General features: G+C 35.1%; 7 protein-coding genes and 3 non-coding genes across 22 annotated transcripts in view; 5 read left to right on the forward strand and 5 right to left on the reverse strand.

Annotated features, from left to right (window-relative positions):
• The first annotated feature begins 8,906 nt into the window (after positions 1 to 8,906).
• Positions 8,907 to 11,623, forward strand: LOC104888611 (jacalin-related lectin 24-like). Its single transcript, XM_048640640.2, has 3 exons — positions 8,907 to 8,994; positions 10,367 to 10,584; positions 11,205 to 11,623. Exons 1-3 carry the CDS (start codon positions 8,985 to 8,987, stop codon positions 11,442 to 11,444), a joined length of 468 nt encoding a protein of 155 aa, XP_048496597.2. The 5' UTR covers positions 8,907 to 8,984; the 3' UTR covers positions 11,445 to 11,623.
• Positions 11,624 to 16,089: 4,466 nt separating this feature from the next.
• On the reverse strand, positions 16,090 to 21,139 carry LOC104888446 (protein high chlorophyll fluorescent 107). The gene is made up of 8 exons (XM_010673423.4): positions 20,378 to 21,139; positions 19,506 to 19,649; positions 19,081 to 19,386; positions 18,532 to 18,591; positions 18,167 to 18,412; positions 17,710 to 17,820; positions 17,416 to 17,592; positions 16,090 to 16,618 (listed from the first exon to the last, which is right to left on the reverse strand). The coding sequence occupies exons 1-8, from the start codon at positions 20,945 to 20,947 to the stop codon at positions 16,271 to 16,273; spliced, it is 1,962 nt and encodes a 653-aa protein (XP_010671725.1). The 5' UTR covers positions 20,948 to 21,139; the 3' UTR covers positions 16,090 to 16,270.
• A 1,253-nt stretch (positions 21,140 to 22,392) lies between these two features.
• Positions 22,393 to 22,824, reverse strand: LOC104888612 (dirigent protein 23). The gene has a single exon (XM_019248308.2). It carries the CDS (start codon positions 22,822 to 22,824, stop codon positions 22,393 to 22,395), a length of 432 nt encoding a protein of 143 aa, XP_019103853.2.
• Positions 22,825 to 23,876: 1,052 nt separating this feature from the next.
• TRNAY-GUA (transfer RNA tyrosine (anticodon GUA)) lies at positions 23,877 to 23,967 on the reverse strand. Its single transcript is given in 2 exon segments — positions 23,877 to 23,912; positions 23,931 to 23,967. It is a non-coding gene; the product is annotated as a tRNA-Tyr (tRNA).
• A 1,107-nt stretch (positions 23,968 to 25,074) lies between these two features.
• LOC104888447 (actin-related protein 2/3 complex subunit 4) lies at positions 25,075 to 30,080 on the reverse strand. 4 transcript variants are annotated; one of them, XM_048640951.2, is made up of 10 exons: positions 30,036 to 30,080; positions 29,863 to 29,936; positions 28,649 to 28,714; positions 28,486 to 28,538; positions 28,192 to 28,219; positions 26,848 to 26,922; positions 26,633 to 26,737; positions 26,392 to 26,481; positions 25,425 to 25,557; positions 25,075 to 25,334 (listed from the first exon to the last, which is right to left on the reverse strand). In XM_048640951.2, the coding sequence occupies exons 2-9, from the start codon at positions 29,863 to 29,865 to the stop codon at positions 25,468 to 25,470; spliced, it is 510 nt and encodes a 169-aa protein (XP_048496908.1). In that variant the 5' UTR covers positions 29,866 to 29,936; positions 30,036 to 30,080; the 3' UTR covers positions 25,075 to 25,334; positions 25,425 to 25,467. The 4 variants fall into 4 exon arrangements, with proteins under 4 accessions (XP_048496908.1, XP_048496907.1, XP_048496906.1 ...); XM_048640950.2 differs by lacking the exon at positions 30,036 to 30,080 and having other exon boundaries at positions 29,863 to 30,014; XM_048640949.2 differs by lacking the exons at positions 29,863 to 29,936; positions 30,036 to 30,080 and adding an exon at positions 29,412 to 29,584.
• Positions 30,081 to 33,108: 3,028 nt separating this feature from the next.
• Positions 33,109 to 45,591, reverse strand: LOC104888448 (FIP1[V]-like protein). 8 transcript variants are annotated; one of them, XR_007272421.1, is made up of 10 exons: positions 44,876 to 45,591; positions 44,476 to 44,633; positions 44,042 to 44,168; positions 43,628 to 43,669; positions 43,420 to 43,545; positions 43,152 to 43,250; positions 42,868 to 43,082; positions 40,752 to 42,552; positions 35,164 to 35,421; positions 33,706 to 33,842 (listed from the first exon to the last, which is right to left on the reverse strand). XR_007272421.1 is itself a non-coding variant. In XM_048640953.2 (10 exons), the coding sequence occupies exons 1-9, from the start codon at positions 45,359 to 45,361 to the stop codon at positions 34,252 to 34,254; spliced, it is 3,213 nt and encodes a 1,070-aa protein (XP_048496910.1). In that variant the 5' UTR covers positions 45,362 to 45,591; the 3' UTR covers positions 33,723 to 33,842; positions 34,231 to 34,251. The 8 variants fall into 8 exon arrangements, 7 of the variants coding, with proteins under 7 accessions (XP_010671728.1, XP_010671727.1, XP_010671729.1 ...); XM_048640953.2 differs by lacking the exon at positions 35,164 to 35,421 and adding an exon at positions 34,231 to 34,410 and having other exon boundaries at positions 33,723 to 33,842; XM_010673426.3 differs by lacking the exon at positions 35,164 to 35,421 and having other exon boundaries at positions 33,109 to 33,833.
• A 4,336-nt stretch (positions 45,592 to 49,927) lies between these two features.
• LOC104888450 (hypothetical protein) lies at positions 49,928 to 60,248 on the forward strand. 3 transcript variants are annotated; one of them, XM_048640956.1, is made up of 14 exons: positions 49,928 to 50,049; positions 50,135 to 50,286; positions 50,393 to 50,441; positions 50,887 to 51,033; positions 52,233 to 52,330; positions 52,431 to 52,500; positions 52,623 to 52,713; positions 52,991 to 53,060; positions 53,148 to 53,243; positions 53,361 to 53,460; positions 53,534 to 53,611; positions 53,701 to 53,792; positions 54,314 to 54,471; positions 60,082 to 60,248. In XM_048640956.1, exons 1-13 carry the CDS (start codon positions 49,953 to 49,955, stop codon positions 54,464 to 54,466), a joined length of 1,293 nt encoding a protein of 430 aa, XP_048496913.1. In that variant the 5' UTR covers positions 49,928 to 49,952; the 3' UTR covers positions 54,467 to 54,471; positions 60,082 to 60,248. The 3 variants fall into 3 exon arrangements, with proteins under 3 accessions (XP_048496913.1, XP_010671730.2, XP_048496914.1); XM_010673428.4 differs by lacking the exon at positions 60,082 to 60,248 and adding an exon at positions 55,963 to 56,228; XM_048640957.2 differs by lacking the exons at positions 50,887 to 51,033; positions 60,082 to 60,248 and adding an exon at positions 55,963 to 56,228.
• Positions 55,293 to 55,364, forward strand: TRNAC-GCA (transfer RNA cysteine (anticodon GCA)). Its single transcript has one exon. It is a non-coding gene; the product is annotated as a tRNA-Cys (tRNA).
• On the forward strand, positions 56,026 to 56,097 carry TRNAC-GCA (transfer RNA cysteine (anticodon GCA)). Its single transcript has one exon. It is a non-coding gene; the product is annotated as a tRNA-Cys (tRNA).
• Positions 60,249 to 64,591: 4,343 nt separating the features above from the next.
• LOC104888451 (ATP-citrate synthase beta chain protein 2) overlaps positions 64,592 to 69,848 on the forward strand; it is a 6,654-nt gene continuing 1,397 nt past the window's right edge. Inside the window, exons 1-13 of the mRNA XM_010673429.4 lie at positions 64,592 to 64,783; positions 65,884 to 66,002; positions 66,097 to 66,199; positions 66,546 to 66,611; positions 66,691 to 66,814; positions 66,913 to 67,047; positions 67,155 to 67,215; positions 67,304 to 67,380; positions 68,649 to 68,804; positions 68,897 to 69,025; positions 69,129 to 69,261; positions 69,374 to 69,501; positions 69,704 to 69,809. Of these exons, the coding sequence (XP_010671731.1) occupies positions 65,903 to 66,002; positions 66,097 to 66,199; positions 66,546 to 66,611; positions 66,691 to 66,814; positions 66,913 to 67,047; positions 67,155 to 67,215; positions 67,304 to 67,380; positions 68,649 to 68,804; positions 68,897 to 69,025; positions 69,129 to 69,261; positions 69,374 to 69,501; positions 69,704 to 69,809 (1,318 nt within the window). The 5' untranslated portion in view covers positions 64,592 to 64,783; positions 65,884 to 65,902. The remainder of the gene's footprint in view (positions 64,784 to 65,883; positions 66,003 to 66,096; positions 66,200 to 66,545; positions 66,612 to 66,690; positions 66,815 to 66,912; positions 67,048 to 67,154; positions 67,216 to 67,303; positions 67,381 to 68,648; positions 68,805 to 68,896; positions 69,026 to 69,128; positions 69,262 to 69,373; positions 69,502 to 69,703; positions 69,810 to 69,848) is intronic.

Raw genomic sequence — 69,848 nt, forward strand, 5'->3', positions numbered from 1 at the left:
AATTTATTTTGCATTTTTTTTACTCCTATATATATCTACTCATGTTGATATTGTTTAAACGAACGAAACCTCTCCTTGTTATCCTGAATTATTTGACAACAAAACCATCATTAAACATTTCTGAATCCTCCTTCCATAAGCAAATTAAAGATCATATTTTTAGTGAATTGTTACAACTTATAGCCCAATTTCGCATTAAATCATCACTACCAGTAGTTAAATCTTCCCTCCACAACCCACATATCACCTAAAATTATAAAACAAATAATTTGCAGTGAATCAGAAGCATTACAAACCATTTATTTCACAACCAAATTTCATACATGTATTGCTTAATTAATTTCAGAATATATCATATACATATTAAAGAAAAAAAAACATAGATCTATAATCTATTAGCCCATCATAAAAACGAACGAACAAATAGAAAAAAAGGAACAAAAATGAAAAAAAAATGAACGAAAATGAACAAAAAATGAGAAAAATAAACAAAAATGAAAAACCCCCCTAAAATTATACATCTCAAGTTGCTATCAACGAACGAACGACCAACGAGATAAAGACAAGGCGCGACAAGGCGGAGTTCGACCAACAGAGAAGGAACGACGTGGCAAGGCGGCGCAAGTCAATGACGAACGACGAACAGAGGGTGAAACTTTGAGAACGACGAACGACGAACGGAGAAGGAACGAACGCGAACCCGACGTTGGTGGTTTTTGCACGCGACGGTGGTGGTTTTTGCACGCGGCCAACAAAGAACGAACGACGAAGGAGGAATTGTCACACGGCGCGGCAAGGTGACGTTGGTGGTTTTTGCGAGAGAGGAGAGAGAATGGGTTTGGTGCCTGCTTCTAATTTATTCAAAGAAAAGAGAGGAATTAGGGTTTTGAATAATTGGAGAAGGAAGAGAGAGGAGGGAGAATGGGTTTGGTGTATTGAGCACGAGTTTAAAAAACGCAGCGCGAGTTTGTTTCTTTTTAATATAAAGCCCATAAAGGGCTGCGCTTTTTTTACAAGCGCAACCCTACTAAGTCAGAAGAGCTGCGCTTTTTTTTACAAGCGCAACCCTTCACTTAGTAGGGTTGCGCTTGTAGAGAAAGCGCAGCCCTTCTGAATGTAAGAAGGGCTGCGCTTTTTCTACAAGCGCAACCCTACTAAGTGAAGGGCTGCGCTTTTTTTTCAAAAACGCTGCCCTTCTGTTATGTAGGGCTGCGTTTTTTTGAAAAACGCAACCCTACAATTAAGGAGGGTTGCGTTTTGAAGAAAGCGAAAGCGCAACCCTTCCTGCGCAGCCCTCCCTTTTTTTCTCCTAGTGTAAGTCATCTAACTCATTAAAGGATTAAGTGGTGTTAAAGTTGACTTATTCTAGGATAATCCAGTGGTTAACTTATTAAAAGAAGACCGCTTAAAGGTTAACTTATTTTTAACAATTTTTTCTAAATTTTTTATAATATTTACAATAGGCCACGCACACAGAAATTTAATTCATCTTGATTGTGGATTGACATGAATTTATCTCTAGGGGTGAAAGTTCGGTATACGATTTGGACTAAGGTCTAATCCAGATCCAAATAAAATTTGAATTTCAATTTTACAATCCGAATCCAAACCAATTAAAGTTTGTATCAAATCCAATTCAATCCAATCTGAATTTTCATACTCTAGATTGGATCCGATCCGAAAATTCGATTTTTTTAGTACTCTAGTTTTTCGAAGAAATAAATTAAGCGCAACAACGGCCTAATAGGTTTAGAAAATGAGGAATTAAGTGATGTTGGGTTTTAGAGAAATTTTAAAGAGAGAGAGAGCCTAGAGAGAGAGAGAGAGAGAGAGACCAAAACCAAAACCCATGGATAACTATTCGCCGGAGAAAAACCAAAAGCAACCACCACCATGCTCAGAGAACATGCTTCATCAACTTCCTACCTATGAACATCTCAACAAATGAACTTTTCCAGATTTTCTGACGACATGGAGACATCGAAAATATCTACATCCCCAAACCACACAGAAACCAAAAACACTGCTTTGCCTTTGTCAAATTCAAGCACCCATACTCTCTGATGAGTTCCATTACAAAAGACGACGGCATGAAGATGGGTTTAAACCGTATCAGAATTCACCCAGCAAAACATGACAAGAACTCACCTCAAACACCATTCCAACCCTCAACCAACCCTCAACCTCACCCAAGAAATAACCACAAACCCAACCCCAAAACTACCTACAAACCTACCAGGGATCACAGATCTTACAGAGAAGTAACCCTAAACCAAAAACAAATGCAACAAAGACACGAAGACCGCAACCCAAAACCAAACCCACAAACCCAACCACCCATGACAAACCAAAATAACCTAGAACACCCACCTCCCCCACTCCCTCCTCCCCCTCCACCTACATCAAAGAGGCATAAAATCCCCCGCAATGACCCACAACCCCAGCCTGATTGTTTCACAATGGAACCATGCACAGTTAGAAGGATGAGCTCCCGGATTTTAGGAGAAAACACAGAAAGAATATGCGATGAACTATTCATTAGGTCAATAGATGGGGAAGAATTTATTGCTATGAATGGGTCCAAATCGCAATGTTATGATGAAATGTTCAGCAGAAGTGTAATAGCAACATTGGACTCATCATTATCATCTTCAACTATACTAGACCATATTTTGGCTGAAAATAAAGCCAATGGGGGGGTTGATGCACCTGGTAACCTTCGAAACTGTAGAAGAAAAGAAGGCAATATTGGAGAGTGAGTGGCTGAACAGGTGGTTTCTTGACATGAGGGACATTGAAGATGAACATGCGTCCAAATGGAAGGAGACAAAACTAAAAGTTTTTGGAGTACCACTGAAAGGATGGGGATACGACAACTTTTACGACATTGGCTGCATTTTTGGAAGAACAGTGTCAGTGGACTATTCCAGGTTTGATTATGCTATAATAACTGTCATTACAGATTGTCTTCTTGAAGTCAATTGCAAAATTGTGATGGTGATGGAAGGAAAATCACACATAGTCTGCATCTACGAAGAAAAATCCTGCAAAAATTCCGATGAAGGCGGAGCTCCACCGCCGCAAAACCATCCAAAAACTGAGGAGGATGATGACGAAAATGATGACGTGAACATGTCGTCAGTTCCTCTTCCCCAGAATAGACTAAAATCTCCCAACCCTCTCACTTCCCTAGCTTCACCAATAAATGCCCATGATGACTCAGCCGACAAGTCTAATGATGAGTCCATTATCAACATCACATCTTCCCAAGTCAACCTTAAAGAAAGCCCAATCCCATCTCTTACATAATTCCCTGAAAACCCACTAAAAGAAGAGAGTGTCTTTCCATCTCCCCATGCATCCAAATCATCCCAACCAGCCATGCAACCAACCATGCAATTATCCCCACCTCATTCAAATATAGAATCTTTCAACCTTTCCCAAATTATCATATCCCCACAAAAAAGCCCACCACGACTGCCCCATAACTCACCAATAGCCACATCCAATACTTTTGAACCCCTCAACAGGTCTAAAACAGGTTCATCCTCTCTGTCCTTTTCATCTGGGCCGCTATTCCCCCCGGGCTTTGAAGATGAAATTCCCCTAAACATAAAAAAATCTCATGCAGCCAAAAGGGCAAAAAAGCCCAGAAAAGAGCCCAGAGACAAACCAAAAGCCATCAACCAGCCCCATTACCCACAAAACCACCAACATACCCTAGCCCTCCCCACTCTCAACCAATACTCATTTCCTCAGGTGACATCCTAGCCTTGGACTCCCAATTAGGCCTCACTTTCGATGGGCCTGTGGAAATACTAAAAAGCAGAATCGAGGCGGTCCTAAAGAGCCAGTTTGAGGACTGGAAGGTGGCCCAATAATCATCGCAGTTTGTAGCCCATACCATAAGTAAATCTAATGATATTACTTTCATGGAATATTAGGGGACTAGGGGCAAAGCTAAAAAGAAGCTCCATTCGCAGATTAATTCACAAATACTCTCCACATTTTGTATTTATCCAAGAAACAAAGCTTGAAAGCTTCAACCCCAGGATATTAAACTCAATATGGAAGGAAGCAAGTGTCCAGTGGATTTCATCCCCAGCACAAGGGCACTCTGGTGGGATTCTTGCAATGTAGAGCTCCAGCTACTTTACCACAGAATCTATAAAATACGAAAAACACTGGATTGGCCTCACCGGTGAAATCAAAGCTCAAAAATTTAAATGCTTGATCATCTGCATCTACAATCCCTGTTCCGTAGCTGAAAGGGCAGTAGTATGGCTCGACATCATCGCTTTCCAAAGTACCTCACCACTACAATGTCTCATAATTGGGGATTTCAATGAAACCCTTGAATCCCAAGATAGAGGCAGCCAACACATATCGTCCATTGGGTCCCATGATTTTAAAACCTTCATACAAGAACTGAATCTCATCGAAATCAGCCCGGTTAACGGGAAATTTACCTGGTTCAGGGGCAAGTCAAAAAGTAAACTAGGTCGTCTCTTCGTGTCACCCCATTGGATCACCACCTTCCCCTCGTTGAAAACCTCACTGTTAAAACGATCAATATCAAACCATTGCCCACTACTAGTACAATCTAGTGAAAAAAATTGGGGCCCCCGACCTTTCCGGTTCATCAATAGCTGGCTGTCCCACCCCGGCTGTGCGAAGATAATTAATGAAGCATGGGGAAAACCTGAAAATCAAACCATGGTAGAGAAGTTAAAATCCCTCAAATCTTAGTTGAAAAGCTGGAATAGCTCAGAATTTGGCAATATGGAGGAGAAAATTAGTTCACTAAAGGAAGTAATCCATAGTCTGGATACCTGTGCAAACCAAAGAGATCTAAGTGAGGAGGAATTGAACCGAATGAAAAAAGCGCAGGTGGTACTATGGGAGTGGCTCCAAAGAAGGGAGTCATATTGGGCCCAAAACTCCCGGATCAAGTGGCTAAGGGAAGGAGATAAAAATACGAAGTTCTTTCACACAATTGCAACAATGAGGAAGCGGAAGAACTGTATTGAAAAAATCTCAGTGGGAAATCAAGAAATTGATGAGCCGAAGCGAATCAAAGAAGAAGCAGTTAAATTCTTTGATAATATTTTCACAGAGGAGTATCAATCAAGACCGATTTTCCAAGGCCTTAATTTCAGTACCCTTAGCATTGAGCAATCACAACTCCTCATAAAAAAATTCTCAAATGATGAAATCGATGAAGCAGTGGCTGCTTATGATGGATCAAAAGCCCCTGGACCCGATGGGTTCAACTTCACATTTATAAAACACTCATGGGAGTTGATCAAAACAGATGTGTACAGTTTTGTGGAGGAATTCTGGGAATATTCTCGTTTGCCTCAGGGGAGTAACACAACTTTCATAACCCTCATCCCAAAAACCGAAAACCCAAAAGATTTCAAAGATTACCGTCCCATAAGCATGGTGGGTTGTTGCTATAAGATCATCGCAAAGCTTCTAGCCAGAAGATTACAGAAAGTGATGGATTCTCTTATCGGAGCAAACCAGTCGTCCTTCATCAAAGGACGTCAAATCCTAGATGGCGTTCTCATTGCTAGCGAGATTATTGAATCTTGTAAAAGAAACAAATCAAAGGCGGCTATCCTAAAGCTAGACTTCCAGAAAGCTTTTGATAGCATTTCATGGGGATATCTAGAGTGGATTTTTGACCAAATGCTTTTTCCGAGCCAATGGAAAGCATGGATGAGAACGTGCATCATGTCCGCATCAGCGTCCATTTTAGTGAATGGCTCTCCCTCTCACACATTCAAACTTCAATGAGGGCTCCGCCAAGGAGACCCTCTATCCCCATTCCTCTTCAACCTTGCGGTTGAGCCACTAAATTTATTATTTAACAAAGCTATCTCACTTGATTTATGGCATGGTGTTAAATTGTGCAGGTACGGAACCGAAGTCTCACATCTGCAATATGCAGATGACACATTACTATTCTGTTGCCCAGAGAAGAATTCATTGATGAACATCAAGAAAACGTTGGTAATATTCCAACTTGCCTCGGTTCTGCGTATCAATTTCCACAAAAGCTCCCTCTATGGCATTAATCTGGAGTCGTCATGGATCGAAGAGGCCGCCAACGCACTTCAATGCAAAACCGGAGACTTTCCATTTACCTACCTTGGCCTTCCTGTAGGTGGGAATTCTTCGAGAATAAAGACCTGGGACCCCGTTGTCGACAGATTGGAAAAAAAACTTGCAAGTTGGAAAGGGAGTCTATTATCTCTTGGTGGTAGGGCTACTCTCATCAAAGCATGTCTTGCAAATATGCCGATGTATTACATGTCAGTATTCCCAATGCCCATGGGAGTAGTTGACAAACTCAAAAAGATCCAAAGGAATTTTTTCTGGAATGGTCACTCTTCTCAAAAGCGCCTACCACCCATCGCCTGACAGTCTATTGAAGCTCCAAAAGATCTGGGGGGATTAGGTCTCCAAAACTTCGAACATCGCAACTTGGCCCTTCTTGCAAAATGGATATGGAGGTATCTAAAGGATCCAAACTTGCTATGGAGCAAACTGATCAAAGAATAGTACAAATACGGGTCCTCTTCCTCGTTCCTTGAATTGAAAATTCCTTCGCATGGAGGCCCATGGAGGCAGTTATGTGCAGCCTTGTTCTCTCATCCTCAGGCCCACTTGCTACTTAGAACCCAGATCAGAACTAAAATCGGAAACGGTCTAAATGCTTCTTTTTGGTGTGATAGATGGCTAGGGGAGCAGCCCCTCAAAGAAATATGCTCAATATTATATAGGCTGGCTGGATCAAAAAGTGCCTCCGTAGCCTCACTCTGCTTCTGGGATGGATTAAAATGGTGTTGGGCCCTTGAATGGACCCGCCCTCTCAAACCGCAAGATTCCCGTGAACTGCAATTGCTCCAAAATATGATTGAGCCGACATGGCTATCTCCAAAAGACGATGATGAATTGATTTGGGCGGCTCACAAGAAAGGAATTTTTTCTGTTAGTTCCTTTCATCTAGAATTGGCGAAAGAGCGATTTGATGGATCGGCTAGAGTAATCGCCGGTCTTTGGAAAAATCTAGCTCCGTACCGAATTGAAATATTCACTTGGATGGCCCTCCAAGGTAAACTCAACACAAAGAACAAGTTAATTCGCCTTGGGCTAATTGAGCCATCTGAAGGGCTATGCACTTTTTGTAACTTGGCCCAAGAGTCCTGTAATCATATGTTCATCCACTGCCCCATGGCCTGGAGCTTATGGGCCTGGTGGCTCGAAATCTGGAAGCTCCAATGGTGCGCCCCATCTACAACTTTTGAGGCATTTCTTCAATAGAGGCCCCCGAAAAATTCTCCCTTCCTTAAAAAAGTGTGGAAGGAAATTTTCATCATTATCCAATGGACTCTCTAGAAGGAAAGAAACAGTCGATGTTTTGAAAAAAAAGCAAGCTCCCTCTCTCATCTAAAGGATCTCGTCATATTAAAATTGGGGTGGTGGATTAAGGGGTGGGGCGACCCTTTTCCATTCACCCCCAGCGAAATTCTAAGAAATCCGCTATGCCTTGATTGGATGCCCCCCAAACCGCAGATTGGCCGTCGAGCAGTTGAGCCCCCCCTTTGGGTCCCTCATCCTCCAAACACCCTCAAATGGAACGTTGATGCCTCCCTAAAGATAACCCAATCAAAGTCAGCAATTGGAGGGGTGCTGCGCGATAATCACGGCGTTTTCAAGTGCTTATTCTCCTCTCCAATCCCTTGTATGGAAATCAATCATGCTGAGATTCATGCGATCCACAGAGCAATCAAAATTTCAAGATCAATTGATTCTCTAATCCAGTCCAAACTCATCATCGAATCCGACTCCAATAACGTTGTGCAATGGTGTAATGGCTCGACAAAAGGCCCATGGAATCTGAGCTTCATCATCAATTTCATCCGAAATGCAATGGGCCGTGAACCTGGAATAGAAATTATCTTCAAGGGACGTGAACATGGTTGCGGACTCTTTAGCAAAACAAGGGCTCTCTAGAAGAGATGAATTCATTGCCTGGTTGTAATAGAAGCTCTAAGTCTGTAAGGGTACCTCTGATGGCCCCATTTGCTCAGGTGGCCAAGGCCCTGGAATCTTTGTACTGTAACCAGATCATTTGAAAGCAGTAATAAAACAAACTTATCAAAAAAAAAAAAAAAGTGATGTTGGGTTTTAGGGGAAAGGTTGAAGTGCTACGCCTACTGAGCTATGGACTAGGCTTTTTCTTTTTTTAAAAATACAGTTAATCATTAAACACAATCCAGATGCATAATACAAGACATATTACTACTCGATTGTATTGGATTTTCGGATCCAATTACCCTCAATCCATTCCGATCCGAAAATTCAAATTTTCAAAAAATCTCAATTCGAATCCAATCCAAACATATTTCGAATCCGATCCGAATTTTACTAATTTGGATTGGATTGAATTAAATTTCGAATTCTATTCGAATAACTTTCTACCTCTAATTGTCTCGGCTTTCAATCATTTATATAACTAAAAGTCTAAGAGGCATGTCTCAAACTCTCAACTAAGAGCCTAAAGACCTTTTATTTTTAGCTAATCTTAGTACTTTTGTCTTAGCCTCTTAGGTGAACGTACTTCAAATCATGGAATTATACATGTTATTGACTAAAATTAAAGGGAGAATGGGGAGTCAAAGGTATAAAGATCACAATTAGTACGGGAGCTTCTAGTTCCCATAAATCATTGGAAAACCAATTTATCAGCCAATACTATCATTGTAGAATCTCAAGGGGCACGCATCAATTTACTTTCCATTTCACTTGGAAATGAACGAGGGCTTTTAATCTTTTTTTTAGAGAACTATATATAATTGGCTTCAGACCTTAACAAGAAAAATAGAGGTGCCCTAGTTACATTTTACACAATTCTCTGGTAGTGTCACAAAACTCAACTCAGGCTCCATTGTTTTTGTTCTTTAATTTGAAGAATGGTTTCAGGTTAGTACATTACGAAAATTTTCTGATTGAATTTTTTCAATTGATCAAGTGCGATTACTTTATTAGAGATGAAAGACCTTAATCGTTGTTGTACCATGTAGAACTAATAATATATACTTCTATCTTGCACCTTTAAATTTTTTACAAATAGTGAATCCAGTACTTTTAGCATACTTCCCCCTTTTACATTTTTATTGTCATATAATCTTGATGCATTTTTTTTTTTTAGTATAACATATCTACATTAGTACATTTTACTAGCTAGTACTTGTTTTTGTTGCACATAAATTTTGTTTTAGGCGGTTGATGGTCTATGAAATATAGATGGGATTAATTAAATAAAATATGTAGTATATTGTGTACTTGCGTTGGTATATTATTATAATTTAATTTGAAAATAGCTACCCACCTATTATAGGTGAGTGTCTTTCACGTTGTATCATGTATGTTTGTATTATCAGATTTTGATCAATTTTATATTTTCATTTCTGTTTGTACTAGATTTTTTTTTTCAAAGAAGTGCGTGTTACTAGTTGCTTGTGTTTTTAGGGGGTGATTAGAATATTTAATGTTTATACTCTTAAAAAAAGAATATTTAATGTTTACTCGGTACATATTCCATCAACTGTCTAAATGATTAGAGTATGAGTGATTTGTGTAAAATTATTAGATGAATAGACAAAACGTTTGCTACTTTGCTATCATAAAATTATAATCTACATAGAAAGTAACATCAACCCTTAAGCTGGCCAAGCTTTAATATTTAATGTTCACTTTTAAAAAAAAAGAATATTTAATGTAACTGGGTTGATTGAACACGAAGGTGCTGATCCGATAGGTCCTTCTTCTTAAAAGAGGTCTTCACTGGACCCACCAAAAAATATACTTCCTTGTTTCATAATACTTGCTACACTTTTCATTATGGGAAGTTTCACAATAATCTACAATATCATTTTGGGTAATAAACTCTCTCTATTTTTCTCCTTAACATGGGTACTTTTTCTTTTTACTCTTTACCTCTCTCTTCTCCAATCTCTCCTCCAAAAATTACATAGGAGTACGTGAATTGAGAAGTATATAATATGAAATGAAGGAAATAACTAGGATCTAGAAGCGAATTATAGCAACATAAAATACGATATATTGAAGTTATTAGCAGTCGAAACTCTAACAACAGATACATATGTTAATACCTTTTTTGGTAAAGGGTAAGATAAAGTTCCTTGCAAAGAGGACATAAATTGAGAATCCCTACTTGATGAGATTCAAATTTCACCGAAGGTGATGTCTTTAATACGTGATCAAAATTAGAAGATACGAATATCAAAATTGCAATAATTTATGTTGAATTCGTTATTGGTTGATATGTTAGGTATGACGCCATTGATAAAAGTGGGCCCATATGGTGAATCCTCATTGACTGATACTAGTACCTGGGATGAGAGAGGGCATACAAAGATTACTGTAATTTATATTTCATATTCAGACAACTATGGTCCCGGAGTATCCCTACAGTTTGAGTATGATGAAGGTGGAAATACGGTGCTCTCTCAGTCATATGGACATCACAACAGACCCAAATTTTCCGTGGTTCACCCTTTCTTCTGAATCTTGGATTTTTTTTTGTTTAACCCATGCAATAATTTATACTCCCTCAGTCTCATAATACAGTGTTTGCTTGTTTCTTTTTTACATGATTTCCAAGATGTAACTTTAACGTTTAATATCTTTAATTCTGTATTAATAAAAAAATATAGAAAGTAGATATTATGAAATTACACATTGAAATGAATCTAACAAGATTCTACATGAATACGTTTTCTTATATATACAAATGAGAATATTCGGTCAAATTTTTTAAAATTTGACCCACCAAAAATGAAGTAGGCACTATATTATATGTTTGGACTTCGGAGGGAGTACTTTGGTTTAGTTACCACTTTATAAGTTATAAAGCATGAAACTTGCGAAGTTTCTCCGACAATCTTTTTTTTTTTCAAAAACAAACTTAAAACAATATTTTAAAATTTCACAAAAAAAATTATATAATATAATATCTCACACATTTCACGTTTTATAAAGTGGTTTTTAAAAAAAATCATAAATGAACTATATATAATGGGATCGTCAATTTCAAAATGTTTAAAATCTGATCGTAAGTAGGAGAAGAAAGGATGTGCTAATTATTTTTATGTTGTGCAAATGGACAGGTAACTTTGGATACAGGCGAGTATATAACAGGGATTAGTGGTTTCTATTGGTCTAGCGACATCAGTTGTTTGACATTTGAAACAAACCGAAGGAAGTATGGACCTTTCGGAAAGTCAACTGAGAAAGAGTTTGGCTTCAATTTTGGTCCAACTAATCGATTTGGTGGTTTTCATGGCACTTTATCTTCACTGGATAGGCTCAATTCCATTGGAGTATATGTCAAACCCCTCAGTTCATAAGATGTAACTTTCAGTTGTTTGGTTGTACTTGTTTCTATGATAAGTAACTATTTTGGAGTTTTAGACAATGTTGTTGGCTTAAGTTTGTTGTTTGTAGAAATTGAAAAGTTGTAATTTTCAGAATTGCTTTGATGAGAAGAGAAATTGGTAGTTATGAATTTGAACCAGATATTATCGCTTCTTATGTTGTTGCCTGTTTGTTAGTACTCCCTCCGTCCCTAAACAGAGTGTCCATTTCTCCAATGCACGTTTTGTATTGTTTATATCTTTAATTTCGTATTAGTAAAAATTATAAAAGTTAGATTTTCTTAATGTACGTAATGAGACGAATCAAACAAGACCCCACATGACTATGTTTTTTCTTATATATTGGAATTTTTTTTGAGTGCTTTCTTTACCTTTAAATAGTGTCCAAAAAAGAAATGGGCACTCTATTAAGGGACGGATGGAATATTAAAGATTCATACAATCAGAATTGAAAACTCTAACCCTATCCCACTTTGGGTTTCTTTGCTTGAAAGACCTATAAACTTTGAAGAACAAACTTTGGAAATTAGTACTAGGTTGTAAGCGCCGCAAGGTGCATCATCTTTAAGTAGTTTAAAGCTCTTTCCCAACAAAAAAAAAGATAAGAGAAAGCAAAGATTCGTTATAAGTTACTCATGCAACGGTAAAATCACACGTTAGACTAAAATGAGTTCTCGAGAGAGATGAAAACTTCTACATACCATCACACAGTAATGACAATGGTTCAGACTTGGACTCGAACAATGTGAATCCGGCCCTATATGAAGTCGGATTTTACATTCGACTTCGACTCCAAAAATTCGTATCCAATCCGACTTAAAATAAGTCCTAACATCCAATTTCGACCTGACTCGACTTTTTTTCCTCACTATTTTTTATAAATAGAAATATCTAATATATTTCAAATAATCTAATCATTACTATTTTTTTAACAATCATATGAAAATCTTATACAATACAATAATCTAATTATTACTATATTTTTCAACAATAATCTTTTCGATAGAAATATCTTATACAATACAATAATCTAATTATTACTATATGAAAATCTTTACTTTTTGTGATGATTTTTTAATGATAATTTTCGTGGTTTCAACCTCGAATTTTAGGATATTTTGAATCCTCATTCCAATAATATGTTAGGATTCACATTTATTTCTGGTGGCCGTGGGGCTTTTAGGCTTGTTGTCTTATGTAGGGGCGTGCAATGGTCCAAAATCGGACCGGTTGAATCGGTGGCCTGGAATTCTTTTTTTTGGACGGGATCAGACCGGAATATTCCGATTCGATTTTGAACCGATTGGATCGGAATATATATTTTTTTAATGTGAAAGTATTGGGTCAGACGAGCCCAACCCAATACTAAAATTCATCCCTCCTCCGCCTCCTCTCTCCACAATTCTCCAACTACACAAAGACGAGCCGTTTATTTGTAAAGCAATGAAAAAATTTGCATTGTAGTTCAAGACCAGTTACTCATGCTTTAATGCAGGAAGTGCCGAGATCAACTGCAAGCCCTAGTTTCTAAGCTTCAAGTTATTGTTTTCGTCCCCTTCCTTTCTTTGATGGTTGTGCCTCTATCTGTTCTTTCATTTAGACAACTACGATTGGTGTGCCAAGATCAACTACGATTGGTGTGGTTTCAAATACTGTGTCGCATGAATAATCAATACCGCAGCACAACAATAGACACAGAGATACGGGCAATCATAATTATAGGAATGGTGAGCCTTAGAGCACTCCCAATGGTGACATAACTCATCACCAAAATCAGAAAATTTGGGTTGAACAAAAAAAACATGCATCCCATTGGTGATAGAAAACCTATCACCAAATGACATATTTTGTCATCCATCACCATGTGAACAAATCCATCAGCAAATGAAATGTGTGAATGGAAGACAAAATCAGCCTAGTCACACACACCCAGCCAGTGGCAAGCTCCCACGTGGCTGCTGCTGTGTTCTTTTTGGGAAATTTTGTGGAAATTTCCACGGAATTTCCCAGAAAATTCGTATTTCAAAAAAAAAAAAAATACCAAAATTCATATTTTTTCCCCTCTATAAAATGATACCCATATTGATATATTTCAGAACAAAAAAAAAACACTTCTCCTCCTCACCTTTCTCTCTCTAAAAATATTTATACATCATTTTTCTCTATAATTTTTTACCTTCTCCTTCTCACCTAAAAAGAGGGAAAAAAATCATATTTTCTAATAAATTTTTATTTTACTAATAACCAATAATGATAATTAATTTTGGTAATTAATTATTATAATTTTAAGTAATCATAAGATGATTCATTTTTATTTTTAATATGTAAATTATATTATTTATTGAAGTAGGAAAGAGAAATAGGAGAGAGAAAGTTGAGGTGGGTAGTGAAAAGTAGGAGAGATAAGTGAAGTTTGATGGTTTTTTTGTTCATGAGTGGGGTGGAGGTGATACATTTGATCAAGAAATGATCAAAACATGAGTAAGTAGGAAATTTTGGTGATCAAACCCATCACCATTGGGAGTGCTCTTAAAAGATGAGGGGCAGAAAATATCTAATACCTTCAGGACCTCGAGCCATCAAAGCAAAAAATATATTATTAAGCTTTTTTTCAGAAATATTTAGAGGTAAGTTACTTTCATTTAGAGGTAAGTTGCTTTCATTTAAAACTTATTTTATTTCATTTACTTAAGTTTTGTTTTCAGTTAAAATAAAACACGTAAATGAAACAATAAGATAAGTAATTGAACTTAAAAGACATCCAACTAAAAAAAATTTGAAACCAACTGAACAAAAATTGAATCCAACTGAAAAAAAATTTGGAACCAACTGAACAAAAATTGAAACCAACTGAAAAAAATTTGAAACCAACTGAAAAAAAAAATTGAAACCAACTGAAAGTCGTCCGACCAAATAGTATGGTCGGACGGTCTGACACAATACCTTCTCTTTTTTTATTCAAAAATATATCTCTAATCTCTATTAGATAAGGGAAGAGGAGGGGACACAAAAAATGATAAACCCTTTTATACCCTTAAGTAATAAAATACAAATTCATCATCTTTTACCATTATATCCTCAATTAACAAAATATTTACACCATCTTTGATTTGTTGGTTTTTAAAAAATATGAACTTATGAATAATTTTTCGTAATATATATTGTTACGCAATTGACATTTTATTTATTTTCGCACGCATCACCTGCATACGAGACTAGACTAGTATATACTTCCTCCTTTTCTTAATAAGTGCAACATAGAGAAAGTGGAGGAATATCAAGGAATGTAGAGAGAGAAAGTTGGGACCACAATAAAGTAGAGTAATTCAAGTGATGAAACAAAAAAGTTGTGGTCCCCTCTTGCTTTTTGTGGCATATTTGTAATAATATTGAAATTTTTTTACCATTTTGAGCTTGGTTGCACTTATTGTGACTATTCCAAATAAGAAAAATGTTGTACTTATTAAGAAACGGAGGTAGTATATATTATAAGAGTCCTTATTACATCACCGTAAACAGGTGACGTTCATGGGCGGAAGTGATAAAGAGTATTCTTATATCACGAAAATTAGCGGTGTGTGGGGTAAGAGAGGGCATACTATGAAACCTGTGTTGACAACATTGACAATTGAAACGGATAACAAACCTACGGGCCGTTTGGATGTGCAAAACCACTATTTAACACGACAGATTATTCAGTATTCAAAGGCCAAAGAAAATAAGCTAAGATATGCATTATGTATCATTAGTTTTGAAACTACGCGTAAAATGTCACAAAAAACTAGTGTGTTGCTCGGGCGATTAACTGAGTTTTTACTTTGAATAAAGTTGTTATGTTTTGAATTTATATTTATTTTAGATTAATTTGTTATACTTCCTCCACATTTTACAAATAATATGAACTTATTAGCTAATAGCTATATTAGCTATAAAAGAATATTGTTATAGCTAGACTTTTGATCTCTCAAAAAAATTCAGCATAGGAATTGCGAACGAAAAGAAAGTAACGGGAGAGTATCGACATCGTACAAGAATTTTGATGTAGCTAGATATTTTAATAATTTCACATATAACTGAGACAAGTAGATACTATCACACTATCTCTTTAGTATGATTTTATACTATATGACAACAAGATTTCAACAGAGTAGTACAAAACAAAGAGTTAACCAAACGATTTACGTTGTTCATCGCAAGACAAATTGGGCTTCTTGAAGTTTCAATATACACTAAGATATAACCCATTTTAATCCTTCAAAATATATATATATAACTAAACATTAATAAATTCACTTAAGAGATTGATAGCTTGTTTTTGGAGAATTAACAACTTGTATATTTATTATTCATAGGTGTATCATGCCTATCTTCCTTTGCTATCACAATTCACAAGACAAAATCAACATCATGACAAACATGTAATTGTTAACTTAAGAGATGATAGAGTATAAATCTATTCTTGGGACTCCAACCATCAGCTTAAGCTTTTGATTGAGTTGGTCCTTCGACATGGTATTAGAGCCATCACTCAAGAATAGATTTATACTCTATCAAGAGATTTTCAGGGAACCATCACCCAAGTTAACTCTTCTTTAGAACTTAGAAAATAATCAAGAGATTACAGAACAACTTTCTATACACAAACAAATGAAAAATCTTACATGACAACTATTTTCTCCTGTTAAGGATTATTAATCTTTGTATCCTTACAATGTATATATGCACAACTTATCAATGCATATTTTCAATAGTACTATACAAAAATACGATATTGATGCCTTCAAATTATTTAGTAAAAATCATCTAAGTTTTTGTCTTGATCTAAATGCATTTCTTTGTTGCTTACTTCTTGCAATGGACAACAAAGATGTTTCCATTTGGTCATCAAGCTTAGTTGGATCAAGAGACAATTTCTCTCTTATAAATGCATCCAAATTAAAACCACTCCCACTCTCAACACTTTCAGCATCTGACAATGTTTCTTCATCATTACCCTTCAACTCTGTCTTCTGTGCTGAATCTGGGGTTTTTATTTTCCCAAATGGATCCTGCTCTAAGTTCAAGAGCCTCTTTATGCTATCGAGTGCCGGATCAATGATGTCTAGAAACCCGTTTACCCAGGAAGCGTCATCTACAACCTCTGTTCGCTGTCGAAACAGAAAGCATTATAGAATCAAAAACCAGATACCTTAACACCTGATAAAAAAAACTATTGTAACTGTCCAAGACAGTTGCATGTCTAAAACTTATGCAGCATGGGTCCTTGACTAATTGAGGTATGTAGATCACATATTTCCGGCCTAAGAAAGTAGTGTTAATTCTCTGAACACGTTATCAGATTCCAAAATATCCGATATGGATACTTGAGGTAAAATGAAAAGTAGAGCTGACAATTCACAACTATGTTTATACTTTCTAAAATATCATAGGCAGACATTAGTTCTAGTCTCTAGACATATATTGTAGGCGGACATTAACCATTTTACTGCGAAAACTTGTATGGAAGGAATGCGTTGTGTACAATAGTGTTTAATCGGCCTGAAGGAAGGGCTAGAAGTATGGATGCAGCACAGGTCTCCCTCATACCTGACGCTAAATATTCCACTGAGAAAGGAGGGGTGAAGGAGATTCAAACCCGTGACCTTTTTGTCACGCTGTCTCTTGATACCATGTCAAAGGACCAACTCAACCAAAAGCTTAAGCTGATGGTTGAGGCCTTAGGAATAGATTTATACTCTATCAAGTAGTCACCCTATCACGAAGCTCAGCATTAATGATAATTTAGATGACTTAAGCTTGTGTTATGGACTGCACCCATTATATACTGGATAGGTACATTTGATTGATCCAGACAACAAATCATTCTCATGGTGTCCTTGATATTACATTTTAGTTACACACATTAAGTTCATCTAAGCATCAAAAATCCGTTCTAGTTACTTACCTGTTGGAAGTAGAGATTACGGATCTCCTCAGCACGGACAGAATTCCCTTGATCCTCCTCTAAAGATGCCCAAGTCATCCACGTCACATAGCTTTGCGAATTGATGTTAAGAGACGATCTAAATAATCTCCTAGCAGCTGAAAGATTGCCAACTCTTTGCTCCAAAACACCCCATGCCTGAAACATATTTGTACCAGTTTCTCATTCAAAGGCTAATATAAGATACACATTCATCCACGTTTGTGTTACACATAGTATGGTTTTCATAAGCAACATGGCAACTTTGATCTTAACCTGAAGGCAACGAGCAGCACTTTCCGTTGTTGAGTTAATAGACAGAGCTCTTTGGTACAGTTCTCTTGCAGTGGATATGTTACCTTCCTTCCATTCCATCCATCCCCATGCCTAAAATAGCAAAAAGCATAATAATTTACTTTGTGGCCAAACTACAAACAACCACAAAAACATGAAAGAATAATAGGCCACGCAAACATTTAACTATTAAAAGCACAGATATAGTGATGAATTTATAGGTGAATCTCTGAAGAAAGTCACATGTTTTATATTATCATCTAGTACCACCTTAGAAGTAATACTGAATGTTAAAATCGAAATCTATGATTTGAGCAAGATGTTCCACTATCAAGTGCATTGACATGAGACTTTCTCTACAACATTATACATAAATTCAATACTATCATCAAATAGGTCATCAGAGTTTTATTGCAGTTAGATGGGAGATTCCTCTTACAATCCACACAGGTTGGTGCCTCGGATCCAACTCCGATGCTCTCCTGAACAAAACCCTGGAGACATTAGCAGTAGAGTGCTTGTACTCTAGCAAAGCAAGAGACTGGAGAAGAACAGGATCCCTCGGGTTGACAATATGGCCTATCTTTAGAATTTTTCTCCCTTTATCAATTCGTCCAAGATTCGCTTCGAACAGACCCCATACATGCCAGGCAAACCTGTTTTTGGGGCTAGCCTGAACAGCTCTCTGCAAATATAAATCGGGGATGAAATTGAATGTAATAAGCCATGGATTTTGTGTCTACTGCTATATGAAACTTGTATCATGATCTGAAGTATTCCATATTTATTGTTATGATCATTTACCTCAAACAAGTAACAGGCAGCTCGATTGTTTTCCTGCTGCATCTCTAGCTGTGCCCATGCCTGTATTTGGGAAGACAAGGATGAACAGGATGTTTCAGGCAATAGGAATTCATCGGTCTAACAAAATATTTGGTACAAACTAAACAACAAGAAATTGCTCAAGTCACGATGATCTTGTCCGAACAATGTGGATAGCATTTGAAAAGTACATGCTATATATCTAGAACATAGATGCAGCATTACCTAATTCAAGCTACAAATATGGTACGAAAATGCAATTCGCTACCTAATTTTAATAGATTATCCCAACAATATACCATTTGCAAGTACCAACTAGCCCTTTTCTGATTGCAATTCGAGGGGATTTAGTGAATCAAGTGATACTAGTTAGAAGTATAGAAGGGAACAGATAATCCGGCTATAGGGAATCATATGGATGTATTGAAGATACAGTCTCTATAGATATCTCAAAAACTCAAACCCATAGTGCAAGTCCCTCCAACCCAACCTAAAAAAGACGGTGAGAAAGAAAGAAAAAAAATGACTTACAAGCCAACTAGCACAACTTTTGGGGTTAGACTTGGTGGCTTGTCTGAACAAGTAGCGAGCCTGTTCATATCGATTAGCCTTGGCTTCAAGCAACGCGAGAGTCTGGTATACATACTCATTTCCACCACAGTATTTAATACCTTTGCCAAGGAGATTCCTTGCTTTCTTAATGTTTCCTTGTTTTAGCTCCAAAACTGCCCAACCATGCCAGGCCGCGATGTGCCTCTTATCAGCAACTGTGGCTGCATCAAATAGTTCCCTCGCTTTCCTTACATTTCCCAACCCATCTTCCATCACAGCCCAACACTGAAAAAGATTGTAGGACATATATACATTATAACTTTGAGTAACTTCATAGTAACCCTATACTAGATCACTAGATGAAGTTGATGGTATTCGAAATATTAGACTTAAAACATACAAACCTGCCATATGTAAGGATTTTCACCCTCAGTAGCCTGAGAACCTTTTTCATAAACATCTCTTGCTTCAGATATTCTTAGTTGCTTCCTTAATACCTTCCCCAATGCTACATATGGCCTCCCGTCTTCAGGCCAATAGTATATACACTTCAAACATTAGAAAATCACATCATTATACTATAAGATTTTAGTGTAAGCTTTAATCTCAGCCATCCCCAATTTTCCATAAACAACTTTTTCATGTCAAGCTTATAAAATATTTAGTATCGATGTAAAAAAAATCCCATTAAGCTCATAAGAGAAGCAAGCAGCAAATCAACAAATCAAGAATGAACAGTCTCACAACTCTAGAACTATGATAATGCTTCATTTACTAAGTCTATCACAAATTATCAACTAAGTACCAAGGATGTCTTGGTCTAGTGGTTAAGATTGAGGTGCTGTGAACGATATATAGGTCACAGGTTCGAATCCCCACTCCCCTTCTTTATACTGCCTTCGTGGCTCATATGGATTAAAAGAAAACAAATTATCAACTAAGTAAACGTCAACTAGCTTAGCTGGTTAAAATCTTGGGAGGTGGTGTTCAAGACATCCGATCAAATCCCATCTACATTATTTGTCCGTGTGACTCTCACTACACCAAAAACAAATTCTCAACTAAAGTGTCCCATCGTCTATCAGTTTATCACGACAACTTCTTTATAATTGAAGATGTTCACTAACTTTAGACAACCTAAAATCAAATTACAAATATCTATTCATCACTGCCAAATTACTCGGCAGTTCTATCAAATCTCAAGGCAATTACTACCTGCTTTTACCCGCATCGCGTGCATATAAAACCAGTAACTACAAATCAGATCATATAATACCTGTTGTAAAATATTTTCAGCATCACCATACTGAAAATTCCTAGTAAAAATCTTAGCTTTATACAAAGCCAAATCCAAATTAATCTTCAAAGGCTTCTCCTTAACAACATCCTCTGTATCAACTTCTCCACCTCTACCAGGCTCAAAAATCGGCAATTTCTTCGCAAACTTCTCCAAACTTTTATCCAATGCAGATTTCTCGTCTTCATCATCATCATCATCATCACTACTCCCATCGTCATCATCATCATCATCATCTCTCTCCTCATCTCCACCGTCTGATTGAATCATAGGACGACGAACAAGAAACTGATCCAAATTACTTCTTGTTGTGATATCAACAATCTTGGGTTGTTGAATAACAGCAGAAACTTCATTGTTGTTGTTGTTAGAAGAAGTGTAGGGTGGTACAGTGAGGTGTGAAGCAGAGGATTGTAGGGACTTTATGGGAATAATTCTATTTTTAGAGGATTGTTTGGATGAATTAATATTATGTGAAGAAGTAAAAAATGAAGTTGTAGTTGAAGAAGAAGTTGAAGATGATGATGGAGATGAAGAAAACACCTGCATTTTTTTTTTTTTTTTTTTTTTTGGGTATTTTTCTTTCCTCTGTTTTTGAGGAATTTTAACGGATAGAAACTGTATGTGGTAGTCATGGAAGTTACTTTAGGCGGGAGTGTGGTACGTGGAATGTTGTACGCCAATTACATGTATATGTGAAATTACGAAATTATCCTTTCTTGAAATTTAATTAGCCAAGATGAAAATTTTGGGTTCATATTAATGGAGGGTATAATAGTAAACTCATGAGCTATTGTACAGAAGAGGAAGTACAGGCATCAGGATTTTAGAAGTCCAGATTTTTTTAAGCCACGTGGCAGTTAATGACTGGTTGGATATCACACTTTAATCTTTACGCCCATGCTCCTTTGATCTTCAAATAAAGTAGAGGTGATGAAAGTGAATCCGGCTCCGTTTTGCTCGACTAGACTCGAAAATACTCAAGTTTGGGTAGAATTTTTGGGTTTAGTTTGGATTTGGTTCAGTTTGATCTTTTATTTGGATATTTTAGGTAACTTAAAAATGACATTTAGTTTAAATCTTGACTCGATATATTATTTTTGTTCAAAAAAGTGGACTTTGGGCATAAAAACTTGGTCCTAAATTTGACACGGCTCGACAAGTGAGCAATTTTTATAAGGGTGACGTAGCCTATCCTTCAGTTTGATCACTTTTAACATAAAATGTGTAGTAAATGTTATTGTGTTTTGTCTCAATGTATATTTTCATATTGTAAAAAAAAAATGTATATCCCCAAAATATCAACTTTCTACATTTACTTTATTTCGGAATAATTTGACCATTTGGTTCAAGTTATTAATTATAGTTTTCAAGATAAATAATTCAAATCATGTAAGGAATTCAGGTGGTTGTAGGTAAAGAATGGAGGAAGCAAAAATGCAGGTTTTAGGACGTCTCGACAGATTGGAGAAGAAAGAGAGAATGATTTATGCGTGATACTGAAATTAGGGCTAATAAAATGCGTTATTATCTAGATGATGTGATATAACCAACATACTTTAGCATAACTAATATACATTAGCGATTAACTAATTCATCCAAAAGCAATTTAGGCTAGCATAACAAATAGATTCAAGCGCTTAACTAATTTCGTTATTGGTTTGATGCACGAGCGTGATGTCAGCATGACATTACATGGTGTCACGTTAACACTAACGTGAGACCGTCTTTTAAAAAAAACTCATATGTGAGAGGTAGGCACAAAATATTAGTGTAAAATATGAAAATTCATTATTCATTGGAGATATCCCTAAGCAAACATTACACACTTACACTGAAATGAATGGAAATTATAATCACACTCATCAAAAACCAAACTTAGATAAGCAAGGACGTGAGCAAAAACGTACGTAACAAAGTACACTCCAAGCATAACAAAAATGAAATGAAATATAATAAAAAAAAACGTTACATGTTAACTCAATAACGATGAATTAATAAGGAGCATCACAAGAGTGATAAAGTGTGATATTGTAGCCAATAACAGCATCTCCGGCAACAGCATCAAAGGAGTAAGTTGATAGGAGTGCATAACCACGCGCCATCCTAAAAAGCCCGGTACCGCCGGCGACGGCAACCTCCCTATTTTTCTCAATGTAGGCCGGGTTATTACCAACCAAGGTCACAGAACTTCCTGCATACATACCATCTTTAAAAGTAAAGGACATGTCCATGATTAGGCTAGGTTTGTCACGCCCATCAAACCCCCACATTCCTTGGCCTTGGCCTACCAATGTTGAATCAATCATCGGCCCCACCGTCAGGCGGTCGTCGGACATCACTAGCAATCCGAACCCGGTGGGCGAGGTTGCGGTGTCGTCTGCCTTGGCTATGGCTTTGGCTGAAGTGTATGGACCAGGGCTCATGATGTCGTGTAAGTAAAATTTTAGTATGGTTTGGCATGATTTGCCTAAGGGGTCTAACTTGGTTGTCTTGGCCCATTCTTCACCCATGCATGGGTAAGACATGACCATAAAAGTGGTCATGGCAACCATTATTATGCTCATCTTAAGTTGAGCCATCATATACTTGTATATAACTATATAAGTATACTTTGTTAAATTGGAGAATTAGCTCAATGAAGATTATGTATTGATGTTTTGTGGTTTAGAACAAATTAACGAAGTCGTTTATTTATACTACAAGTTTATCATTGTGTTATAATTGTAATGGTAAGCACTCACAAGTCACAATAATGCTTCACCACTAAGTAGAAGATTTGCCAAGTCTAACAACGTTAGAGCCTTATCTAAAGTAGATCATGGTCCCCAAATATATCAAACAACTATATAATTAACCTCCATAAATTATTATAGAAGTATATACTTGATAAATTAATGACTTTTCGAAAGTGATATTTTTCTTGGGTCCTAACCTAGGCCAATTCTAAAAATGACAAAGTCCATAAAATGTTAAACTAATACTTTCGTGGAGGACTTTATATAATATATGGACATATGGTCCTTTATGTTAAATATGCAAGTCCAATAGCTCAAGCACAGTTAGTAGGTCAGGAAATAAGTTGTGGGTTTTAGGAGAGAAATAAAGGAGAATAAATAGACGAAGAAGATCGATTAATTGAGAATCCCGGAAAGTGGGAGTCCTATAGTCCAACACCATATGATAGATATACTCTATTGAGCAACTCACGAACTTATCATATCGAGTTTAGACTAGCTCAATTTGACGCTTTAATTTGATGAGTTGAGTGTTCACCAAATTTTGACCAAGTCGAGTTTGAGTTGTTCATGAATAGCTCAACTCAATCAGCACCCCTCATTACAAAGCAACCTAAGCGTTTTCAGATTTTTGTGAAAGCTAAAAAAGTGGAGTAACAGTGGATGGATTAAGATTAAAAAACAAAAAAGAGAAACAAAAGGTTAGGGGGGAAAAAATAAGGGAAGTGGAAAATTAAAAATCCGACCTGCCGGAATCGAACCAGCGACCTAAGGATGGCTGAAGGATTAACCAACTACAGTCCTCCGCTCTACCAACTGAGCTAAGGTCGGTTTGCTAATTTTAAAACAAACGTCGTTTTTATAATTAATTAATAGACTTTGAGACATTATTAATTTAAAGCAATTAGTATGTCATTATGTCAACAAGAGTAGAGCAAATAAGTGTACATCTTAACACTTAAAATTCATGGAGTTTCTAGTTGGTGTCTTGATAAAAAAAAAATTGTAATAAAGAGGAGGAAGAGGAACATCAAAGTGATAGTAAATTTTTGGTGATGAAGAGAAGAAAATGGAGATATTAAGAAAGATAATTTTAAAGAGAAGATTGGGTGTGTTTTTTTCAATTTGAAAATATGAGTTTTGAGGATGCTATAATAGACATAGTAACTTTTGTTAAAAGGTTACATTGATGGTTAATCGTCACAAATTGCATCACTTTTAATGTAAAAAAATCGAATCCAGTACTTATTTCTTATGATATTAATACATTTCAAAGTAGACATATACAGTAAAAGATAATGAATTTAGGGTTTGTCTTAATTTTTGAATATCTCACTATTTTGTACCATTAAATAGTTCCGCTTGATATGATTTGCTCACCCCATCAAGTTTAATCCATCCTTTTTCAAAAGAAAAAAGAAATAAATAAATATATAATTAATATGAACCTATAAAAATAAGTGGCATAAATATTAATAATAGTAAGAGACTCGATAGGACAGGAAGGAAAAATTCTTTGTGAGAAAAAAGATGCGACAAAATTATTTGAAGGGTCAATTTTTTTAGTCTGGATTTGAATTAGCCAAAGAAAGAGGAGAAGTAGAAGGAGTCTATTTTTCTTACTTCTTTAATTATCAAACTCATCTCAATAATCAAAACCTTCCCAACACTAGTCTTATATGCACATTATGCGTGCGAAAGCATAATTTTCTTTTCATATATAATAGAGATAATTATATTAGTTTTTTTTGCTTAATTAAAGCGGATAATTAAACTTTGTTTTCTCTTTTTCTATTTTTGACATTCCCCATGTATCGCCTTATTTAAATATATGGACAGGACCGTAAAATTGATCCCCTGAAACTAAAATTCAGCAACTTCTCATCATTGCATAACTTTCAGAATTACGAAAACTGGAAGTGCAAAGCAACATAAAAGTGCACTAGGAATCATACACATTTTACTTCCAGTATTCCAAAATTCAATTCAATCACATACGAAAAGACCGTGATTACAATCCTTCTGTTCCCCGTGAAGATCAGGAAAATTCCCTTTTTATACATATGTAAAAAAATTATGAATACCATGCTTCTTCTCATTTGCTTGCCCAAGATACAGATAGACAGCGAAAAGGGAGCTTCCGACCATATAAATCAGCTCCACAGCCTCCGCTTTCCTTGCCGAGGAAGCTGAATCGCCTGCAAATAAGATGAGAGGATTTATTTGTATGAACTGCATAAAATGATCCATTTAAAAACTCTGGAATTGCACTCAATAGTTCTCACTACCAAGTCTCAAATTTGTCGTCTGTCGAGCTTTGCTTTGAGGCCGTCATACAAATTGCTTTAGGAATTCGGTAGCCACAAGCCTACCACGGGTGTTTACAGACATTTTCAACTCGCCGATCTCTTTATCAATGTCCTGCAAATTTAAAAGATAGCTGTTGCATTAAATAGTCTGATATTCTTTCATGTTTGGTTTCTTTGGTTAAATAAAAGATGTTAGAGTCGAAAGATAACCACAATTCAAGAGACAGACAGAGACAACTCATCTGCTATTAAAATATGAAAGAACACAGGCTCACTAAATTTGCATAATCAAAAGTGTCATCCAACACCATACGACTGTAAACCAAATTACCCATACTGATCTATCGAACAAACTGACCGACTCATATAGATAAGCAGGTCCGACATGGAGCTACATAACAGAAGATTTTAATATAACTTCTTTATTAAAGAACCTTCAATCTAAAAATTTCAGGATTTCTCAGCAGTAATTATTCCCACAAAAATGGTTCCTGATTAGAGAATGATTGAAGCTTAGCTAAGGCTTGCTATTCATAAGTTGCTCAGCCTTACTCAAAAAGTATGATGGGTGGCAATAAATCTAATAAAAGAAGTATACTGGAGGAGCGTGATGAGGGATAGATCAATAAGATTGTAACTCAATAGCCTGAAATGAATACGGATAGATATTTATCCTGTGCTCCAAATTCCGGCCATTGGCAAAGTACAGAGTTATACTAGAGGAGCATGATGAGGGGTTTACCATTAAATTGGTTAGGACAGAGATTTCATATATAAAATTTTAAACTGATCATAACGAAATACCAAAAGAGTCATATAATCATGCCACCATATATATATATATATATATATATATATATATATATATATATATATATATATATATATATATATATATATATATATATATATATATATATATATATAAAAGGGTAAAAGTTCTTGCCTCCATAAACTGCACAATAAAATCTATAAGCCTTTGTTTTTGCATCTCTTCACAGTGGAAGTTGGTGATGAGAAAGCTAATGTCATAGCCCTGCAAAGTAAATAAGAATAAAGTCAATGACTTCATCCTACGTTGGTCGAACATGAAAGATCACTCATATTGAATCAATCAGCATGTATTTTTGAGTTCATTTGTTTTCTTATTTAAAAAAGTTGGCTGGAGCAACGCATAAACATGATACCTGTACAGGTTTTCTCCTCAGGACCTGAAATGCTTCGGCCCTCATGGACAAAAATCTAAGGAACTTCTTGGCTAGTATATTCTCAAGTTCATCAGCCTGTTTTACCTGCAAAATATGAAAAATAATGGATAGATTGAGAAGAATGAATATACTTAAGAGAGAATTATGTTTAGTTAACTTGAAAAGCTGCAACAAGTGAGAATTTGTAGCTTTACCTTAAGGCTAATTCTCAAGGAATTTATAGATGTTTCTATCAAGCACTTTTCAGCCTCATTTCTACAAATCAAAACCTGCAAAAATATCCACACAACATGATTACATAACGAATGTATGGAACGAGTGACACAAAATTAAAAAAGTAGCAACTTCCATAACTACAAGCCAAGATGACAAGTTTATATGCACCATGAATGCCAGCAATTATGTTAAATCTGACCCGTTGTCTACTACTACAGAGAGTTGATGAATTGTTAGTAGTTCTCCTGAAGATACTTTTTCTGCTAGAACAGTCTTTCAGAAGCCATATTATCTCCGTGCTCTCAATTCTACTGCTCATCAGACTGTAGGATGAAAGATGATAGAGTTTCTAACATCGTCTAACTAAAAATTATGCCACATTTGACTTGAGAGTTTCACATCAGCTACAATAGGGGGAAGGGAAAGGAAAGGAATTGGAAGGTTTTCTATTTTCTTTCCTCTCTTAATAAACCAATCCTTCCGACTTGGAAGAACTAAGAAGGAAGATGCAAGCTCACTCTCCCCTCCCCTTCCATTCCTCTCCCTTCCCTCTCCTTGTCATTGCTATCCAAACAACGTGTGAACAATTGGGTTCCAGCTCTAAACTTTGAGACCCTTTAAATCTTCAACTGACAATTAAGGGAAAATATCATGCACAACGCTTCACATGCCCTATGTAATTAGGAAGACTTGTCAAAATGGCATCTAGAATCAACCAATTGATATATGGAAGGGAGAAAGTTTGTCATGAAGGAAATGTACGCTGGTAAAATTAACACTCAGCTTATGCAATAGGTCAGAAACTACAACATCCTATATTTGACGGAATTTGATTTTACTGCAATTGTCTAAGTTCTTTTTGCCTGTTAACTTCACACTTGACAATCATCACCAATTAACCTTTCTGATATCTTCTATTCTGTAATGACAAACCACATTAGCAGAGAAAGAACTCCAGAAGAATACAATAAGCTCCACTAGCACATATTTCTAGAAAATTTAAATTGGATCATTTGATATGGATATAAAAATTCCAAGTCATGTTGACAAAAAGGATAGTTCATCATGAGAAGGCGTAATGGCTAGTATGACACAATAGGCCTTAACAGTAAGCTCCAACTGCTATAAAATTGCTTACAGCCTAGATGCAACTAATCACATGCACGACAACAATAATGTCCCAAACAGATGTTAAGAGACCTTTTTGAGGGAACATCGAAGAAAATAAAGACAATGCGGATAGAGCCGAGGACAGAAAATAATGTTGCACAAGACACTACTCAAGAAGCTGCAGTCTTACAGAGTGTAGGGAATCTTCTTACAGGATTTAGAAGAAGCTCAGGGCTCGTCCTGAAAAGCACATGAAAATAAAAATAAGAACCAAATTGCAGCTCTTCGAGTGAATGTCACTACAATGGATCAATGCCAAACATCATAAAGAGTCTTACTCGCTCGAAGTAAATTTACATATGGTGATAGAATAATAATTTTCTGCTATTTCATATGATCAACTTGCAAAACAAGTTCAACATGATGAAAAAATAATAGTAAGAGAACCAGAATGAAAGTTCCAGAAGCTCACAACAGGAGAAAAGATATAGTGTCTAAGCACTTACTTCATCTCAACTTCTGGTTTGTTATGTCTTTCCACTTCTTGACAAGGAAAATTCTGCAACGATCACATCAGAAAACAATAAATTCTCCGTAAATGTTAAATTACAAAAAAGAAGGATATATTTCAGCACATCAGAAACAATCAATTCAGAGAAGTAGAGATACCTGCAAACACATAGCAGCTTCTAAAGTGTTCCTTATGCAAGTCAAATACAACCGCATTGTGTTCGCCTACACAATACACATACAACAAAACTATTTAACATCACCATTATTGTGCTAGCCACAAAATTTGATAAGAAGTGCAACCTAAAACTTAACTTGACAAGGCAACAAACTCAAACACCTAAATATATTTGAGTCTTAGATATTGCCACCTAAAGTAAATCAAACTGCCCATAACTTCCTCAAGTTTCAATACCACAAGACTCCTAACCTAGTAGAAATTTCAGTTATTTACTGCCTCACAAAGATTCTATTCCACATAATTTTGTTACACAATAAACAGGGCATATCAAATACCCGAAAGGCTGACTTCTTTTTCCTCAATTTTACACTTAGGTTTCATCCAACATATAGAAATCTTAACTAAAGCAACTAAAGGAAAAGGAAATCAATTTCTAAACTAACAAGAACCTATTTGTGATATCAGCTTGAAAATAAGCCCCAAAAAACTAAGAAAATTTTCGATAAGGGCAGCATAACCATACAAACCCCCATAAACAACCACATAAAGCTTTACAATATAAACTTAGGATCTTTTCATGTAAAAGTAATAACAATACTCATAACTTCCATGAATGTTGACCATGGAGTGTATGGTAGCTTTCCACCACCATCAAAATTTCCAGATACAATGTAAAAAAATTCACAAACTGAAAACTAATTCTTCAAATATATAGTAGAACATAGAACATATCATGCATACTTTTTCCACAGCAGAAGACATCCTTAAACAAATTTACACACAAAACCCAATACAACTAAAAATTTCTCAAAAAAAAAAAAGCTCTTGTGTTGGTTGAACTTAAGATCTAGAACTTGTTCTTGACTTCCATTTTCTCCAATTGAAAACAATTCATTTATTTAAAAATTACAGATTGAAAAGAAGACTTATCAATACAATAAGTGTCATCAATCTTCCACCAGTCCACCACTACCCATATTATAATAAAACTATATCTTAAAAAAAAATGTCATTCAACATTAATGAGGGTAGCAACTAACAAGAGAACAAATAAATCCTACCTGGGATAATCTAAAGATGAATACTTTTTATATAAAACATCAATCTTGAGATAATATTAACTAGAAAGGATAACTATGAAAGTAAAAAATCAGTTTTTTTTTTCTGGGTTGTGAAATTAAAGAGCACATACCATAGAAAAATGGGGGTATAGATCCGCAAATTCTTCTCACAAAAGCAAATTTCGGATCAGAGATTTTATTAATGCTGAAAAAGTGGAGAGTGAAATTTGAAGTAATACAACAGAGACAAAAATTTAGGGGACAAAAGTTATCAATGTGAAAAATAAAAGAAAATCCGACCTACCGGAATCGAACCAGTGACCTAAGGATGTCTGATGATTTTACCAACTACAGTCCTCCGCTCTACCAACTGAGCTAAGGTCGGTTTGTTAAGATTAAAACAATGATAATTTTATAGTTTTTTTTTTTTAGAAGGAGATTGGATCTCTTTATTAAACTACTACCTCCGTCCCAAAATATAGTTCTCATTTCCTTTTTTTCACGGTAATTTATGCAAGTAGAATCTAAGAGGGATAGTAAAGATTTTTTGTTTATTTAAATAAATGTTGTATGGTAAAAGATGATTTTAAGAGAGAGAGTGGAGAATAATTGGTGAAAGAGCATTAATTGTAACATTTTGGTTAAATAAACAAAGGAAAAAACAAATTTCAAGAAGAAAATAAATGATGGGACACGATTTTTCAAGACAAATTACGGAAAAATGTGGAACTAAATATGAAAATGAGAACTATATTTTGGGACACCCAAAATGAAAATGGGAACTATATTTTGGGACGGGGGTAATTAGTTTTCTCATAATTTCATTAGGAGAGGAAAAAGAGAAGTTGAGGGTAAAAGGATAAAAATAACATCAAAATATTGGTGAAGAATAGAATTAATACATTTAAAATTAAACCACTCAAAATGATAAAAGGATATCACTTAAAATAAAATTAAAAGTATATTAAATAAAAGAGAAGGTATTGTGTCATACTGGTCTGACACAATATAACTGGTCGGACCACTTCAGTTAGAAGCACTTGTGTTTCAGTTAGAAGCACTTGTGTTTCAGTTAGAAGCACTTGGGTTTCAGTTGGTCTTCATTTTTTTCAGTTGGTTTCTAATTTTTTCAGTTGGTCTTCATTTTTTTCAGTTGGTCATCATTTAGTTGATGTTTTTCAGTTGGTTATTGTTTTTGTTTCAGTTGAGTTTATGTGTTATTTCAGTTAAGTTTATTCCATTTTCAAGTGGGTTTTGATTATTTTCAGTTGATTATTGTTTTGTAAGAAGCACTTGTCTTTCAGTTGGTCTTCATTTTTTTCCAGTTGGTTTTTAATTGTTTTCAGTTGGTCTTCATTTTTTCAGTTGTTCTTTATCTAGTTCACCCACCCGATCGATCCAACCAGATCGAAGCTCCAACCCCCAAAATCAACCCTTCCACCCAGATCGAACCCGCCCAACAACCACGATTCACATCTCGACCCACTCGAAACCACCACTTCGACTCAATTCGAAGAAAGAGATGGAAATTCGAAGGTTTCAGTTATGGATTTTTGAAAGTGGTGATTCGAAGGTGGTGGATAAGCGGTGGATATGGAGTTTTGGTTATGGAGTTTTCAAAGTGGTGATTCGAAGGTGGTGGATAAGCGGTGGTTATGGAGTTTTGGGTTCGTTTGGGTCTCGATTTGGTTCAATGTGGATGGATTTCGGTGGTTATGGGTGGATTTTGGTGGTTGTAGCAGGTGGTCATCAACGAGAGCCGCCGCGTCATTCTCGCAGTTTTGTCCGACGAACATATTGGGTTAGACGGTCTGACCCAATAGTTTCACTAAATAAAAAGAATCCGTTCATATTGTTTCTATTTTAAAATTATTGATTGATTATTAGATAACTAGTTTTTGAATGCAAGTATGTCAATTAGAATAATAAGAAAAAAGAATTGCAACTTTTGACCAACCATCACATGTACTAGATTTTTAGTTGGTGTCATGGTAAGTTCAATATTTAATAAGAAGTAATGGGTGAATAACTACATAAGAAGCAATGGATGGATATCAAAATGGTGGTCAATTAGCAATTACGAAGAGAAAAAGATAAAGATGTTAGTAAAGATGACTATAAAGAGGAGATGATCACTATAATAACCTGTACTCATCAAATATGCCATGTGTTCTCTTTAACTAAAAAAACAAGTTTTGATGTTGATTAAATGCAATCAGGTGTAATAAGTATAATTTCAGTTTTGCAAATTCACGTTAAAGAGAACGACACACTATTAAAGGAATTTATTTCCATCTAATGACTGAAGGATAATGTGTCTCATTGAAATATATATATCTTGAAGGATTTTTGAAGAAAGGTAGATTGGCAATGCAAATCTCAGTTGGGCTTCTGGGTGAGGGCGGCCTAGAGGTAATTCTTCTTACCCGGGTCCCCAAATGGGGGCCAAAAAAAAAAAAAAAAAAAAAAATTAACAACGTTGTGACATGCTTTTAAACTGTGCACTTGAACATTCCACAGGTACATGGTAATATTGAATAGGATATTGGATACATGTGCTAGTGAGTGCCACTATCTCACAATCTTATTAACACACTTCAGCTATAATCCTTTAACATATTGAAGTGCACTGCAGCCTGCTGTGAAACAATGCAAAGAGGCAAGCTGCAAGCTTGTATTTGACCTTCCAGTCGCAAAAATTACTGGACAACTGACCAAAAAAAAACTGGCAAAACAATGGAGAGCAAGTAAGTGACAAATATAGAGTGCTTATATTGTTATGCAGAGCATCTAATTTGTATTCAGATTCCGGCCATCTCCAGTACTGCAACTCATGGCTCCAAAAAACACATACCAGTGAGAAATCTTACTTTCCAAAGTCTGAACCTCAAATCAACGCCTTCTGGCAGGCGATCAATCATGTTAAAGGAAACGTCAGAAAAACGTTCTGACACAAACAAACAAAAGTTCAAGAATAGTGAATTAGTCTGAACCAATTATGGCTACAAATGACGATCAAACAAAGCCAGAGGCTTTCGACCATTCTCCTAAACAGTCGGTGACATGCCCTCTAAAATCTGATCAAACAGCTTTTAGCTTTAGTATTCAGACAACACACAACAGATATACAGGAGGATAGAATTCAGGGTCACGTCCTGATACCTCAATTTCCCACCTTTTTTGGGGGTAAGTTAGGGCATATTGAGTGACATAGCCTATCGAATATTGAGTGACATAGCCTATCGAATATTGAGTCCTGGGTGTCAAAAGCCAGTACTTTGGTTTGGTGGAACAATGAGTCAAAACATAAAGGCTAGCAGACTACTCAGAAAATATCACCATAATCACCAAGAAGCTCCCAAGTTTGACCTCCAATGTGAAGTAAGAAGGATATAATTATGTTGATCAAATATCTATTACAAATAAAATTTATTTCATAGAAACAAAAGATAAAGCCTTTCTATCAATTTCCGCCAAAATTTTTTTACAAGAATATGTCAAAGTGACACGCAACTCATTTTTCTTAATTTAATTCCCCTCGTATTTGAAATAATATGAGAAAATCAATACCTTAGCTTCCTCCCCATTTCCTTTTTCTCATTGGCCTTTGTCCCTTGGATTGAGCTATTTCAACTGAATTATCAACTTCATGCTTAGGATTAGGATCCGCATCCATTTTTACAAGTACAGACTCCTTAAACCGCTCCCTTCTCTTCTCCATCTTAGCCATTGTCTCAAGTATCCGATTCTCGTCATATACATGATCACCATTCTGACCAAGTTTCTGACTGAGAGATGATTGTCCTTTCTGAGTACCTTTCTGAGCCAAATGTCCAGAACCATACTTCTTGACCTTGCGAGTTTCAATTTTGGGTTCTTCTGTTGGTATTTGACCCTCTTCCAGATCAATAGCATTGTCATGGTTTGCAAGTAGTTTATCTTGCGAGTCTTCAAACTTTAAAGCTTTGTTCCCAATCTTTCTGTCAGGAATATGCTCATCTTGTTTCTGTTGCCTTCTGAACTGCTCCAGGAACCTCCCATCAACATGTTCACAAGCAGCATTATTTGGTTGGACTCCAGCTTTTGAAAATTTTCCAGTTGACTGCAGAGTCTAGCATGACGCATAAATGTTACACGATCAGGTATGTATGTCCTTCACTCTCGTAAGAAATTGTAGAAGGATGATTAATACAGTTTCAGATATTCAAAAGAAAATTAAAAAGGTTCAGGTACATCAGAGATTAGCTCATGTTAGTAGTACTTACATACCACAGAAGGAAGTAGGATATACACTTCAAATTACAAAGCACTAGAAACGACATTAAAAGAATAGCCAGCATAAACTTTCGCCGTAAACATCATCTTATGACTGTTAGAGCTCGGTCTAAAAGCAACTAAAATGTCACAAGAACGTGAGGGCTTTAGAATATACTACTTGTACAACTCATCTAAAATTCAAATATACTCTTTAACAATCAAAGCTTAGTCTGTGAACCTACTTTAGCTTAATGATCTACATGTCAACTTGAAAGCCCTAAAACTTCCCGGCAGACAAGAAACCCGTGGCTGCTGCCAACCCCGTAACCAGAATAAAGGGAGGGCCAGACTCTAATACTCTCATATTCTATCTCTGCTACCAATCCTCTTGACGCAAAACCTGCATCCAGCATACTTAATACCTATAAAAGGTCATCACCACAAACATTCAACACCAAGTAGGGAACCAAGGGAAAAGAGGAAAAAGGAAAAGGAGCAAAGTATGTCACAGTGCAACAAGAATAGAAATAGACATATGTAAGAAAATAAAAAAAGCTAGTATATCGTATAAAGAAAGAAAGATGGCAGCTGATAATGACGGCAACATTACACAAGCATGGCCATAGGTAATTGTTACAAACCAACCCTCACATAAAAACTACTACCTACCTCATGAAGCATCAAGTATTATGACTACATAATAGTTATCACAAAAATAACCTCATCACCATGCTAAGAACTTCATCTGCGCATATTTAGCAGCAGTCAGGACAAGAGCATGCATAACTACAATAATGAGAGAACAGAGAGTGTCAGCCTTGCAACACCGATAATACAAACAAAGGATTTAGAACTTCCTGAATTTAGAAATGCTACAAAAAGAAATAACACTTGATACTAGTAAAAACAATCAAGAATCCTCTTTTTGACTCTGATTCTCTTCTTTCTTCCACTTACTTCAACGGTAGTTGATATTAAAGCGTTTCAAAGAAAGTTATCTTGTCTTAGGTAAATCACTTCAAGATAAATTGGTGATGAAATGATAGAAACACGAAACTAAAGTTGTGTGCATGATGTTCACAAGAAGTCTTTCATAGCAGGCAACTAAGACTTTACAATTGAAATTTCTATGAAGTTCCTCTACCACTGGGATATTGAAGAACAGGACATTGTACCTCACAGAGCTCAATTCCTGTTCTCGAACCATCACCAATATGAACTCATGTTGCAAACACTGCTTTTCCACGAAGCTTTCCAGCTACTTTAAGCAGCATTGTTTCAGATGAAAACTTGTATACAACTCCAGTTTGACACATCAACTCCAATTCCCCACTTTTATCAACACAGCACTTATATCTTAGCATTAAGCTATAGTCTTATAGGCTATATCCATCATCCGAAGTGTTATAATCCCTATTTGAAGCAGGTGAAACCTGAAATGAAGATAGAATTCGACCTATTGATCTCCAGATTATCAAGGGATTCAGCAATTAGAAAGTCCCACTAGTAGATTTTACAATAACCTGGATTTACAGCAGTGAACATTTTGTCACTGCCTTCTCAGATTCTTCACTTTATTGTGTATACAAAGTCATTGATAGATCACATTAAGGGCTTGGTAGCTAAGCCCATAACTAATGGCAGAAGGCATAACTCAACCAAGAATTCTTGAGGAATACCTTCTCAAATTTAATGCTGACTCCTATTAAGAAATTAGTCCAAGAATCAATTTTAGAAAAATGAGGTCAAAGGTTTAGAAGAATTATAAGGCAATAACACCAAAGACTTCTGAACTCTTAAATCTTAAGAGTATTTACCCTCCCAACTACCACTACTTCCCCTCCAAAAAAAAACCCATATCCGAAGAGAAAGATACAACATCATTATCACTATCGGATTCAAAGAAACATGACGGTATCCTCATTCCACACTATAACTTAAAATGAAAAACCTTGTAAACACAAACTCCTACATGGAACTCCTCCTTCACTTCAGCTTGGAGTAGATTCTCATCCACTATGCACTATTTGCCAGGCTAATAAAGAACAGGAGAAAAAAATATTGACCATACCATCCCTCAAGCTAAAAAAGCACCAATGAAACAAGCTCTGAACATGCTCAACTTTGTTGATCAACCTGCAGGTCACTTCCTCCAAACATATGTTTATCAAATCTGGGATGCCTTATCCATAAGTCACACTCAATGCAAATTTGAGTTTAAATAAAACATTTCAACATTTGGACTCATCTGCATTAACCAACCAAATAAAAAGACACAACCTTAACAAAAATACAGGTTACTATGAGTGTATTCTTCTGTGAAAACATGATAGCATCTGCAATGAAAGCAAGTAGGCCCCAATAAGTTTCATATGCGCTGTTGTCTAATTAACAACCTTTTAAGGTTGAAGTTTAACGTCCAAAGTAAAAAAGGAATGAGAGCCATTAACACAAGATAAGGGTTAAAAATTTTTCCATCAAAAATAAACGTCCATAAGCATTGAAATAAACATTTTCAAGATGAGCATAGCAGTAGTATAACGAATACAGGTGCATAGATAAATGAGTATATTATAGACAATCCAAATAATATAAATAAATGTGCATCAACAAGTTATCATATGAGCGTTTGTAAGTAGTAATGAGCATTTTATGGATTAACTTCTTATTTTGTAAATCAAAAATCCATTTGTAACTGAAACCTTTCCTGCATGTCATGTGTGTGTGTGTGTTCTCAGAAATATGTGATCTGCTAGACAAAAAGAAGAAAGAAAAGAAGAGGACATTGTTTCTGGTAAGTGTGATGGCACACTGGCACTACTTAAAACTGAAAATCAACATTGTGGCATGAGAACAGACAAGAAACAGGCTCCTTTGAAAAATCAAAGAAGGTAAAATATACAAAATCACACTAAAATCCATGTAGCGAACATTAAAATCTCAATATCATACTTCATTTCACATAGAAGAGATATCACAGGATACTACAATCTCGCCAAGGGGAGCCCTCACATAACAGGAACACACCAAAAATTAAACAACTGCTATATCATAAATCACTAGCTTTGACAACATTAGCCTAACATTTCCCCGTAACAATATAATGACAGACCAACAAATCTCAAAAGGTGAACAAGCACACAACAAATGCCTAGATCTTACACTCGAGAGCATGTTACATGTACTTTTCATAACACCTACATAATCTATAGCTAGTTCAAACTAAAAGAACATAAATGTTTCAAAAAAAAATCATGCTAAAAGAACATGCAAGAGTAATAGAAAATGTGTACATTGATAAAAGAACATGGAATTGTAAAAAGAACATACGGGTGCAGTGAAAAGAACATGCAACTGGGAGCATGATCTCCTAATAGACTACTTGATGCAAAATCATGACAGGATAAAGTAAACTCCTTTTCTTTTGTACGGGAAACGTTTTAGATCAAAAAATATATAATCACCATCTACCAGTAATTGTAATGTCACTCATTCTAACACTATTTCAAAGGATATGATAATCATACAGGATCACAGTCCCAAATATCAATATTAGCTTAGAAATGAAGTCCTAAAAGGCAGTTATAGCTGAGCAGCTATGCAGGTAAAACTGAATTCTTTTTCCAGGAGTGAAGCACCATTTTCAACTTATATGAGACACAACATATCTCAAAAGTAATCAGAAGTAAATTAAGAAATAATCTTGATTATGAAAGAAAGAGTAGGCAAGCTGCAGCAATCACACTATGAAGTTTGAAGACCTTTGTCCATATACCCTATCAAGAAAGACTTCCCCAGGTACTACAATAGTAAAAACAAAGAAAACTATAAATCTCAGAAGCTTGTACTTTTTAAGACCAACATACAAGAATCACAATGGCAATTTTATGACATACCATAATCTGATAATTGAAAAAGCAGACTACAAGAGTAACATAACAATCACAGATTCAGTTAGCACATTAATCAAACCAGTCCACATCATATTACTCATTCTTTCATCTTTCACACATTTCACAAATTGCCATGATATTAATGGAAATGAAATGCATTACTAAAGGTTCTGCGGCTTGATGGCACACTGCATCGTTTACTGAGAGTGTAGTCAACCCTGACTTTGGCAAAGGAAAGGAAGAGGAGAATACGGTAGAGATAAATAAGGTGCCTATCATATCTTCAGGGTACCGAAATCCACCTATTTTCTTTCTATGCAAGCATAAACTTCTAATAACTAATAACCAACAGCAAAACCCAGTTGGCTTCTAGATAAAGTTTGTTCACGCCAGGACAGCAGCCAGCAGACCTCCCTGCCTAATAGCAGAAAGCAACAAGCGAGAGATGACACCATCATCAGACAGCAAGTTCCAATAATGCTTTGGCTTCATGAATCCTCTCCACCACAATTTGCTTCACCTCCTCCATTTTGATTTTCAGTGACGTCACATGCCTCTTCCCATTATCAGTCACATACTAAGCCGAATGCATGAATGATCATCTCTTGCCCAAAAGAATGTTGACTTTTTCTAGCTTCTATAGAACTGATTAGATACCCATCTATCCCTTAACGTTTTCCCCATTCTCTTCTAGTTACCTTTTTAATAGTTGTATTGAGCGTGTAGTTAGTTTAGTATATTTGTGTGGGGGTTAGGAGAAAAAGTAGACTGAGATTGTGAGAAGCATGTGACTGCAAACGGAAAAAAGGCAATATTTTTGAGGCACAAACCAAAAAGGAAAGTGGGGCAATCTTTTAGGGGCAGAGGGAGTAGGTGATAGAGAATTTAATTAGGACACGAAAAAGGTGTTAAGCACCAAAAAGAAGTGTTGGGTCCAAAACATATCATTCTCGCAGTCAATCATAAATCTTCTAAAGCAAAAAAAATCTACAAATCAAAGAATCTACATGAAAGATGCAGGATGTTATCTACAAAATCAAGTGAAAGGTAGTCAGTGCAGTGATGCTAATCATGAAGCGCTCAACTCCAACTACACAAGACCCTAGGATGATTTGAATTTAAAGGCTTGGCATGACAAGTCTTTCCCCTAAAAAATATAAAACCCCTCTCTTTCCATGCATACCACCCTAATGCCACAAGAACAAGCTTCCATATTTCTGCAATCCACTGTCCTTCAACCTCCTCTTCCAAGCCATCAGAACACCTTTCACTTAACAAGGTTGAACAAAAGTCATTTTGAACAAAGGTAAACTCAAATGTCATCAAAGAAAGCGCCCAGGCAAAGAAAAGTAGGAAGTGATCAACTAACTCTTCATGAAGTTTTACATTTTCTAGCCAGGATAAAATTCCTTCATTTAAGTTCACCTTCTGCAAGGAATCTTGTAGCTTTCAAAAAAAGAAACAAGCTCAAGGAGACAAGGAGGATTCATTCACCCGCCAAGAGTCTCAGAAGGAAAGCTAAAGTTACTATCTCCTTTAAGCATGTTCCTAAATTTCCCCACAAATATACTTCACTACACAACGATATCAAAGCATCAACCCCCTCATCCGACCAATGCAATTATGCACCATTAGTCACACCACCATATTCTTGGCTTGTTTAAGGGAGACCACCCAGCATAGAGTCAGAAATTGAACTTTAAGGAGCCTATACCGCACCAACAGCGGAAGGCCACAGTTCAAAAAATTTAATTCTATCTTAAGGCTTTGAAATATCAATCATACGGTAGCAAACTATCTTCACAGAGCTTAGGTCATGAATAGAAAGATGAGAGAAAATAGTCTAAACAAAGAACGAAATACACGGTTACACTAATGAGTAATAACTAACCATGAGTTTGAAATAATTAATAAGGAACCCATACTTCTCCCCAACAAAAACCAAGTACCTCCTTCAGGCTTTGCAAAGGACCAAAACTAACATTTTGCAAATGCGCTGTCCTATGTATAAAAAAAAAAAAAATTACTATATTACTCAGACCTTATAAGCAATCATGTTTTAGAGCAAATAAGTAAACAACAAAGAAGAATGTAACAGGTGCTAAGCAGAACCTATAATGTTTTCTCAGATAGCTCTCATTTGCAAAAACATAGTCAACACTTAGATGCATGCCTTGCCTGCAAGACCCCACACAAGAATAGGCATAAGGATAGGATTATAATCCAAGGGAAAAAAAAGTTGGTATAATAAATCTAGCAGAACACAAACATAATGACTGAAAGCATATCAATAAGCACGCAATTTTTTAGAAGAGATGTGACCTTACTACAGAGCTCCAAGAAATAGTTTCAGTAATATGCATCAATCAAGAAATGGAACCTAAAGCTTGCTTCCCCTCTCACCAATAAGGCAATAAAATTTTGAACCTTGAACTGCTCAGATACCCGATAAAAATATGCTCTCAACATCAGTGTTCTATGCTGTAATGAAAGGTACATCACAGGTATGAATTTGCCAATAGAATAAACTGGGCAGGTGACCAATAGTGAAGACGGACATATCGAGATCTTGGAGTATTTATAAGAATCCCAAAGTTCCAGCAGTGATATCACTTCTATACTTGCAGATTTTATATTCCAAATTCTTCCACAATGGTGCTACCATCACCAAAGCATAGAGGGAGCAAGAGGATAACAAACTTGAATTTTTCATTTAAAGAGACTGTGGCGAAGAAAATACAAGGTATAAAGCATTTGAAAAGAGACATGCAAAATGCATTAACAAAAATGATTCGCCCCAAAATTTGGGGAGATATCATGGATACAAATACAATTGTATAGAAGATCAGCCATAGTTTCCCCAACTTTACCTTTCTTTCCCCAGCAGAATGCCTCAGTTCTGCCGCATTCCTTCCTCGTAGCCAATTCTTTTCATGTTTAGCTCTTGCTGACATTTTGGAATAAGGTTTACCACCACCATCACTCACCACTCCATACCTACCTTTCACGATTTGTGTATGCATAATCCTACCACGCACAAATCCATGCTTAACCCCATGCCATTTATGTCTTGGAGTGCCTTTGAAAAATTCCAAGAAACTTTCATCACAAAACTCATCATCAGAACATCCATCAAACAATGTATCGTCATTCCAGCTCATTCCCTTGGACTGGAAGACTTTTCGCCTTTTCTCAAAATAGTCATCCTCATCAAGGTACCTGGCAGCATCTTGTCTACTATAAGCATCCTTGTGATCATAAACATGTCTACTATCTATATCAATTTTGGCATACATAGACCTGCTATGTTTTTGATATTTCTGATATAATTGTGGTTCATCCTCATCATCTCTGTAAAGGTTGTTCTGAAGCCTTCCTTCGTCATCGGTAGGTAGCCCATCTCGATAATCATGTGTACTTGTGGAAGTTTGTCCCTTCCAATATTCATCATCATAATATACAGTATATCGTGGATAATCCATATCTAATGTAGTTTCAAAGTACTCATCCCCTCTGCCAGATGTTTCTACCTTCCCTTGATAATTCCATGAGCGTCTTTCATGTTCAATCTCTAAATCTAAAAACTTGCTTTGTCTATCATCCAAGGGATTGAGCCTCTCATGCCTATTGTGCACAGGCCCATCAGAATACCTATATAGTAATGACTGGCCATGTTTACTTCTTCCATCAAAGTGGACATCATCATATTTCCTTTGTTGTTTATACCGGTTGATACCGCGGGAAGAAGAAAACTTCGACATGAAATATTGTTGGTCCCGAAGAAAAGATTTTTCATCCCTCATTATACATTCTCTTTCCTGAAGATGCCGATCTTTTTGAACAATTGGACTTGTCATTCTATCAGAATAGAATTGTTCTTCATCCCACTCTTTTTGAAAATAAATATCTACATCTCTTGACCCCGAATGAACCTGTCGATTAAAATCCTTCGTGCGTTCTGCTTGAAACCGCTTTTCAACAGAACTTCTATCATAGCAGCCAAGGGAAATTTCATTTTCCCTATCAGTAGGAGAATATTCATCATCAAGAGCAGAACACCATCCTTCACTCTTACGATGGTGAGCCCTTGAGCGGTCCAGGCCATAGCTAGGCTCTGAAATGCCACTTTGACATACATAATCTTCACCACTATAGTTCTTTAACTCCAAATGCCTCCGAACCATCCGCCCATCGTGCTTTAAATCTTCTTCATTTCTGACTCTCAAACGACACTTACCGCCTCTTTCTTTCCGTTGATTATCATACCTTTTCCTCCTAGAGCGATGATAATCAACTTTACCCCCTTGATGTCTGTTCTTCAAGGAATCAGACGATGATCTTCTCAAATCTCGAGTTCTTTTCAGATCACAATGATCATCATCTTTTGATGCCTCAGACCAGGTATTAGAATAAGGAGAAGAGCTATTGTCAACATGATCATCGAAGGACAAATTTATCATTGCTGCACATGGATTGGTTTCTGTGGTATCGCTACTACTACAATCAACATCCTCCATTGAGCTATAGAGAGTTTCAGGAGCTCTTGAATTCCCTCCAGGATAGATATCTTCATGTCCAGAAGATTGTACATCCAACTTGGACTTCTGATCTTTCCGTTGGGCATTAGAATCCTGAAGTGTATGGCTGGATATTGCTGCAGACTCGTACGATCTGATCATACACATATAAAAGGCATAAATAATTTAGGCTTCACCCGTAGTATTAGAAAGTCCAACAGATCAACCAAAGTGCAATTGGAGCAAAAGAGGTATAAATGTCAGTGCATGACAAGTGTACATTGTTTGGAACATGCAAAACAGGAAAAAAAAAAGAAAAGAAATTGTACCATGGGAAAGAAGGAATGTAAGGCAAGAATGAGTTTTAGACATTCTTAACAGAGCGATATAAGTTAAAAAGGAGCCAAACACAATAGTTCATCACTAATTAAAGACTCTACGAAGATTAAGCGGTAGATTAGATGAAGACCTTTTACAATCAGACGACACACTTGATCTTTGAGAATCTCCCTCCATAAAAATCTTCCCCGTTTCATAAATCTCGGGGCCACCAGGTTTCTCAGCTTCTAGCTCGACATTCTCATGGTCATACCCCTTCTCTGACATTTTAAATTGAGTTTCAGGTGTATTTTCCAGCTCCTCATTGCCAGAAAAAGAGGGCTCTTCTGGATCTTGAACAGTTATCTGCCAAAAAAACAGTTACGTAAAGAACTCCTAATGAGAAGCTAATCGTCAAAGATATAAAACTAATACCTGTATGACATCAGAATCACGATTGCATGGACGTCTAGCATCCGTAGACGGCTGGCGCTCAATATTGCTACTTTCTACATGGATGGCTTGACCAATTTGCTGAACAGAAGACATGGGTGAGCCATTAGCAGAGAATTGTACTCCATTAAGCACAACGTGGGAAATAAAGTTGCCAACTGTGTAGTGCATGATAAAACAAATAGAAGGAAATTAGCTTTCCTAGAAACAAAAACAAGTACACGGACCAAGTATATTTAGGACACTACACCTTTTTAAACTGCCTTGTAGCAAAAGCTGACTCATGAGAAGTCATTTTCCTGAGCCCATAAGGGATGGACTCGGCATCAACAAAACCTTCAGACTCTAGTTCCTTAACAGGTCCAGCTTCATTATTCTGATTACAAGCACGAAAAAAAATCATGTTCAGAGTCACTTCAAATGCATCATAAAACCTAACAACTCAAACTCTCACTAACTTGATTCCTTGTCTGACTGAATGTTCGTTGGCGTAATTGATCCTAACACAAGAAGTTGAGCTCATAGAACCATTCAAGATATTATATTAAAGAAGTAAGGCTTTAAAACAACAATTCTGTTTGAGAAAGAAGGAATATAGAACCAAATAGTAAGGGTGACAAACATCCCAGCAATCTCAAATGCATAAGTAGAAAACATGTACGCTTGCTGATATAAGTGACCTAACAATTAACAAGTGTCGGAAAACACGTGTTCACAACAAAGTTCCTAATATGTGATTGAATTAGTTGTTCTTATGCTAACATAAGATCACCACAACTGGGACAAAGTTTATTCTCTCTTTCTTTTTCTTTCTTTTTTTTGGGGTGGGGGCAGGGGTGTCCCATTGGATAGTAAAGATAAGAATCACCCACCAGTGACTGACAATAGTTTCTCCAACTTTCCTCATCAAATTCGAAATTAAAATAGTCTGTTTTATCAGCACCAGGTTGAGTCCAAGACTTCTGCTCAATTGCATCAATGTCCACATCTAAAATAGTCCTGAAAATCAGAAGGCAACCAAATGTTTTTAGAAGCTAATATGCATCAAACAAATTAAAACTGATTGCCAGCCCCAAGAGATATGAGAACAAAAAGCACATAGTATCAGGGGATAAAGACCACATTAACAAATGATCGTCTTAACACCCATCCATCAAGGCATCAACTCACCCACCCGTACCCCATGGGCACCCAAAAAGAGAGATCGTCGTTGTAACTGTTTCGTCTCAAGTTACAATATAGCACATCAATTCAAGTTCTATTCATCATAAAGATTATTTAAAGAATACTGCCATCCTCGCTTTACCTGTACCACGGAAGCCAGAAATTATTTCCATTGCCAGCCAAACCAGGAACAAACCCTGACATTCTAGGTTGACCATACCAAACATCCTCCCTATTGGCTTTCCAGGAACTCACAGCTCGTTGATTTCCTACAAACACCGGGCTATATCTTCTAAGATTCTGAGAAAATAACAAATACAAAATCGATTTCAAACATACAGAAATAGAAATAATGATAATAAAAGTAAGAATTATCCCTAAAATACATCTCTATGCAAATAAAACAAAACTTTATGCACTAGATAGAAATTACTATCCATGTTCTATCCAAGTATAACCAATAACATATTGCAATATGAAGTACTTCCTCCGTATTCTGAAATAAGTGAAACATTTTTCTCTTTTATACTAATCAATTTTACCTTATATTCCGAATTACTGCCATTTTTCATCACATTCCCTCCACCACCACCGCCACCACCACTCAGCTGCAATTGATCGATATCAATCCGCATTCGGTTTTTTCCCGTCAAATTCCCCTCCACAAACTCCACCTCCATTTCCTCCACCACCTCCTCATTACACCGCCTACCATCTCCACCACCATTTTTCGGTCCGAAATCTTCGTCGTTCACAACGACATCAAAGTCATCATCGTCGCTGCTATCGCTGTCATTTTCCACTTCCACCTCATCATTGGCATTGTCGGTCGTTTCTAAACCTTTCTCTCTCCTCTCACTTCCTCTGACTCCGGAATTATTCTCTCTCCTCTCATCTACTCTCACTTCATTGTTATGTTGATGTTTTGAATATTTTCCGGAAAAGTCTGATACACCATTGATTGCGGAGCTCGCTTGAAGTTCGACATCAGCGTATAAATCACCGAAATCATCATCTAAATCTTCCATATTCGAGTAAGAATTAGAATTCGAAAGTAACAGAAGTTAAGAGAAATAGATTGTAGATGAATACCGGATGACAGAGTTCGAAGAATGGGCATTGGAAGGAAAGAGAGAGAGAAAGAGTAAAAAGATGATTAGGGTTTTAGAATTTTGTTAAACCCTGCTAAAACCCCGCGGAATGTGAAGAAAGAAGCGGAAAGCTCCATTCTCTCGTAATCCATATTGGGAATACATACGGTTGCTCTTCGTTCAGTGAAAAACTAGTTGCATACTTACATATGCACGCGGTGCGTGCGTCAACAATCTTATGTAGTTATATATAAATTGACATTTTTTTATCAAAAAATATTTTGATAGTGATGTAAATTATTGAGGTTCTTTTATAAATGTTATTATCTTTTTAAATTAAAGGTGAATGATTTTTAACTATTCAATATCGGCGTAAAATTTGGTCAATCATTTAGTAATTTACTTTTCAGCGACTTTAGTATAGTTCTTTAACAATTATAGATGTTAATAAACCATATTGTTTGAACTTTGTAAATATGAAATATTATGTTATCACAATATGTTGCTAACTTTTTTTGGTTGAAGATTCTAATTGGTTTCGTGAATTGATTGTGTCAATCTAGTTTGTCAAGTTATTAATGGTATTGCATATTCCATATTTGACATAGTCATATGGCATGTTTCATTGATTTTCATTTTTCAATTTTTTATAAAAAGAAAAACATTATTTTGAATTATTAGAGGGTATTTAAGTCACTTCAAAAAGGACATCATACCTCCTCCCTTGGCTTATATAATAGAGATTGACCCGAACAATCACAACTCTCAAGTCTCGACTGAGAATCAAGGTTGACCTAGTGGTTGTAACGTCCTTCTTTCACCCATATAATGAAGGTTCGATTCTCATCCATTACAGGAAAGATCTTCAATTTCCCTTTTCCTTGCAATGGAATTTTCCTTACCTTTAAAAAAAAGGGTAATGTTATATGTAGCCCTTAGGGCTACATATAAGCATTAAATACATTTCTTTAAATGAAAACAGTTTAAGAATTCAAGATATATTTTCACATCAATTGAGGTAATAAATGCTTGATTCAATATTTTATTTCCATTTTAAGCACCTTATACATAGCCCTAAGCGATACATATATCATTTTCCTAAAAAAAATCCCCAAGTCTCTCGATTTTCGATTACTAATTGGTTACAACTTACAAAAATAGTTTAAGCGGTTTAATGATTTGCTATAATATACTTCCTCCGTTTCTAAATAAGTGCAACACTTCTTGTTTTCACGTTTGCCAATGCATTATTTTAACCATTAATATCTTCAATTATTAATAACTAAAAATTATAAAAAGTTGATATTAAAAAAAATTCACATTAAGACGAATCTAACAAGATCCCACATGACTATGTTTTTCCTAAAATATAAATCACCAAAGCTAATTAAAGTTTAAACTGTGAATAGTAAACACTATGCAAATGTTGCACTTATTTAGAAACAGAGGAAGTATAAAACCACTCTCATCATTCTAGCCACCCCAAAACTATTAAAAAATAAGTGCTAGAAATTTAATCACGATAATCTTTACTTGTTTTGAAATAGGATTATTTTGAAAACTATCTAGCATTGATCTTTGCTATTTACATATATAAAACACACATTGTGGTGACTAAAAGAATAAATTTGGTCATATACAAGGATTCATGATGTACATGTATCTCAACCTAGGCTCAAAGTATAGGATTCAAGTATTGTCTACGTTTGATATAGATTCTATCCATGTATTATTAATTAGTGATTCAAAACTTCACGTATTGAATAGCGATTGATAGAATTTCGGCCTCAATTGTACATTGAATTAGGATGACCTTGATTTTGACATAAATGAAAACAAATTAGTAATCTAAAAATCATTACGAGTAAGGGCTTGTTCTTTTCGGCATAAAACAACTGAACTAAACTGAACTTATTATAACTGAACTGAACTGAACTTATTGGAGCTAAACTGAATTGAACTGAATTGAACTAAATAAATTGAATTAAATTGAATGTAATAAATATATAAATAATATTTTAAACAATAATTATGAATATTAAATAATAATTATAATGATAAGTAATAATAATGAATACTAATAATAATGATAATAGTATTTTGGATATTTTTAAATGATAGTTATAAATAAATAATATTAATAATTATATATTATTAATAATAATAATATATGATAATAATGATAATTAATCATTATTATTTTATATTATTTGTATTAATATATTAATACTTGATGATGATATATAATAACAATAATATCTAAGAACTAAATTAATATTACTAATTTAATAATTAGATTTAATAATATAAAAATATTTAGTAATAAAAATAATGATTGGGTTGGACCGCAAAAATTACATCATAAACCCTTTTGACGCGATTTAATTGGTTTATGGGCTAAAAAAAGTGGGTTTATTTGTGCTTTGACCTAAACCATGTTCCTCCTAATAATAATAGTAATAACAATGAGTAAAGCTATAATAAACAAAATAATATATAGAAACAAAATAATAATAATACTTAATAGTAATGATATATATTTAAAAATAATAATAATAATAATAATAATAATAATAATAATAAGAGTAATTAGTAAAATAAATTATACCAACATAATAATAATATTTAACAAAATGGTTATAAAAGAATGGAACTGAACTGAACTGATTGGAGCTGAACTGAACTGATGGGAGCTGAACTGAAAATAAGTTGGGGAGAACAGACCCTAACTGATAAATAAATAAATTGATAATAAAATTATAAAATTTTATATTGAAGAGGTCTGGTATTTATAAAATTTCACCCAAAAAAATAGTTTTTACTTTCAACTTTTATAAGTCTAAGAAATGATCAAGGAGCGAGAATCACGTCGGTTTATAATGAGGGATGATAAACATCTAACAGTTAGATGTGTTAGATATAAGTTTTTGTTTGTGTATATCACATATGTTATTTGTTTTTCTTATAACAAATAAGAGGAAAACAACACAAACAATGTTTTTATATACACAAACAACATATGTGATATACGCAAATAATATTTGTTACACAAAAACTTATATTTAACACATCTAACTATTAGATGTTTATCATTGCTCGTTTATTATACACAGACACACAACTCCCCTTGATTTCGCCACTATTATTTTTTGAGTTAGATAAATTACTTTCTTGATTAAATGTGCGACTAAGGCTATGTTCAGTTCACCTGAAATTTTCTGATCTGAACTTATCTGATCTGATCTGAACTTATTTTTTCTGATCTGATCTGATCTGAACTTATTTTTTCTGATCTGATCTGATCTGAACTTATTTTTTCTGATCTGATCTGATCTGATCTGAACTTATTTTTTCAACAATATCTTATCTTTTATAAATATATATTATATTATTTATTTATTACTTTGTAAATCATTATTATGCAATACATTATAAGATATTCTTTATAGTGTTACTATTATTATCATTTTATTTCTATTACAACTTTTATACAACTTTTATTATTAATAATATAATTATTATTATTCATTATTATAAGAACAACAATAATAATTATAATCATAATTATTATTATTACTAAAAATAATTATATAACTCAAGTCATTATTTTATAAGAGCACTTATACAATGTTTCACACTTTCCCTTAAAAAAAAGTTTCACACTTGAGAAGTCGGCAAACTGAACTCTTTTTTTTCCATATAAAATAGAACAAGATATACAAACAACTATGACTTGAGCAAAAAATAAATAAATATCGTGCAACTTCAAATAGCTAGAGAGATTTGAAATTCGGTAGGAAGAGGTATACCGAATCTAAATTTATAATTTGTATCTCACACTTAGCTTATTTTGAAATGTAATCCGAACATAGTAGTTTCGTTATCATGAATTTGAGATATCATATTTTATATATTTCTTATTTTTGCGTCAATCTTATGTTCTTAACACGTGGCTTTTAATTTTCTATTATTTAATAACAACAAAATAACTTAATATAATAATAACAATGACATTTATAATGGTAACAATAAGATTAATAATAATTACCAATATAATTAATAAGTACAACAACAACAATAATAATAATTCTTTTGAACAAATGTACTAGTAAATAATAATACTCCCTTTGTATTTTTTTTTATCTTTATCACTTAGAATCTTGACACTATTCACAATAAGAGATAATCTTTTAGATTTTTCTCAATATATTAAAAAAAATATAGTCATGTGGGGTCTTGTTTGATTCGTCTCAATGAGTACTTTATTAATATTCAATTATTATAATTTTTATTAATATGTAGTGAAAGATATTTAATAATAATAAGTTTTTAAATATAAGCATGATATGATCTGAACTGTCTGATCTGATCTGATCTGATCTGATCTGATCTGAACTTATTTTTTCTGATCTGATCTGATCTGATCTGATTAGATCTGAAATAAGCAAAAATAAGGTGAACTGAACATAGCCTAAGCAAAATAATAGTCAGAATTTATAATCTAAGCTGAGAAGCCAACCTAAGACGAATGTTTCATTTTTCACAGCCCACTCATAGTCTCGGACTGCAAGTTAACATGGCTTTGAGCTTATCCTACTGCACCTCTATCTACCTCCATAACCAAGGTACTTTTCTACTTACCCCCCTCTCCTTTTTCTCAGTTCTCTTTGCATTTGTTGTCTCTTTAAAGCTCAATTTTTGCTTTTGCAGTAAAAGTTAGTCATAATTTCAGCACAAAGAAATGCCTTCAAACTGTCAAGAAACTAGTACACTCAACTGGAGTTCCTTCAATTTTAACTCCACCTCAAGAATCCCTTCAAAAGGGCAATTGGGTTAAACTCATTTGTGGGGCCAGCTTTGAGGTAACTTCTCACTTCTTTTTTTCATAAACCCTTTTAAAAACCCCATCTTTCAATTTGTAGAAATGAAAAATAATATAACATAACTGATAATATCTCTTGTATTTAGGATGTTGTTGATATAAGGAATCTTTCTCTAGTTTACACTCTTGCTGGAGGTACACTATATTGTTATGTACTGCCTATGTAAATAACTAGTACCGCCCGTTTGGTAGTTGGTTATAAATGGTGATAATGGGGATGAATTTGTGTGTAAATTTGTGAATAATATCATTGTTTATTCACATGGTATTGCTAATTTATCTTAAAGTGTCCATTTTCCTTCTTGAATTTTCATTCTCATCCAATACCACCTTGTATGTGGTAATGAGTGGTAATGAAAATTGCTTCCCTTTGGAGACAAAAACACTAAGTTTAGGGGTGAGATTGCTTGCCCATGGAGAAAAAAAGCCTCCTCATGAAGATTTTAAGGGTACTTACCTAATAACAGTACCGCAATTTATTAACGACTACCAAACGGGCCGGTAGTGTTTTGGGTTTTTGGAATTGTGGAATTTTGTTTGATGGTATTGTTTTTGTTTTCTTGGAATGCTGTGATTGTAGTTGATTGTATAGACTGTGCTGCGGATGCGGCTGTCGTGAGTGCGGTTAATGAAGGGATTGAAGCAGCGATGAACATTGTATCGTTTCGTAGGCCATGGGTTATGATTAGTGTTAATGATGATGAAGACCTCCATTTTCGTAAAGCTGGTGATTTTCGAATATTTTGTTTGTTTTCAATTGATTACACTAGCAAGGAAGATTGGTATATGTGAATGTCATTGCTTAATGATGCTACACATGCACACCCTTTTTCTTGATTTACTTTGCTCCTGAGGCGGAGGTTGGTTTTATGTCAAATTATAGTGTGATAGGCTAACAATTGTATACAGTTTGGAACAAGGATGAATGTTGTCGATTTTACAAGAATCACTTTTAAGGGGGGATAGAGTGGCTGCTAGGATAGACTTTTGGGTGAGCTGTAATTTTTATAGGATAGATTTGGCAAATTCTTATGGTGTTAGAAAAATTCAGTTTATGGTATCCCCCTCACCTTTCCCATCTTATTAACATGCTGCTGGGTGTTTTCAAAGACATTACAGCTCCTAGTATACTGCTATATATTGCAAGAGGTAGGTCATGTACTCTTATTGGTGTCTTGACCGATGTAGATATGTTGATGGTTGTGAGTTGTGATACCATATGGTATTTGATACCAAACATCCCTGGTGAAACAACCATAGTAGGAATGAACCCCTCATAGCTGGGACTTGGAGTTGATCCAGGCTAGATACATCGATGAGACGATGCCATTTAATATGATTGTTCGTAGCTTCTTCCTTCATCTAGTCCTCCAAATCTCATGTTTTGTGTCAAGCGGACTCTTCATTTCACCTTACGTACTAGTATTGAATTTTAAAACTTTGAAATGGACGCTATTGGGTATGGACACTTTAATTGAGGCCAAATTTTTTTATCTATATTTATTTGTTTGGAATATGGCTATATCCAACACCTTGTCCATATTCTTGTCTTGATATTTTTAACCAAGTTATCTGACAAATCTCGTAAATATTTGGCATACATGTTTGGTTTCATCCCCGTTGTAATAGCTTTACTTAACGGTCCTATCTTTATCTCTATTTTTTATAAGTTATTATTGGTTGGGGTGAGGTTTGAGTTTGACAGACCTAATTACCTTTTGAGTTGTCGAAGCTTTCTTTACTTTTATTGGTAAATTTTTTCAAGCCTAGAGATGGTAATTTAAACATACGCATCCTCATTTTTCACAGTGACAATAATAAAGCTACTTTGTTCATTATATTGCACAGCCTATTACTGAGAGAATCATTTGAATTATTCATTGTTCAATTAGTAGCTTTTTAGTAAATCAATGTTCATATCAACAGCCTTTGATCCACTGGATTGTCCACTGGATTGTTCAAGACCATGTGAGGCTGTTTGTCCTGCCGATGCTATAGTTTTAAGGAAAGAGGACGCCTTGGAGGTATAATCTTAATTCTAAGCAATACTTGTATAGGAGTTCCTCTTGTTTTATGATCTTTACGGAGATTTTACCTGTCTTCCAAATATCAATTGACATGCAGGGAGGAGTGATCAATGAAAGATGCTATGGGTGTGGACGTTGCCTTCCTGTCTGCCCGTATGATAAGATAAGTGAGTAGTTCTCCATCGGTAGTTTGCCCTTGCTCCTTTGCCATTTTGGATATTGCTTTACTTAGTGCTTTTAGTAATTATTTGTTCATCATTCTCTAGTCAAGATGCACTTATTATTTCAGAGGCAATCACATACTTGAGAGATGCTGTTACTGCTGCTCAACTGGTCAGAAGAAATGATGTTGATGCTATTGAGATCCACACAAACGGAAGGTGAGCTAAGATTTTGTTACAGTTCCATACTTAATGGCCTTGAATCTTTTTGTTAAAGTTTCACTTGTCAGACTACCTATAACAAATAGCAAATAGATATATCCTCATTTTTTATGTTTTCATAATAAATGATTACATCAAAATGTGTTTTTGTTTGATCTTCTGTTTCTGTTTTGTTGTCTTCAGTTCCCTTCTTTTTCTTCTTCTTCCTCTTCCTCTTCCTCTTCCTCTTCCTCTTCCTCTTTCTTTTTTATTAACCTTCAGTGGTGTTCATCAGGCAAACTGTTTCGTTTGAGGAGTTCTGGAATGAAATGGGAGATTCTGTTAGCCACCTGAAATTAATCGCTGTGAGACTGAACATGCATCTTCATACACAATGAGGTCAAGTTGCTATGTTTGATATCTAATGTGCACTTTTACCTCGTACCACTCAGATAAGCTTACCAGATGTGGGTAAAGCAACTACGACCCTAATGAGCACAATGTTCTCAATCATGAGACCAAATTTAAGTTGCTACAATCTATGGCAGGTTTCCCTTCTCTCTTTCCATCTAGATTCAATAATTTAATCTCATCTATGGCAGACCAAACTGTATGTTTCCCTTTTTATGTTATTCTTGTAACCTGGTTATTAATTCTGCCACTAGTTGGATGGACGCCCAATGAGTGGAGACATTGGACGAGGAGCAACCAGGGAGGTACTTGCTTATGCTGTTCGCTTGGCAGCTACAGAGGATAGACCCCCTGGTTTGTTTGAATATTATCTGGATATTTTGGCACTTTTTTGCCTCTCTTGATTGCTGAATGTTAGCTCTTACAGGCTTTCTTCAATTGGCTGGTGGCACTAATGCCCACACAGTAAATGGGTTGAAGGAAAAGGGACTTTTTCAGATCAGGAGTAATATTCTGACCTTTCATTCTTGCTTAGTCTTTGTTGGTCTCAAGTCTTTGATTTAACCCTTTCTTTGCCTTAATCCCTTTGTGTAGGGAACCTTGAGGATGGTATCTTGGCCGAACAAATGTCTGGTTCATGCAACTCATTAATTAGTGGGATAGCATATGGTGGCTATGCTCGGAAGGTTCTATTTCATCTTTGGAAGATTTCATATTTTCCTCTAAAATCATATACTCCCTCTATCCTCAGATTAATGTCTTGTTTGACTTTTTGAGTCAAATGAATCTTTGACCTTAAATTCTCACTACTAGGTTTATCTTAATGTATAATCTCAACATGCATAGGTTTGGTAAGTTTCACTAATATGTACTTCTAATAAAGATGTTAATGGTCGAAGTAGTAGAGTAGAGACTGTTAAAGTCAAACAAAACAGAATGAGAATTAGTCGTTCCTCACTCTCTGTCACACATAAAGTGAGCCATAAGGTCATCAGAATTCATTGTTATGATGTTATTGGAAGCTTGGGAGGTGATGGAGATGTTCTGAATACTCCTCATGATTTCACAATATCGTTTTTGTCTATGTTTTTTATGCTGCCTAATTATTAAGGACAATCTTGAAAACCATTATGTTGTCTTTTATGTCATGTTTATCTAATTGATCTGTAATACTATCTTATTTACTAGATTCCATGTTACTTTTCAGATTGTTGGAAGGATATTGAGATCCATGCAATCACAGCATGGACTTGCTTATATTGAGGATTATCCCGTGTATTTAAGTGAGGCACTAAGAGAAGCCCTTGCTCTGGTTGGATCAGTCAAATGCTATGCTCAGCTTGGCATCGATCAAAAATAATTCAGGTCAGAGTATTTTATTGTCGAATTTCCTCTTTTTGTCAATAAATTGGAGTTTAGTCTATATAATTTCTTAGTGAGTTTGTATTGTTACTTGTTAGGACTGCTATTCTTAAATTTTGGAGATTGCTTCCTTTCATTCCCTTGTATTTTTCTTCTTGGAGATCAAAGAAGTCTTCTCTCAAGACTATACCTTATAACTTGCAATAACATAATACGAAAATGAACAATCCAAGTGTCCTTATCATGGTGGGCTTGAGTGTGATCAACTGCGATGTCTTAGGGAGGTGACGTAGTTAAGGGGAGATATAGACCTGAGTGACACGTGCCCGCGCCTTTAAATTTTCTGCTTATATCAGCTGCAAATTTCTAAGACAGTAACTTAGAGCATGTCTGCAATAGTGGTGGCTGGTTTGAATTACTTGGTGAAAGTAGTGGTGGACGGAGTCTATTAAGGCATGTCCATTATCGAGGATGGAAAACCGGTGCTTGAGATCCAGTGAAAATTTAATTACTCGGACTTTCTCTTGTTGGAAAGAATATGGATTCTGTGCAGTTGCATTATAGTCACATTAGTGTTTGACATAAACTTGAATCCGAAGCAACTTTGAATTAAAAGCTTGTTCAACAAAGATCCACCTTGTTTTACATTTGATCCGGGGATCACCCTAATGTCATTGAAGATGCAAATAGGGAGAATTTGTAATCACATAATCCGTTTTAGAAAGATCATGTTGGGATTGTTGATGAATTAATGGAGATAGAAGAGCATGAACGTTGCTGCTTAGGTGATAATTATGATTTTTGTTAGGCTTGAGAATAGTATTGGGTCCATAGCTCAGTGGTAGAGCATTTGACTGCAGATCAAGAGGTCACCGGTTCGAACCCGGTTGGGCCCTTTAACTTTTTTTATTGCAAGTTCAAATTTATATCAGACAGATATGTAAGTGGATTTCGGTAATTTATCGAACTTTTTTAATCACAAGTACAAATTTATATCGGATAGATATATAAGTGGATTTCGGTAATTTTATCGAAGTTGCTCTGAACCGCTTCACTCTGGTCTCTTTGCACTTCCATGTTATATCACATTCTAATGATGAGTTTATCCCTCATACTCACTCTATACATGACATTTTTTACTGGTCAAAAAAAATATCCTTTGCATGGCAAGAGTTTTGGGAGGAGTCTTGAATATCAAAACCCAACCCAAGACTCTGTCCAAGACTTTACGCAAATATAGCTGAGTCTTGTTAAGTCTTGCCACAAGACTATGTACATTGTGCAAGACCGTCTTCAAAACTCCCAATATTCTCACCCTAACACATCAACATCTCTGATTCTCTTTCACTCATAATTTTTCATATTAACCTTTCTCTCTCCTTATAATCAAAGTCATGTCAATCATTGATTCATTGGTTTTCCTGAATTTAATACATGGGCTACACTTTGCAAGTATTTATGAAAATGGCTTTTGATTTGATTGTTCATTTTCAGGTTTTTCTGAGAAGAATTTATGTATAAAATAAGATGGGAATGTTAAGTGAGACATTCACAGATGGGTCCATAGCTCAGTGGTAGAGCATTTGACTGCAGATCAAGAGGTCACCGGTTCGAACCCGGTTGGGCCCTGCTTATATATATGTTTTGTAATTTTTCCACTGAGATTTGGTCTCCTTCTTGGTCTTGGTATGCTTTTATTTTAAATCTAATACTACTACTAATGAAATAAGATGATGATTACATTAAGATGTATCATTATATCCAATACATAATGATAATATTTTGTATACTACTATATACTTCCTCCGTCCTCTATTAGTTTACCCGTATTTCTTTTAAGGATGTCCCTTATTAGTTTACCCCTTTCTTTTTTTTTTTCCTATTTTTGGAATGGGACCACAAGCTTTTCATCACACATACATTCAACTTTAAAATAAAATAATAGTTTATCTTTCTTTCTAGAGAACGTATTGTGTCGGACTCGTCCGACCATAATTTTGATCGGACGACTTTCAGGTGGTTCCAATTTTTTTTCAGGTAGTCTTCATTTTTTTTCAGGTGGTTCCAATTTTTTTCAGGTAGTCTTCATTTTGTTTTCAGTTAGTCTTCTTTGTTTTTCAGTGGGTTTTTGTGCTTCAGTTAGACTTACTTGGGTTTCAGTTGGTCTTTATTCTTTTTCAGGTAGTCTACATTTTTCTTCAGGTAGTCTTCATTTTGTTTCAGTTAGTCCATTATTTCTTTCAGTTGGCCCATTATTTCTTTCAGTTGGTCCAACTGAAAGAAAAGAAAGTCTAACTGAAAGAACAGAAAGTCCAACTGAAAGAACACAAAGTCCAACTGAAAGAAAACAAAGTTCAACTGAAAGAAAACAAAGTCAAACTGAAAAGAAAACAAGGTCTAACTGAAAAGAAAACAAGGTCTAACTGAAAGTAACTTAGGTCTAATATTAAAAAAAAAACACTAACCTCTACTTTCCTCTCACTTTCTCCTCCTTCTTCATTTCTCTTCATGAATGAACGAATTTGTCATCCTATACTCCAATCTTTAAAGTTTTATAATTCGACCGCAAAGGCTTTGGACAGGGAAGCAGGTTAGAATTAATGTTTGTCTGTGGCACTAGATCAGTCAAATTTATATCTCGGTGTTAGAACTCTGTTTCTTTGACCTTATGGATAGAGTTTGACAGTCTACAATGACTTTTGTGTAGGTCATAACTGCCATCTTGAATCATATAACGAGAGGTTGTCTACCATTTACTGCCAAAAAGCTTGCTAAAATTGCACGAGAATATTTTGGGATGAATGAATCAAAGAAGAACAAAGATGAAAGTCTTAAAACAGCTGGTGAACCTTGTCGAAAGAAGAGAAACAACAATGATGAGATTGGAGGAGGAGATTGAAGAAATTAGGAAGAGAGAGAATAAAGTTATAAGCATTCTGAATGTTTCTACGCAAAGTGATGAGAACTTGTTTTGGGCTCAGACGGTCTGTCTGACCCAATACTTTCACTGCTTTCTATGACCCACAACATTATTTCTCCTAAAACTTTGTGCAAAAGAAAGGGGTAAACTAATAGAGGACGGAGGAAGTATTAGTTAAAATTTTGTCAAGTTTGTAAAAATGGCCTCAAAATACAAATTATTCCTTCAATTTAGAATTGGAAAAAAAGTATTGGTTGCTTGACATAATCGAAACCGTCTTAAGTAAACCTCTATGTTGGTTGAATGTATTCCTTGCATCCTTGCATTCTTGGTAAACTCGCAAGCTCCAACATTATAGAGGAATCAAATTTACTGATGACGTATTTGACATGAGAATAAGGATAAAGATAGGGAATTGATTGATAGATGGGATAAGAATAAGATTGGGATAAATAACAAATTAACTTAATACCCTTACTAACTTCTACTTCTCTCTTCCTTTCTTGCTTTTTATTAAGGATAAAATTGTATTTTTAGTCTTTTTCTTGTCCCTCTTAGGTATATGTTAGTGGGATAAAGGATCGTTTTATCTTCATCTTTATCCCAATGTATTCCTCACACCTCTAAACAAACATAACACATTTCTGCGATTTCTTTCCCCTCGTCCTGTATCCCTCAAAACAAAAGCCCAGTGATATATTTTTTTGACATAAAAGTCCCGTGATATTTTTTTTTTGACAAAAAAGCCCCGTGATATTTTTTTGACATAAAATCCCCATGATAATTTTTTGACGTAAAAACCCGTGATATTTTTTTTTGACATAAAAAACCCATGATATTCGAATAAAAGTTTTCCGGGAAGATCTAAACAATCTCCTATTTTTCTCCAATTTCCTAAAATAATTTGTTCCGGTTTTTCGTTCTCAAATAATTCATAGAATATTCATGTCCTCTATAAAAATTTATTCCACATTAGAATTGTACACCTTTCCAACATAATGTTGTTTATACTGAAGACATAATAATACATATATTAAAATCGAAGACATAGAGTAGGAGGTTATTATATTTTTATAAGGTTTTTCACTCTTTTCGTAGTAGGGAAGCGAGCATTTATTTGGTCGATACAAATAAAACTTTCTCATGTGTTCATGTGCGATTGAAATTGACTAATAGAGGTTATAACAAATATAGTTGATTGGTATACCCTTAAATTATTACTATCATCATATGACAGATACTATAGTTTTAATGTCGCGTGAAGTGAACACAAAGCCAAATTTTTGCTTTTTTTTTTTCCGGTGAAGTAATGACTTCTGTATACTTCCTCCGTTTTTTTTAGATGTTACACTTTCTATTTTAGGAAGTTTTAAATTAGATGTTACACTTTTATTTTGGGTAATAACTTCTCTCTATCTATCTCCTATCACATGTTCACATGGGACCCTTTTGCTTTTCATTCTCTCTATCTCTCTCCTCTTCAAAAATTACCTAGAAGTCCGTGATTTGAAATGTGTAACATCTAATAAAAAACGGATGAAGTATATGTATTTTTTTAAAATCTGAAGATCAGTGAATTGAAAGACTTCTTAAGAATTAAAAGGTTGTTAAAAGACATCATAGTAGTACTACATTGAATTTTGTGGTAGAATTAGTGAAGAGAAAAGTCAAGCTCTTTTTTATTGAATTTTAGCGGTTGGTTGTTAGTTGTCACTAGTAGTTGCACTTTGGAGTTGTTTAAGGAATACAATGAACTAAATGACTGACCAAAACTAGCAAAAATTTAGCTTTAGCAATAAATTTAATTTTTGCAATAAAATTGACTATATTTTCCCTTTTACTTAGTCTTTATACTTTGACTTTTAAGATTAAAGTTAGAAAGTTTTCATTATATATGCGCATCTATAAAATAAAGAAGAGTAAAAAAATATTGGAGGAGATCATCTCAGTAATGGTCCAGTTTGGCAAATAGAATTTAGAGATGAGCCGTTAGGCTCCGATTGGTAGAGCGATTTACAGTGTAAAATGATTTTCATGGAAAACAATTTACAATGGAAAATACAATTCCAAAATTAGTTTTCCGTTATTTGGTTTCATGTAAGAAAAATGGTGAAAGAAGAGGAAAATGAAAGGGAAAGTAAAGAGGTAGAGAGGAGAGTGTACAAGAGAGATAAGAAAACCAGTTTTTCCTTCATTTTAAAAGGAAAATGGTTTTACATCATTGGGAGAGTAATTTTACCCCAAGGAAAAAAGATTTTACACTCTTTTTCCAACCAAACAATGTAAAAATTGAAAATAGAGGGAACAATTTTTCGAGAAAACGTTTTACGCCCTACCAAACAGAGCCTTAGAGTTTAGAATTTTACCTTTTTGTTTGGTAGATTTGACTAACTTTATACATCAATGTGTTTGGTAAAACTTAGTTCATTGCTAAAAGTTGATTATCCTTTGTTTGTATAAAATGATTTATGAACATATTAACTGATATATTTGTATTAACTGATTTTTGTATTCGATTCTTCTACAGTCTACACTCCGAGCTACTCCAGTATTAAAACTTCAATCTCCCTTTGTTCTTTAACAATTGATAATTTTCCCTTTAATTGACATGCTTTCCTTTAGTGCTTTAAATATTATTATATACTCATAGTATGTGTTATACATATTTTATTTGACGTTTGTTTGTCTTTTAGGGGGGTTGGTTCATCTACGGAAGATGGCAGCATGTGAGACGCGAGGGTGGGCTTGCATTAGAGCATGCATAGCACGGGGCACACGAGGGAGACGAGATCACAACTTACAAGTCCACATTCGCTAAAAGCTACACTGCAGTCTGCAGCAAGTAATGTTGGTGATTGCCTCTAGTGAATAATGACAACAAACTTTTGAGTTAGGGTTTCGCTATGAAACGAAGTGAACTAAAATGAATAGTAATATGTGAGAATAAAAGTATTATCTAGAGTTGAACTAGACTGAATTAGAAATAAGCGGCAGAGAACAGGCTTAGTCTTATAAGAGATCGCCTATTTTTAAATTAAAATTAGGCAAGGACAAATCCTATATTAAAAACAAATTTAGCCCAATAGTGACTAGTTTAATTTCTTTCAGTAACTAGTTTAATCCATTTGGTGATCAAGTCTACTTTTATATTAAAATTAGACAGCCTCTTTTAATAATTTGTGCAAACTTATAGCTTAAAGTAAGATTTTACGTTTTATTTAAAATAAAATAGAGGAAGTATAGGAGTTATTCAAATTTTTGGACACTAAAAACCAATAATAAATTTCGCTATATCATATTGAGAAGTGATAATCTAATACGAAGTATACAATAAGATAATAAGTAATAGTGAACTATATTAATTAGTTGAACAACTACTGAAGCGAGAGTGACAAGTAGAAGGAATTTAGTGACTAACTTGAGCAGAAATGAAATATAATGAAAAAAATAGAATATACGATAGAATTTTTACAAGAAAACTCTTAGGAGGATTTATAGAAAGTAAATTTTTTTTTAATCACATGAAATTTTGACTTAAATTATTTAGGCCAACGTTTTTACTACAATCAATTTACTAACTTGAGTGAACTGTTCAATTCCTCAATGATGTGAAGTTTGCAACAAGGGTTGCAAACGAGAAAGGCTTGGTAACCAACTGTTTGAGTCCAAAAAAGACTCAAACATCCAAAAAAAACACAATGGTACCATTATAACCTGACATTGGTATCAAATTGTTATCAGGACTGGTACCAAGGTATCAATATTTTCGGAGAATGGTACCATTATAACCTAGCATTGGTACCAAGCAAATCCTTGCCACACGCGCATGAAATCTTCCAACGCATAAAATGACCAAATTACCCCCGTTTGAGTCCCCTAAGAGACTCAAACAGTTGGACGCCAAGACAAGCTCGGTTGCAAACTAATGTGAGATCGGGGGATAATGATTAAAGTTGTATATTTCAGGCAATACATTAATTTCCTTTTGTATGTACTCTCTGCTTCCTTGTCTTTACTTGCTTTTTTTAATGTGGCGTAGATATTTAGGAGATACTCCTTCCAGTCTTTATTAGTTTACCCCTTTTTTTTACACATAATTTTAGGAGAAATAATGTTGTGGGTCAAAAAAAAAAAAAGAAAACTATTATTTTATATTAAAATTGAATGTATATGTGATGAAAAGTTAGTAGTCTAATTCCAGAAATATAAACAAAAGAAAGGGGTAAACTAATAATGGACATCCCAAAAAAGAATACGGGTAAACTAATAAAGACCGGAGGGAGTACATCTGAGGAAATTGGGAGACCATACCTTTTGAAGTAGAGACCGCATGTTTAATGTGGCGTAGATATTTAGGAGATACTCCTTCCAGTCTTTATTAGTTTACCCCTTTCTTTTACACATAATTTTAGGAGAAATAATGTTGTGGGTCAAAAAAAAAAGAGAAACTATTATTTTATATTAAAATTGAATGTATATGTGATGAAAAGTTAGTAGTCTAATTCCAGAAATATAAACAAAAGAAAGGGGTAAATTAATAATGGACATCCCAAAAAAGAATATGGGTAAACTAATAAAGACCGGAGGGAGTACATCTGAGGAAATTGGGAGACCATACCTTTTGAAGTAGATATAAATGATATGGAGACCGCATGTTAATGACAAAAATGTTTAAAATAATTTGCGACAATCATTAATGGCATATATAGCAAGTAAAAAAGGACGAAAAAAATAGTGCTTCCCCATCCCATTTAGTTTCACATTGTCTTTTTGTAAATGTCCCAAAATAGTTCTCAAATTTTCGATAATAAGTAAACTTAATTCATACTGGTCAAAAGTAATATGACATATGAGAAACAACATAAAAATGATGTTCCCTTTGTTTTCATTTCCCAAAATAACTAATATGGGACATAAATAAGACATAATGAATTTGAAAATACGTTTTCACTCTCACATGTGTTAATGCACTACTGCTAATATCTTTAATCATCCAAAACTTATAAAGAATGCATATTTTTAAAATGTTTACATTTGAATAATCCAAAAATATATTGTAGGATAACAGTCCTACAAAGAGTTCATTGTAAAAAAAATGAGTTTCTGTTCAATATAATACACTGAAGTCTTCAAGTGCTTTTCAAGAATTTAATGTTATTAGCGAACATTTTCCAAATATTATGGGATCATGTATTTTGTGTAAACTTACTGATTTAGAGGAAAATAAATAGCTAAAGTGCATCATGCTCATGATACACTCCGATATATGGCAAGAGCCAAGAGTTGTAACTATAGAAGTTGTTTGGTTGATATGAGTATAGGTCTCTAAGAAGTTATAACTCCCACAAAATGGGACCGGAGAAGTTGCCTACCTAGTTACCATTTACTAATCCGACAATTCCCCCTACGTAAGTAAAACTTCCTATGAAAATTCCAACTTCTTTTTTTTTAGGTAGGTAAGATGAAAATATTTATTAAACTGACACTTCTCACAAGTATATCCAATTAGCTTTTTAGGTTACATTTTTCGAAAGTGGAGTTTGATCCCATAAACTTTTAAATCACGAGGACAAACTTTTACCACCCGGACAAACCTTAATTTATGAAAATTCTAACTTTCTATAATCCACCAAACAATATTAAATAATCAATTTCTAGAAAGTAAAAATACATAAAAATTACAAAAACAGGGGAAATGCAAGTGTTATGAAAATCAGATTGAACAAAAATCCTTCTAATAATGATATAAAAATGGGTAAAGTAAGCAATAATCTTGACCCTCCGATTCACCTACCCCTAGAACTACTAGCGCACACCAAATTTCTCTTTATGACTGCCTGACGTATGTGGCAGTCAATCTTTCTAACACAAACTTTTGTGAGGTAACTACCACCTGTCACGTGCTCATCTCTTCTGATCCCCTCTCCCTACCTCATTTTGTTGTTGTTACTTCATCTTTTAAAATGGTTATCTTCCAAATTTAAGGTCAAATAGAAAAAAAAAATTAAATGTATTTTCTCACGATTATAAATATTAAAATCTAACTTTTTATTAATTCACTACAATTTGAATGCTTAATGTTTTAAAATAAAACATAATATAGTCTTATAATTATATATAGTTATACAAGTCTTTTGATATCTAACACTTTTATTAAGTAATAACATTTTCTTATCCCAATTCTATTGCAATTCCTTAGAATTTTTTTAAAAACAACATGTCATGTCACAACGTCCATTTTTCAGTTTTGCATTAGACATAATATTAAAAAAAGCTAATAAAATCAATATAAAATCAATTGTGAAATTTTATGAATGATAATATACTCCTACTCCCTCCGTTTCCTAAAAATCTTCCCACTTACTGTTCCTACAGATACCAAGGAAAATCAAGTTGTGTGGGGCATGGTGTGAGTAAAGTAGGAGAGAGAAAGGGGTTAAGATAAATAAACAAATAAAAAGGGGTTAAAGTAGGAGAGAGAAAGGGAGTAAAATTGAATTAATAATGTAATGGTGGACCATATGATAGTGACATGAGAGGGTAAATAGGGAAATTTGTTTTGCCAAATAAGGAATAAAGCAAAAGTGGGAAGATCTTTTGGAAACACCCTTAAACGGAAAGTGGGAAGATCTTTAGGAAACGGAGTGAGTATATATGATAATTGTAACTGACCCGAAACATCAAGCGAGCCAAAACACATGCATAATGTATCTTTTTCAAAAATAGTTGGAGGGTGACACAAATTTGTTAATGTTGTTTTTGAGATTCATAATATAACCTATCCAAATCCTCTTACTCTTTTTCTTTTTTGGGAAAATCCTCACTCTAATAAAATCTGATTCTATGTCTGATCTCTTATGTCATTAGAGATACATTAGGCATAATGGAACATCTAAAATAAGAAGCAAAACATGAAAATATGTATATATTAATGACATAATTGACACTCCTGAGACCTCAAGTATATATACTAAAGTATTAATCACTCGACTAAATTGTATTTAGTGTTATTATCATAAAATATTACATTAATAAATGAAATTTTTTCTTACCCAAAACATAGCCCAAATCTAATAATTAATTTTAAATTAAAAGTAGGTGGTATGTTACGAGAACAATCATGAAATAAAATATAAAGGCCACCAAATCTTTAGGACAGAAAACATGAAAATAAATCTAATTTTAATACTCCAAAAATATATTTCCCTCGCTCTCTCCATGCGTACTCTATCAAATCTCTCTCTCTCATGGTCGCTGGTCAGAAAAATTGAAATCAATTTCATTCTCTCTCTGCCTATATAACACTAAATCTACTCGTCTCCAACTTCCAACACTCTTCGTTTCTCTCTCCTCTCTCTCTCTCTTTCTGTAATTGTTAACTCTCATTTCACTGAGGTTAGATTTTCTCTTCTCAATTTCCGCAATTTTTTTCTCTGTAATTTTCTCTTTGATTTGATATTAATCTTCATTACATCTCACCTAATTGTATGATCTCAAAATCAGATCTAGGTTTATTTTTTTCGATTGTTGCTAGTAGTTAGGTTACTTAGAATTATGGTTGTTGTTTTTAATTTATTGCGTAATTTTTGATTGAGTTAGTTGGAGATCTGTCATGTGTTTGTTCACCTACATTTGCTTAAATTTTCAGGTATCGAAATGTAGTTGTTAAGTTATAATCATATTTGATCTGCTTTGATTTTTGTGCTTCAATTTGAAATTTTGTTGTTATAAGTTGATTTAGCTGAGTGATTTCTGCATGATCCTTTGATTACAGTGGCGGATTTTGAAGATTTTGTTATCAGTGAGTTTTTGTTAGGGAAGTTATTGTGATCATGATTATTATATGGTTCATTTTATCAAGATCTTATAGTATAGTTAGTTATATTGCACTGTATATGTTCAACGACTAGCTGCGTAATGTTTGGTGATGTTACTTTCTAGTTTCTAGGAAAGAATAGTTTAGTTGGAAATTATTGCAGCTTATGTTTTTGAAGATATTTTTTCAATTGATTGCATGTTCGTTGGATTGAGATTTCGATAGTTTTATCTTTCGGTTGGTGGTCTATGTTCTATCTATGATCTTATGTTCTTTGGGGAAGTAACTTCATTGATAGTATGAAACTTGTAACAGTGGTAAATGCTGTTATTAGTTCTTTTTTTCAAATAGTTATCTCACTGTTATTAGTTGACATGTACTTTTTAGGATGGAGGGGTTAAGTTCTGTTTTTATTAGAAAATGGACATTTCGACAACCCGGATTAGAATGTGGGATGTTGATTTTGGTGCATGGAGAGTGCTACCTCTAAGTTTTGAGCTATGATTGAGAAATCTTTTGTTTTCACTTGAAGTATTGTCATATTAAAAGGCGGCCATTCGTATAAGTATAAGTGGATCTTGATGTTCATAAGCCATATTGTGATGTTGTTTTAGGAGTTTGTAGGATTGTGATCTGCAATCAGAAGGAACTATTTTGTTAATATCCTGTCTATTTACAGGTCTGGTTGAATCGGGAACATGGCTACAGGACAGTTATTTTCTAAGACCACTCAAGCATTGTTCTACAATTACAAACAACTGCCTATCCAGCGGATGCTTGATTTTGATTTCCTCTGCGGTATGTTTCCTAGCCTTTTCTTTTATTGTTTTTATGTGCAGAGGAAGAGATCTATGTTGATGATAGTTCTAATATTTTTGTTGCCACTACATAGGTAGAGAAACACCATCTGTTGCTGGAATCATCAACCCTGGTTCTGAGGGATTCCAAAAGTTGTTCTTTGGTCAGGAGGAAATTGCTATCCCTGTACATTCTACGTATGTATCACTGCCACTCACGCAAACTTTTGGGCGCTAGATTGGTTATACAATTTTGGATTTTTCTTCATAGCTTTGTAACATGGTTGCTGAAATTTCTGAGCACTATAACTTGAAAGTATGTTGGTTGAAGGAAGATCTGTTGTCATAATCTTGAAATAAAAGTTTAGTGAATCAAACATGAAAGAGTTTAAGGATATAACAGCTTCACAAGGAATTTTCTCTCGTAAAAAAACCTCATCAATTACGCTTTAATTTTTTGCTGGTCTATGTTTTAGTAACCTAAATTCTTTCTTTGCTGTTGGGCGTTGGCTGATTCGGGCCATTTGGTTTTCCTCTTTTGCAGCATCGAGGCAGCTTGTGCCGCGCATCCCACCGCTGATGTCTTTATCAACTTTGCTTCTTTTAGAAGGTTACTTTTAGTTCCATCTCTGTGCTTCTTCAAACCATTCAATAATTGAGCTGTAATTTTACTTGCTTTTGAATTGTAGTGCTGCCGCGTCTTCCATGGCGGCATTGAAACAGCCTACCATTAGAGTGGTTGCCATAATAGCTGAAGGTGTTCCTGAGTCGGATGCCAAACAGTTGATTGCATTTGCACGAGCAAACAACAAGGTAAAAACATAAACTCAGGGCTTTACTAATGGGTCTTTTTTATGCTCTTTTACCTTGCAGCTACTAATATGTATTTCCTTTCTAATTTGGGATTTAAGGTTGTTATTGGTCCTGCTACCGTTGGAGGTATCCAAGCTGGAGCCTTTAAGATTGGCGACACTGCTGGGACCATCGACAATATTATCCAATGCAAACTTTACAGACCTGGATCTGTTGGATTTGTTTCTAAATCTGTAAGTGGTTGAGTAGTAGTATAGTATCTGCATAAGGGCAAGGTTCTTAACTGGGCTGTGGACTTCTACTCTGGCATCAATATAAAGTTTTATATTCACTGTTGCAGGGTGGCATGTCTAATGAATTGTATAATACAGTTGCACGTGTAACTGATGGAATTTATGAAGGTATATATTTTTTTCAACAAATTTTCTGTGTTCGTAGCTACTAGAGTGGTCATAAACTAAATGATTTTAAATCTTTGAAACTTCTCAGGTATTGCAATTGGAGGAGATGTCTTCCCTGGATCAACTCTCTCAGATCACGTGTTGAGGTTTAACAACATCCCGCAGGTACCTAATTACTTTGCATATACTATTGATATGACTTTATATGAAGAGTTGCATCAAGGTTTACCTCCTTGGCTGATTCAAAAGCTTTAATTTTCTCATGCTTGCTTAGTTGTAGCGTATATGAAATGGTTAGTTGTTGGTCAGGGTGAGAATGACTTGAGTATAGTTGAGCTTGGCTGACTTGTTATAATTCTTTCTTGAGCTCAAGTCAAGCTTGATCTTCTAGGTTGTCCTCTGCTCGCAACCTCAACTTGAGCTCGAGTGGTCAATTGCAGACAAATTAAAGACTACTTCACATTACAGCTTTCCTATCACTGATCTTTTGCTGTATCTTGATTTTCTATTAACATTCAACGTTTTGTGAAATCTGTAATCATATTTATTAGTCATAACTCTATCAGGCCTTTACCAAGCCGAACCTGAGTAGCCTGCGACTAGTAATGGGTCACCATAAATCTGAGTAGGAACTGTTCATAAAAGGTCAGCACAGATGTTTGATATGGTAGGGGGTTGAGTGAGGTTTATTTGTAATGTTTTTTCATGTTGAAATCAGGTTATAAGGGTCGGAATCATTATAGTTGGGAAAAATGAAAGCTATAATGGCTAGGTAGTAAAGACTCATAAAACAGTATACATGCATTGAGACTGACTGAAGGTAGTCCAAAGGAGCCAAATGAGGGCAGGGAGATCATGAGAATATGTCTCAATGGAAACAATGAAACATTGTGAGAGTTGCTATCTTACACTTATAATTGTACAAGCACATGTTTAGCAATCCAAAATATTTCAAGCTCTTCGGTAGAAAATTCAAGGTTGGCACCTGTCTTTGATGTAATTCATAGTCTTCCTCAAATCTTGATGACAATCTATATTGGCACCTGTGTTTGATGTCCATCCTGATTCTTGATGCACACATGGATCCATTTTTTATAATTATTACTTAAGTGCTAAGGCCCAGGGGAGCTTCAACATAGCTGTTGATTTCAATAATCCAAATGCATAAAGTTCAATCCCCAATAGCCTGATGACAACCTCTATTGGGCACCTCTGTTTTAAGTACTTTTTGACAAGCAAAGCTGTAACTTACTCATGACAGAGATTTTGAGTCATTAAAATTTTCGAGGAAATGAGTTTTTATTACAACACGATTTTTAAAGGCTTGCTGCTTCTAACTCATGTCTTTAAATATAATGTGCACTATATATCTTATTTGCAGCCTGCAATTTTATGTCTTTTTCCTGCTTAACCCGCTTTGCATTACTATGCAGGTTAAGATGATGGTTGTACTTGGAGAGTTGGGTGGAAGAGATGAATACTCCCTTGTAGAAGCCCTGAAGCAGGGAAAAATAAATAAGCCAGTTGTTGCTTGGGTCAGTGGAACTTGTGCAAGGCTCTTCAAATCAGAAGTGCAATTTGGGCATGCTGTGAGTTCCTGTTTGAATATCAAACTCATCACACAAGATTTTAAGTGAAGAAACACTGATAGATTGCCTATAATGTTCTATGTTCAAATTAGGGTGCTAAAAGTGGTGGTGAAATGGAGTCTGCCCAAGCGAAAAACCAAGCACTGAGAGAAGCTGGAGCTGTTGTTCCGGACTCTTTTGAAGCACTTGAGGGTGCTATCAAGCAGACATTTGCTCAATTGGTAGGCTTTCACATTATGTTATTTTAGTTTATTCTGTTGTAAGGTGCCTTTAGCTCCCTTTTCTTCCCATATTTTATTTACATTGTTCCAATCCTTCTAATAGTCTGAAGACGGCAAGATTACAGCAGTGAAAGAATTCACACCTCCACAAATACCCGAGGATCTTAACTCAGCTATTAAAAGTGGAAAAGTCCGTGCTCCAACTCACATTATTTCTACCATCTCTGATGACCGAGGTTTGCCGCATCTTTTAAGTTTGCACCACGTATTAAGATCTTCTGTAGTTTGGCAAAATTCAATTGCATTGAGTCTTGATTTTCTATGTTCTTTTGATCTTTCTTTTCTCAGGCGAGGAACCGTGCTATGCTGGGGTTCCGATGTCATCCATCGTTGAGCAGGGCCTTGGTGTTGGTGATGTTATCTCTCTGTTGTGGTTCAAGCGTAGTCTTCCTCGATACTGTACACAATTTATCGAGGTTAGTTTAGGAATTAACTATTATGTTTCCGTCACACTCCCACTGTCCAGGGAACAGTCATTTGTTTTGGGAATGACTCAAAATGTTTATGAGTTACTATCTGCCCAGGGGATAGTTTTTCTCAGAGGGCAGTATTTTAAGCCTGTTTTCTTTTGAACTTGAAGTCCTTATTTGTGTCTTATGACATTTTGTTCTTGTTTAGATTTGTGTCATGTTGTGTGCCGACCATGGTCCATGTGTATCTGGTGCTCACAATACAATTGTAACAGCAAGAGCTGGAAAAGACCTTGTTTCTAGTCTTGTTTCAGGTATGTGGTCAGCTCTCGTTATCCTTGTGATCATTGTGT

This window comes from Beta vulgaris, chromosome 3 (assembly GCF_026745355.1).
Source record: "Beta vulgaris subsp. vulgaris cultivar EL10 chromosome 3, EL10.2, whole genome shotgun sequence".
NCBI lineage: Eukaryota > Viridiplantae > Streptophyta > Magnoliopsida > Caryophyllales > Amaranthaceae > Beta > Beta vulgaris.

What these genes read in the sequence shown, in the direction of transcription:
- LOC104888447 (XM_048640949.2), bottom strand. Translation starts at nt 29,432, where the DNA reads ATGTCTTCTGCTGTGGAAAAA. An exon ending in CCTTGAGAATTAGCCTTAAG is followed by an intron (nt 26,738 to 26,847) that starts GTAAAGCTACAA and finishes CATATTTTGCAG; the next exon opens with GTAAAACAGGCTGATGAACT. An exon ending in TGAGGAGAAAACCTGTACAG is followed by an intron (nt 26,482 to 26,632) that starts GTATCATGTTTA and finishes TTTACTTTGCAG; the next exon opens with GGCTATGACATTAGCTTTCT.
- LOC104888446 (XM_010673423.4), bottom strand. Translation starts at nt 20,947, where the DNA reads ATGCAGGTGTTTTCTTCATCTCCATCATCATCTTCAACTTCTTCTTCA. An exon ending in CTGCCTGTTACTTGTTTGAG is followed by an intron (nt 18,413 to 18,531) that starts GTAAATGATCAT and finishes TTATATTTGCAG; the next exon opens with AGAGCTGTTCAGGCTAGCCC. An exon ending in GTAATCTCTACTTCCAACAG is followed by an intron (nt 16,619 to 17,415) that starts GTAAGTAACTAG and finishes CTGTTTCGACAG; the next exon opens with CGAACAGAGGTTGTAGATGA.
- LOC104888448 (XM_010673425.3), bottom strand. Translation starts at nt 45,361, where the DNA reads ATGGAAGATTTAGATGATGATTTCGGTGATTTATACGCTGATGTCGAA. An exon ending in TTCTGGCTTCCGTGGTACAG is followed by an intron (nt 44,169 to 44,475) that starts GTAAAGCGAGGA and finishes TCTGATTTTCAG; the next exon opens with GACTATTTTAGATGTGGACA. An exon ending in TCAGTCAGACAAGGAATCAA is followed by an intron (nt 43,546 to 43,627) that starts GTTAGTGAGAGT and finishes GCTTGTAATCAG; the next exon opens with AATAATGAAGCTGGACCTGT.
- LOC104888612 (XM_019248308.2), bottom strand. Translation starts at nt 22,824, where the DNA reads ATGAGCCCTGGTCCATACACTTCAGCCAAAGCCATAGCCAAGGCAGAC.
- LOC104888611 (XM_048640640.2), top strand. An exon ending in ACAGACCCAAATTTTCCGTG is followed by an intron (nt 10,585 to 11,204) that starts GTTCACCCTTTC and finishes GCAAATGGACAG; the next exon opens with GTAACTTTGGATACAGGCGA.
- LOC104888450 (XM_048640956.1), top strand. Translation starts at nt 49,953, where the DNA reads ATGTTTCATTTTTCACAGCCCACTCATAGTCTCGGACTGCAAGTTAAC. An exon ending in GGAAAGAGGACGCCTTGGAG is followed by an intron (nt 52,331 to 52,430) that starts GTATAATCTTAA and finishes ATTGACATGCAG; the next exon opens with GGAGGAGTGATCAATGAAAG. An exon ending in ATGGTGGCTATGCTCGGAAG is followed by an intron (nt 53,793 to 54,313) that starts GTTCTATTTCAT and finishes GTTACTTTTCAG; the next exon opens with ATTGTTGGAAGGATATTGAG.